General features: G+C 28.0%; 3 protein-coding genes, 1 long non-coding RNA gene, 1 other non-coding gene and 1 pseudogene across 5 annotated transcripts in view; 5 read left to right on the forward strand and 1 right to left on the reverse strand.

The window, feature by feature from the left end:
• Positions 1–252, forward strand: part of LOC110641072 (auxin-responsive protein IAA2) — a 2,738-nt gene extending 2,486 nt beyond the window's left edge. The window contains exon 5 of the mRNA XM_021792668.2: positions 1–252. This exon is cut by the window's left edge and continues 82 nt beyond it. The gene's annotated coding sequence lies outside the window, so the exon portion shown is untranslated.
• A 5,143-nt stretch (positions 253–5,395) lies between these two features.
• Positions 5,396–8,635, forward strand: LOC110641077 (amino acid permease 6-like; annotated as a pseudogene).
• Positions 8,636–18,941: 10,306 nt separating this feature from the next.
• Positions 18,942–19,784, reverse strand: LOC131170211 (uncharacterized). The gene has a single exon (XM_058129282.1). It carries the CDS (start codon positions 19,782–19,784, stop codon positions 18,942–18,944), a length of 843 nt encoding a protein of 280 aa, XP_057985265.1.
• A 657-nt stretch (positions 19,785–20,441) lies between these two features.
• LOC131170738 (small nucleolar RNA R71) lies at positions 20,442–20,548 on the forward strand. Its single transcript, XR_009141506.1, has one exon. It is a non-coding gene; the product is annotated as a small nucleolar RNA R71 (small nucleolar RNA).
• Positions 20,549–25,065: 4,517 nt separating this feature from the next.
• LOC110641073 (amino acid permease 8-like) lies at positions 25,066–29,256 on the forward strand. The gene is made up of 7 exons (XM_058129887.1): positions 25,066–25,343; positions 25,416–25,649; positions 25,729–25,822; positions 25,901–26,118; positions 27,609–27,748; positions 27,829–28,056; positions 28,602–29,256. The coding sequence occupies exons 1-7, from the start codon at positions 25,244–25,246 to the stop codon at positions 29,022–29,024; spliced, it is 1,437 nt and encodes a 478-aa protein (XP_057985870.1). The 5' UTR covers positions 25,066–25,243; the 3' UTR covers positions 29,025–29,256.
• A 22,892-nt stretch (positions 29,257–52,148) lies between these two features.
• LOC131170420 (uncharacterized) lies at positions 52,149–53,501 on the forward strand. The gene is made up of 3 exons (XR_009141171.1): positions 52,149–52,302; positions 52,750–52,808; positions 53,375–53,501. It is a non-coding gene; the product is annotated as an uncharacterized LOC131170420 (long non-coding RNA).
• Positions 53,502–72,089: the final 18,588 nt, after the last annotated feature.

The following is a 72,089-nucleotide window of genomic DNA, read 5'->3' on the forward strand; positions in this document are numbered from 1 at the left end:
AATAAAGTCATTGCATACATCGTTTCCTTGGCCTACCTCAATGTAAAATGTGGCTTTTTTCATTTTCTTGATGCTGAAGAAGAAAATGATAAAAAAAAAAAAAAAAAAGGCTGAACTTGTTTATTATTTTTGTCACTGCTTTTATATAGGGTGGATCCATCTCCTTCAACTCTTTTTCCAAGCTTTAGACGGTCTGTAAAATAAGTTTTGTTGACGTATAAATGCATCTTGAAGTAGCCTATAGTTTGTATATATCTACATGGTCTAGTTTTATATATATATATATATATATATATATAATATATATATAATTTTTTAAAGATAAAGCTCATAATTTCATTAATCAAATAAAATCATCCAACAAAATAAGAATTAAAAAGTATGGAGGAGCCTCCCAAGCTGTAAGACTAGCAAAAGGCAAAGCAACCCTAGTACGAGAATGAACAGCTTTATTAGCTTGTCGAGTAACCCTTCCCTGGTTTAAAGTTGTTGAAGGCATCTGTTGCAGAATAAATGTTTGCTCCAACCTCTTTTCCCCTACCCAACAGGTTCTCTTGTCAATTAAATCCTAGATTGTTGCCAGTAGAGCCATCCCATTCTTCCCTCTTCCTTTGATTTTGGGTTTCAGCTTCTTCTCTTGGGGCTTTTATCTACCGGATTTAGTTTTCTAGAGTTCTTTTGTCCTTTCAATAACAAGACATTCAACTTTAATCGTGTAAATCTACCTTCAAGATTTTTCATTTTTATGCTCAAATTACTAAGATAAAGTTTACATGGTTAAAAACACTTAAATATGATTTAGAAAAATAAAATAAAAAACCAGTCTTGAATGTGAGTATTGCCTCCATATATATGAATAACTTTACTTGTTCTTTTTTATGGCCCGAACCTTTAAACAGCAGTGAAGCTCAATGATGGTGGCAGCAGTGGCAGCGGTTGTTGGGGTTGGTGGCTACTGCATTAATGTTGCCCCATCTCTTTCATGCATTACAAGAATTAAGAGTTAATTAGCGCATGGAACTTTATTCTTATGGTTTTTTTTTTTTTTAAAGGCTTAGACTCTGCATATTTTAATTGTGAGCTTATGCTGTTTGTTATGTGTTTGAAGTTTGAACTTTCTTTGTTCTATTCTTGTGAGTTTCTTGGGATGACAAGCAAATAAATCATTGTGAGCCCTTCATATCCTTGTAATATTTGTTAAAATAGAATCTATAGTATTTGTTCTTATGAGTTTGTTTAGAACTGGGGTGAATATTTTTCTAACATTTGTTAATTATATGTAATTATGACTTAGTTTATTTTAATAATTAAATTAATCAAAGACTTTATTAGTAGGCTGGGTTTGACAATGTCACTGGGCCTCACTTTGAGCCATCCAACAATCAGCACTGGCAACTCAACTTGTGGGTCTAGCCAATAGCCCAAAGCTTTCCTCTACATCATGTTTTCAATTAACAAGCTTTTTTTTTTTTTTTTTATTGCATAGATGAGATAATATCACGAATCAATTTTTATCAGTGATGATATAAATTGAATATGAAATTGGTAGTCAACATATTTTCTCTGAATTTTTTTTAGAATATTTTAATTTTATCATTAATCAAATTAAATCAATTTTTTATTGTAATTTCAATTTTAATTTTAACCTTTAATTTTCAATTTCAATCAATTTAAATTCAATTTTGATTTTAATTTCAAATCCAATTTTAATCTTAATTTAACTTCAATTATAACCTTTTGATTTAATGTCTTTTTTACCTTGAAAGTTTTTAATTTATTATAATTTAATTTACTTTATGTCACAAAAATAAAAAATGATTTTTTTTAAAGGAGACTTTTTAGATGATTTCATCATTACTTTTGATATTTAAAATTTTGTTCCAAGAGTTTTTCAAAGAGTAACAGAAAAAAAAAATGGTATCAATTTAATTTAATCTTGTTCTTTAATTTTATTAAAAATTTTTAAGCTATTAGATTTAAGGATTTTAAGATTAAAAAAATAAAACTATCTCAATTATAAAAATCTTTGATTTAATTTATAAGTTGATCAACTCTACTAATAAATAGAAAATTATAAATAAATTTATAAACTTATAAATTAAAAAAATTACTAAAAATAAGTAAAAAGTCATAAAAAAATTTACCTTATATGTGATTTTTTTACTTATCCAAAAATTACTTTTTGATTAAATAAAATATTATATCATCAAAATATTTTTTAAAGATATTTATACTGTCATCATTTCAACGATCACAACACTGAATTATATGTATTTTTAATTATTTTAATGAATTATAAGTTACTTTTAAATAATATTTAACTAAATACTTAAATTATTAAAAATTATTTTTAAATAATTAATTACTTATTATTAAATTAATTAATAAATTATAATAAAAAAAATAACTTACAAGTGAAATATATATTTTAAGTTAAATATTAAAAGCAAATATTTAAACTAAATACCTTTTTAAATCTTCACTTTTATGACCTAAATTTACACCTTAATTTTAAGGTTTAAAAAAAAAAAAAAAAAAAAAAAAAAACACTATTGCCTTAGAAAAAATTGCATCTGTCTCTCCTAAGCAAACGACGCTGCTTTAATTTCCACACGCCCACTCCCTCCCCTTTTCCTTTGATGCCATCTCTCCAGCATCAAAGACCCACAAAACCCAGCGCTTCATTCCTTTTGGTCTCACTGCAGCCTCCATTGACCCACGCCCCGCACACCCGCATTCTTTCGCCCTTATCTCCATCTCCTCACATCATAATCACCTCTCACAGAGCCAGGCTTCTTGTAGTATGAGAGCCTCACTGCACCTCCATCATCTTTATAATGGTGTGATTCTCCTTGAAATATGGAATACTTGGTCAAATAGGAGTCCACGTGTCACTTATTTAAAAGTTTGATAGTTTTAAATGCATGATATAATTATTAATTAAACTAAAATTTAAAAAAATAAATTACTCTATATTGTATAACGATCGTCTCATCGGAGACCTCCAATTAAGAAAAACAAAATCCTTCACATGGAAATGTAAGTCTACGATAAACAAAGCATTACCTTCGGATAACAGAATAAGGTGCTCTGACCTCCTTTCCTCTATCTTTATTCTTTTTCTAATATTTGTATCCAACATATGCTTTATGAATTAAATTGATCATTATTCATTATAAATTAATAAAGATTATTACATAATTTTATCATAAAAAAGTAATTGCTTATATCCTTTAATTAATTATTATAATCAATATAAAACTTAAAAAACAATATTGATGAATTTTCATATTCACAATAAATATGGATGAACTGTAGCGTTCATAATAACATTACTCTATTTATTCTTTTCTCTTTTTATTCAAAGGCAGATTCATAGGTGAGACTCTAATTGGGCATGAAAGAGGATAAAAAGTGATGTTGAGCAAAAGACTTTGTTCGGAAATAGCTTTAAGATAGCATTTAACTTTTAATCAGAGTCAAAGAGTTACTTATATTATTTATATTGTTTGATGACATAATATTATACTAACTTTTAAAGGTTAAGGAAGTAATTTATGAAAAATTATTTCTCCTAACTTTTAAATATTGAGAGAACATTTTGATTAAGGTGAATAAGATTTTATTACTATTTTTACATTTAACAGATAATCTAATAATTATTTTTATCGAATATTTTTATTTTAACAGCTATATAAACAATTAATTACTAACACTGAATATCTAACAACTAGTAAAATAGCTGACAATTACTAAAAAAGTCGAAAACTACTAAAACAGCTAAAAGCTATTAAAATAATTAATAGTGCAGAGGATGGCCAAATGGATTGAAAATAAAGGAACTATCTTGCAGCGTTTTCTCAGCTAACGAATGAGCTGCCATATTCCTCATCCTATTGACATGAGAAAAAACAAAAAAATCTACTCTAAACACCATGTTTTGAATGTCTTGAATAATTCCAGAGATTGAGAGAGGGGAAGGAGACCAATTTTGAATTGCATTGAACACTTGCGAAGATCGAGTCACTTTCCAACATGAAGCGATTAAATCCTTTGAAAATCCCTAGTTGTATTACTTCCCGATAAACCATATCTTCAACGATGAGAGGGTCTATAATACCAGTGATATGCCAACAACTCCAACCTTGTGGAAATCCATTCGAATCCCTTGTTATGGCTGCTATCGATCCATAAAGCTCCTCCCTGTTTACTGCTGCATCTGTATTGATTTTGATAAGGCTTGGGGCTAGTGGAGGCCATTCTAAGTGATGGTGAGATGCGGCAATTGGAGTTTGTTTCGTAAAAACCTGCAAGGAAGCAAAATCCCTATACATGGCAAGGCTAGCTGATACCGTCTCTCGTGGAGAACTATGATGACGGCTAAAGATGTAGTTGTTGCAACTTTTCCATATGCTTCACAAGATAAAAACTAGCATCTCTATCCAACCTCTTTCCTGGATACACGAGCTCAGAGAGTTCTTGCCAACAATCTAGAATTGTGGTACTCTTTAATATTTCTGACCGAAGCATGAAGAGCGACATTAACCAAACCTGCCTGGCATGATGACACTTGAAGAACAAATGATACAGTGATTCCTGTTCTCCACAGAAGACACATTCTGAACAAAAGTCTAGCCGAATTTTGCATAGATGAACATTAGCTGATAATTTTTCTTGGAGAAGTTTCCAAAGAAAAATGGCAATTTTCGGCGATGACTTGAGCTTCCAGACTTCTCTCCACATCTTTCAAGTTGCATTATCTGAAATGGGTCCAGGACCTGCTTGATTTGATCCCCACTATTCACATTTTGAGCACAAGCCATCCAGTCGCCCGACTTCACACCATATTCACCTGATGACGTGTAATGCCAAACCAGCAAGTCTTCCCTCCTAAACAGATTGATAGGAATAGACAGTATTTTTGGAATTTCCTCTTCTTTAAATACTGCTCTTAACTTCCTCAAGTCCCATGATAATGAAGATGGGTCAAAAAGTTGTGATACCTAATTAATAGAAGGATTAGCATCTTCTTTGACTTGAGGTGGTTGTGGAAAAGAGTTTGGAATCCACATATCTAACTCGAAGAGAATAGAGTTCCCATCATTAAAGTGCCATCTGACTCCTTGTTGGAGTAATTGCCTGCCCCAAAGTATGCTTTGCCAGGGCCCCTTATTCCATTTATATGTGCGTAATCACATCTCAACATCCCTAGCAATTGGCAGCCCCACTTGGCAAACGAAGCCGGCTACGTGCCATGCTTACATTATCCAATCATATTAAGCCACGTATATTCCAAATTAGAGATTTGGACAAACGGAAGGAAATTAATATCTTCCAAGAAAGTAATATATAGAGGACTGTTGGGACTTGGGAGGCCTCAGTCCCAGGCTCACTAGATCATTGGTGTCTGGCAGTGGCCAGACCACTGTCAAATTACCTTTTTTCTGGTTTCTGAAAAGGGATTTGCATGTCGAATATAGAGAAATAGACGCAAAAATCAAGAACAAGAAGATGGCGAGTTTAGTGCATCAAGAATTTCAGCAAGGGTTGGGAGAAGCTAATTTGGCTTCCCTCAAAGTTAGTGAGAGAGCTGGAAGATGATGGCAAACCCAGAAAGAACTGGTAATCTCTCTCTCTCTCTCTCTCTCTCTGTGATAAGGAGTCTTAACGTTTTCATTTTAAAGATCTTGCTTTGCAATTGCCTGGGATTCCAAGCCTGCTTGTAACTGTTTTCTCTCTCAGCATTCACATCACATCAGCACAAGAACAAGTTTTCTTAATTAATTGTTTTCTTTTTACATCAGAAACTTTCAAGGGAAATTTGTCAAGACTTGAATTTCTAAAAATTATTATTCAAAAATAATAAAAAAAATAAATTTAACTATATTAGATGGTCTTATATATCACCCCATAATTTCTTATGAACTATGCAAAAAGGTTTACTGTTAAATTTTAATTTTAAAGACATTTTTTCATAAAATTTATAATCAAAAGCTAGTTTAGTGCTCAAGTATCTTAATCATCCTCTTTAAAAAATTTCTTGATGAGGACCATCCCAGATTAAACAAATGAAATCAAGAATTCTTTGGATAATATGGACATTTTTAAACAAGAATATTAAGAAATTACAGGGCTTATACAGTTTCCTTAATGGTTGTGCTTTGCTTTTACATTTTACTTTAAAAAGATGGTGTAAGGAAAGATCATAACAAGTGAGACGTGTGCTTCCATCCATGACAACGTGGCTTTTTAAGCAGATTTTGGGATGCCACCAAATAATTGAGTTTTAGCCCCTTCTAATTCTAATACATTTTCACCAGATATTTCAATTAATTAATAAGATTTGTTTTAATTTCTGTAAACCGGTGGAATTAGTAAGACTACTTTACAATGATGGATAATTATTTATATATTATATATTGTTCTTGAAAATAGAATTAGATAGAATTTTAAAAATTATATTTGTATATAAATATCACCTTAATAAAAATGTGTCTTATTCATTTAAATATGCAAATGTCATAAAAAATTTTAAAGTCTCTATAAATAAAATAAAAAAAAGTAATTGTATTTCAAGAAATACATTTCATTCTGAGTTGGAGAAAAAAACACCAAAAATGATGGAGTAATCTCTGTTACAAGAGGGAATGCATACAGTTTTTCAATTTTAACTCTATTAGATGCATTACCGAATATGAAAAATATCATATATGGTTGCTTTTGAGAAGCTAGAGGCCTAGAGGCCAAAATTTTTCCATGACAAGATCAAGATATGAATACCCAGAAGAGGCATAAACAAATTGAGCAACATTTTTTGCTTTTTGTTTTTTTTTTTTTTTTTTGGCTGGAGTACACATAAATTGAACTATAGATAAGATTAATTAATTACAATGTCTGTGATATACACATATATATGTATATATATATATAATCAGGGACTGTATGGACTGCAAGTGCACATATAATCACAGCAGTAATTGGTTCTGGAGTTCTCTCACTCGCCTGGGCAATGGCACAGCTGGGATGGATCACTGGCATGGCCACTCTCTGCATTTTTTCATGCATTACCCTTTACGCTTCAGGCTTCTTAACAGATTCCTACCCATCACCCGATCCAGTCACTGGAAACAGAAATCGCACATACATGGAAGCTGTCAAAGCCAACCTTGGTAAAAATTTATTTATTTATTTAGGCAAAATATATGGGGTGATTGATCGATTTTATTTTGTGGTGCGCACATGTAATAACTTTAGAAGCACCAATTTAAGGGCTTGTACAATTTTAATCTGCAACTTACAACATTAATTACTGAAAATCGAGGTGGAAATATGTACAAGGTTTGTGGGTTGATCCAGTATACTTACATGGGTGGTTTGGCAGTGGGCTATACAATCACGGTTTCTATAAGTATGGTGTAAGTAATTAATGATCACACCCTTTCTTTATATCCGAGGGAAAAATGAAAAGAAATTGAAATAGGAGAGATGAAGGGAAAAAAATTTATTGTTTAGATAAATTATTAAAATAGAATTGAAATATAATTTTCACTTTGTAAATAATTTGGAGCAATGCTCAAATCAAATTGCTTCCGCAAGAGAGGTCTTGGAGCTCCATGCAACTATTTGCTTAATCCAGACATGATAGGAATAGGAATTGTAGAGATTTTACTGTCTCAAATCCCAAACCTCCACAAGATGTCATGGCTCTCGTTTATTGCAGCAATCATGTCGTTTGGGTATGCGTCGATTGGATTAGGACTCTCGTTTGCAAAGATCATTTCAGGTAATTTCCAATTCTGGGTAATCATAATTATAATAATAATGCAAAGCTGAAACTACCGATTGTTGAACAGGAAAAGGAGAAAGAACTACATTGACAGGAGTGGAAATTGGGGTGAATTTAAGTGAAGCTGATAAAATCTGGACGATGTTGAGAGCCATTGGTGATGTGGCATTCGCTTGCTCGTATGCTGGAGTCTTGATTGAAATCCAAAGTAAGATACGCCTCTCATGGTTATAATTATGTACACATCTCATCAATTAATCAAAATTTCAATAATAAATATATTCAAACCGTAATTAATCTAATTTTTTGAAATTTTCTTTTTGTGATGGTGATGGGAGCTAATCACTCAACTCTATTTTTCATTCAATAATGGCTGGATTTGAAATTGATCAGGACACATTAAAGTCATCACCACCTGAAAACAAAACGATGAAGAAGGCCAGCATGATAGCCATTTTGATATCAACATCTTTCTACTTGATGTGTGGTTGCCTTGGCTATGCTGCATTGGGGAATCATGCACCTGGGAACTTGCTGACAGACTTTGGCTTTCTTGAACCCTTTTGGTTAATTGACCTAGCTAACATTTTCGTTGTAGTGCATCTAGTGGGAGCATGTCAGGTACAATTCTTAGTTTTATTTTCTCATTAAGTATCTATATCTGGCAAATGTTTTATTCTCTTAATTCACTTCAACAGAGAAATTTTCAAATCTTAATTTGCACAGGTATTGTCTCAACCAGTGTTAAATGCAGTTGAGTCCTTGGCCAGAATGAGGTGGCCTGAATCGAAATTTGTGAACAATGAGTATCCAATAAACATTATCGGGAGGAAAAGAACATTAGTGTAAACCTGTTGAGGTTAACTTGGAGAACAGTATATGTGTGATGCATACTCTGCAAGTATACGAGTCGTTCAAGTAGTAAAGAAAAGATATCATCTAACAGAGATTTATTGTTTGAGTATCAAACTATAAAGTCACAATTATTTTGGCTATCAATAATTTGTGCCAAAAATAGAATAAGAGATGCAGCAAATTAAATTGGGAAAATAAAGAAATTATAATGAATTAAGCAATTAAAATTCTAAGTACTATATTAATTTATTAAAATTTCAGCAAGTAATTAAAGATTTAATTAGTTAATAGTAAAAATTGATTCCAGAGTTGAGATTCATGAAGCAAATTTTATTGGGATTTGGATAGGCAAAACCAAGATTAAGGAAAATGCAAGTTTGAAGGAAGTTGATTCTGATTTCCTTTAATTTCTCTCTCAAGCAAACTAAAGAGTGTTTTAAAGGAAACTAAACCCCATTCTCATACGATATTTAATTACTTAAAACTCTTTAAGCACTTTAATCAACTTGAAATTTCTCTTAACCCCCTAGTTTATTTCTAACACTAGGTGATTAAGTTCATTATCTTGATTATCTATCATAGATTTTCACCTCTCGATCCTTCAATCTAATATTAAGAACAAAACCTAAAGTGTACCAACAATGTGTATGTAAATAAGCACACAAGATAAGAACCAAAACTTATATATACTAAAATCTGGTTAAAACCAGTCCAAATCCACGAATAAAACTTAAATCATTACATCCAACTCTAAAATCCTAAGTATTTACTCACTCATGCTTGTATTTACAAGTAAAAAATATAAAATAGAGCATGAAAATATGAAAATAAGAATAAAAATAAAAGAACCCAGAAGAAGAGAATCTAAATCTCTGAAAATGGAAGCTGGAAACGTCACTCTACAAGTATCCTTCCTCCAGAAAAATGGCGTGATTTCTTCTTTCCTTTCTCTTTTGATTTTTCTCTCTTTCTCTTTATGATGAAAATGAGAATATGATGCTTATATATTCCCTCCAGATTTACCCTGAAAATAGTCTCTAAAGAGATAAAGACAAAAGGTGTAAAATGTATAAAAAGATAAAATTTTTCCATGTCAGCAAATCTGACAGCCCCATTCCACATGCCTCATGTTGATTTAAGTTATTTTCCACATACCTCATGTTGATTCGAATGAGGAGCCTTTAGATTCTGCACGACCAGCTACACGGGGCATGTTGAAGTCCTTGAAACTTTCAGTGTGTTTTGTTCCAAAATCTATGTCTACACGACCCAGTGTTGAATCTACATGCCTCATTTGGATTCCTGCTGGCTGACTCTTTTCTTGACACGACCTTTAACACAGAGCATGTTGAAGCCTTTGAAAATCTCGGTTGGTCTTCTTCCTTAGACAAATTTTCTTCATTTTTCACACTACTTTAAGCTTTCAAATCACTTTGAATTTTTTTTCTATATGCACCTTTTTGCCTTTAAACCTTATTAAAACCTATCAAAAACATTAAAATTCCAAAAATCAAATATAATGAAACTAAAATTAACAAATTAACTAAAATAAGTACTAAAAGCATAAAATTACTAAACTAAAAAGGGCAAAATGAATGCAAAACTACTCTAAAATACCTATATAAAATGGTTTTATCAAATTCTTCTAAACTCAAACATTTGTTTGTCCTCAAGCAAATTAAAAAAAAAAATTATATACAATTGGGGTACCTTTTTCTTAGATTCATGAAAATCACTCATCCAACCTCTCAAACTTATCTCTAGCCACCAACAAACCATATACCCACATTCAATGTATAAGGAATTCAATTCTCACCAAATTTATCACCGTTTAGCCTTGGGTCAATTATTCATTCCATCAAACCCAAACTAATCAATTACATAGAGAAATCATGTTCAAATAGGCTCTAAAACAATTCATAAACTAAAGTGTCTCAAATGATGATGGAAATAGTTAAATGAATGAATAATGTGCCAATCCTATAGGCAAACCAACTAATCCAATCTCCACTAATGTAGCAAAATACAATCAAGAGATCAAAAGAACTTTTAATGGTTGTAATGGGGCTAAGGGGTAATAATGTGACTAATAAAAAAAAGGTAAAAAGTGAAGCAAAATATGAGAATAATTAAATTATTAAAGAGATCAAGATACACTTTTCTTTTATTTTTTATTTTTTATTTTTTTAAGAATCAAATGGGAGGAAGAACTTTACAATAAATCACCAATGCTGGCATATAATTTTTGAACTCTTTTAGGGACTATATAAAGAACATTGAATTTTGCATTGCAATTGTCCCTTTTTAATCCACTCCCAAACTCATTTTTTTATATACTTAGGTGGTAAATATTTTTTTTTTTTTATAACATGATATGATTGTTAACCAATTTTACTTTAGTACTTCTCCCACTTGATTGTTATATACCTTTTTTTTTAATGTATCTATCACTTAATCAAATTTTTCTCATAAAGGGTAGGTAAGTGTTTAGGTTTATGACTAGGTAAATTATGGGTGCCAAGGAAATAAGGAGTATAAATGAAGGCTCAAATTGGTTTCAAAGGAAACTTTAAAGTGATGTTGGTTAAGGCTAAAAATGTGAAATTATAATTCAAAGAATGCCTTGATCATTTCTCTTTCAAGTGAATACTAAGATTTCACCTCGATGTCTAGAAGGCTTGTTCTAGGATTGGTGAGACACAATTAGTTATTTCTTACTCTAGAGTTTTCTTTAAGCACTCAAAACTCAATGTAATTAATTGGATGGCCCTTGGCTAAGAAGATATAAACCTATATAAGAATCTTATAACCTTATACCAATCCAAAACTTTCAATCCATTAAACCCATCTAGAGACAAACTCAATCGCTTTTCAAAATGATTCTCAATCTTCTAAGAATTAGGTAGAAAATTATTTTATTCGATTTCTAAAATAAATGCAAAAATTAAATAAAATAAAATAAAATAAATGAAATAAAAACTATACATAATCTATATGATATCTATAAGCAAGTGTATATATTTACATAGTGTAAGTGTATGGTGTATGTGAACTAAGTAACTAAGTATGAATGAAATGCAAATAAGTGATGCAATTTAAGTAATGTAAATAAAAAGGATTAAAAATTTTGTAAAAATTTTGCCCTCCCCCAAACTCAAATGAGACGATGTCCTCATTGGCTTAATCAAAGTGTAAAAAATGTAAATTAAATCAATAAATGATAGCTTGAGAGATATAAACCAAGAAAGAGTGGAAAAGAGTTATCATGTAGAACATACATGCCTAGTGTTGAATGATCATAATATGTACATGAGGCAGTTTAATTATAAGTATTTGGAGCATGAGACATGTTGAAGTAAAGGTAAATGGACATGCCCTATGTTGAATGCTGAGCAACTGACACTGGGTACCAACATGGGGCATGTCATGCTTCATGAAAATTTCTATGGGTTTCAAAAATTTTGCAAATTTGAAGCAATTCAAATAGCTCACATGATAGCATAACCCTTAGCATAAGGCATGGTAAAGGAAAGCAGTGTCAACTTGTGGCATGTGAATGTCCAGAAGTTACCTTAGATGCTGAATTGTCATAGCTAACAGAAGAGCAGCTGCTAAACTTTCAATAATCCAGTTATATGACTATCAAAAAGCAATATTGATAATGCTATTACAATAGCCAATAGAAACTGAGATTAAAGAAAATGATCAATTCAGTAGAAATCTGGATTACAAAGATAATGCATGCAGCACTGCAAAATAAACCAATGCAGCCAGCAATAATGAACAAGCCAACTTAAGATTCATGAAACAAACAAAAATAAAGAAAAACGGAAATTAAACCATTCACAAATAGATAAAACATGTAGAAGTTCCAATAACCAAGAAATTAATAGTTGAAACATAAAGCAGACTGACCAATTTACACAATTAAAAACTAAAGTTTCATATGGTAACTGAAACTAACAAAAACAAATTTCTAAAACTAGACAGTTGGTTGGTCTTCTTCATTTGTGGATTGTGCTGGCTCATTTGCTGCTGCCGGTGCTTGCTCATTGGATTTCTTATAAGCAGTATCTAGGTTTTCTAACATAGCCTTCATCTCTTTAAAAATGTCTTGGCCCCATTTATACAGCTGGTTAAAAAGGCTGCCAGCTTGTTATAAATGTCAATCATTTCTTTGTCATGAATTTTCTGCTTTTTCCTGAATGAAGAAAACTTCTTTTTAATCTTTTTTCTCAAGCTTAGCTTGCTTCTGTCCAAGTGCATCAACCTTAGTTTCTAAAGCTTTCAGAACAACCACAAGATCAGAACTATCATTAAAAACAGGTTTCCGTGCTTCACTCATCTTGTTAATTTTGGCTTCCAAATTTTTAATAAAAGTAAATAAGTCTGATTGCCCAACAGTAGGTGGGTGAGAGCTAGAAGGACGAGCATCAGATGATTGTCCTATACCCTGTGATTGTTGTTACTCTTCACCATCATGTCCCCCATCTACCAGCACATAAACATCACCTCTTTTCATACAAATTTTCATTTGGGTCATGATAATCCTATCCAGAAAGGACTAGCCAACCACAGACACCATAGCACATTGGTCAGGGTTAAAACCAAATGATTTGGCAATCACAGTCACCATCCCTCCAATAACTATACTGCCAGCTGATTGCTTAGAGACTATATGTTCCATATGAGAGCAAAGAAAATAAGCACCATTTATCTTTTTCTTCTCTTTCATGCACCATAAAAAGAATAAATCATTTTTTACTACAACTCCATTACTGTGCCCCCTGCCGAATATAGTATAAGACATAAACCTTTACAAGTATCTCAGAGTAGGGTCTTGGATAGATGAGGCCTTAGCAGAACTAGAGTTGTAATACTTTCCACATGGTGCAATTGACTTCCAAAATGAAGGGGGGTCATAAATAGTCCTTTGCCACTCAATCACTTTTGCACCATCATTACAAAAACTAAATAAAGCATTTACTTGAGCAGTGTCAAGTTTTCTGTCCTGACCCAAACACCTAAAGGAAATGGTGTCCATATAGTTATTGTTTATGGGCTAGAAATCCAATTTCAGTGAGCTTAAAAATTCAAATGTCAATTCTTTAGAAGCAGGTTCTTAAATTTTAGCAAAATCACTCTAACCTACATTCTCTAAATATTCACTAACAGAGTCTTATAGCCCTATCTCCCTGAGACTGTGTTCATCAATGTACTTGGTAGCTAAAATTTTCTTTTTAGCAAGTGCTTTATAATTTTTCCTTATTTCAAAATCTCTAAAAGTCCATGGGTAAAATGAATTTAACTTCTCACCGAATTGAGGGATAACTAGAGCAGTTTGAGACATTGTTGGGAAATGATGCAGAGGCAATTGAACCCTAGTTGGGGCAGAAGAAACCTGCGGAGAAATAGGAACTTGGGCAGTGGAGCGGGTCCTGTTACTGACTGGTTATGGTGAAATAACCCTAGGTTGTTTCGATGGAGCAGAAGAGCTAGGAACTGATTTCTTTCTTTTTCGCAGCTCATAGACAGTGGAAGGGGCAGATTTTGTGTGTTTTTGCGAGGAAAGTGTGGCATCTTGGGTTGCATTGTCGGAATTAAGGGTAGAATGAGAGGATTGGTTAGGTGGGAAATTAGGGTTTGTATTGAGAATTTGGGGATTTGGGGCCGAAATGGAAACTTCTAGTATAGCATTGGGTCATGTAGGATTTGGTGTTGGGGTTGAAGAATCACTATTATTAGCCATTTTTATGGCTTGTAGCTTGGGTATGTGGGTGGAAGGTTGTTTGGTGTGCATTATGGAAGGAACAGTGAAGGTTTTGGATCGTGCAGCCGATGAGATGAAATAGAATGAGATGACTAGGGTAAAGGTTTAAGTGGTGATATACCTAGGGTCTAACATGAGGCATGTTGAGAATAGTTGTGGGGTGACATGCCTCATGTGATTTGGGAAAAGATGAATGACATGAGGCATGTTGGAATAAAAGAGAAAAGTAACATGCCTCGTGTGGTTATACATGAGGTGCTATATGAGGCATGTGAGACCCCATGAAACTCTCAGCAGGTTTTACATTTTTAGCAATTTAAAGTGCTAAGAACAGGTTTTGATGGTGACACTACCCCCAGTATACATCATGTTGAACCTAGTGCTAAATGACCTGATATACAACCCAAAAATGTGATCCTAAACATGCTGAAATCAAACCCAAAACACAATTTGCACAAAAATTTCACTCAAAATCCAATTGAAATCCAATTAATCACTAAGAACAATTAAAATCCATCAATCCACCAAACACAAACTAAAACATTACTCAACTAATATTCACATTAACAGTTACACCACAAGGAATAACACCCAAATTCAACCCCAAACTCAACATTAAAAATTCATGAACAAGGGACAAAATTCTGCTGCAGACACTGTTCACATGACCAAATTTCTGCAGAATTGTACTATGAAATTTCATAAAATATCCAATGGCAAATATGTCAATCTCAGTGCAATACATCAAAATAAATTACCCAAAAAGCAAAATCAAAAGCATGTTGCTATTGATTACCATGAAAGTTCTTATATTTCTCAACAATTTCCTCAAAATTTTGGAACAAAAATGGCCTTCCACTCCACCATGTTGCTGTAATCAAACATAAAGCTCAAATTAGTTTAGATTTAACTTTGTTAAGAATAACTTGCACCATAGAAAACAAATATAAGGTTCAGCAACTTCCCAAACGCTTATTCCTTTAATTCAGCATACACATTTACTTAAAAATCACCATTAACCTGCAGAAAGAAATTTTAATGTCAAATTTGAGTTCAATGGGGTATAAAATGAAACAAAGTAAAAGAAAAATTAATTATAAGAAAAAATTTTGGGGTGCCTCCCAAAGAGCTCTAATTTTAGGTCATTAGCTTAACCATCCTTAATTTAGTAAATTGGTGGATCATCAAGGAAATAACTTATTCCTTTCTCAATTGGCTAGCCTGTGATATAAATCTTGAGCCTTTGACCATTAACTTTAAAAATTCTAGAATTTTCACTCCAAATATCTACAGCTCCATGTGGATAAACTTTGACAACCTTGAAAGGACCAGACCATCTTGATTTCAACTTCCCAGGAAAGAGTCTAAGTCTAGAATTATACAATAAAACCAGGTCATCCTCTTTAAACTCCTTTCTTTTAATATACTTATCATGCCAAAATATAGTTCTTTCCTTAAAAATCCTAGCATTCTCATAGGCATCCAACCTTATCTCTTCAAGTTCATTTAATTGAAGCAACATTTTTTCTCCAACACTTTTTAAGTCAAAATTCAAAGTTCAGATTGCCCAATATGCTTTGTGTTCCAACTCAACTGGTAAATGACATGATTTCCCATAGACTAGCTTAAAAGGTGTAGTTCCAATGGGTGTCTTGTAAGCTGTCCTATACGCCCATAATGCATCATCTAGCCTTAATGACCGATCCTTCCTTGAATGATTAATAATTTTTTCCAAAATTCTCTTCAATTCCCTATTAGATACTTCAACTTGCCCATTGATCTGAGGATGGTAAGGTGTAGCTACCTTATGAGTAACCCCATTTTTCTTTAAAAGATTTTCAAACTATTTATTATAGAAATGAGATCCACCATCACTGATTATAGCTCTTGGAGATCCAAATCTAGTGAAAATAAATTTCTTCAAAAATTTCACTACTACCCTTGCATCATTTGTAGGGGAAGCAATGGCCTCAACCCATTTTGACACATAATCCACACCTACCAAAATATATTTATTCCCAAAAGATGATGGGAATGGTCCCATGAAATCTATGCCCCAAACATCAAATAACTCAATCTCTAAAATTCCTTGTTATGGCATTTCATTTTTCTTGAAATATTCCCCACTCTTTGACATTTATCACATCTCAAAATAAATTCTCTCACAATTTTGAACATGTGTGGCCAATAAAATTCAGCTTGAAGTACTTTAGCCACTGTTTTATCCACATTGAAACGACCTCCATAGTCAGAAGAATGACAATGCTCTAAAATGTTTCCTATTTCCTCTTTAGGCACGCACCTTCTAACTAGGCCATCATTACATCTCTTAAATAATAATAGATCCTCCCATGTATAAAATTTCACATCATGCAAAAATTTCTTCCTCTGTTGATAGCTCAAATCTAGTGAAAAAACTCCACATGACAGGTAATTGACAAAATCTGCAAACCATGGCAATGTAGCAACAACAACTAGCAATTGCTCATTTGAGAAGAACTCGTCAATTGGCAATTCCTCCTCATTTCCTTCTTTATTCTCATACTTAATCCTTGATAGATGATCCGCTATAACATTTTCAGCTCCCTTTTTATCTTTAATTTGTAAATCAAACTCCTGTAGCAATAGAACCCATCTTATCAGTCTTGGCTTTGCTTCTTTTTTATTCATCAAATATCTTATGGCAGCATGGTCTGTATAGACAATCACTTTTGATCCAACCAGATATGACCTAAACTTTTTCACAGCAAATACCACAGGTAAAAATTTCTTCTCAGTGGTGGCATAATTTACTTGAGCATCATCTAAAGTTTTGCTGGCATTCTTTTCTTTTTTTTTTTCTGACCAAGTACAGCTTTCATAGCAAAGTCACTAGCATCATACATAACCTCAAATGGCAATGACCAATCTGGAGGTTGCATAATAGAGGCTATTGTTAGAGCTTCCTTCAACCTGTTAAAAGCATCAAAACAAGCTTGGTCAAAATTAAAAGAAATATCATTATTTAACAAATTTGTAAGAGGTTTAGCAATTTTTGAAAAATCCTTTATAAATCACCTGTAGAAACCAGCATGCCCAAGAAAACTTCTAATTCCCTTCACTGAAGTTAGTGGAGGCATATTCTCAATCACTTTTACTTTGACCTTGTCCACTTTAATTCCTCTATGTGACACCAAATGTCTAAGAACAATGCCTTCTTGCACCATAAAATGACATTTCTCCCAATTTAGAACCAAATCTGTTTCTTCACATCTTTTAAGCACTTTAAAGAGGTTAGATAGACAATTATCAAAAGAAAAACCATATACAGAAAAATCATCCATGAAAACTTCCATAATTTCCTCAATAAAATCATAGAAGACGGCCATCATGCATTGCTGAAAAGTAGCTGGTGCATTACATAAGCCAAAAGGCATTCTTCTATATGCAAACGTATCATATGGACTTGTGAATGTAATTTTCTCTTGATCACTAGGATGTATTGGGATTTGGAAAAAAAACCAGAAAACCCATCTAAATAACAAAAATATGAATGTTTTGCTAACCTCTCTAACATTTTATCAATAAAAGGCAAGAGAAAATGGTCTTTCCTAGTGGTACTATTAAGCTTCCTGTAATCTATGCACATCCTCCATCCTGTGACAATTCTAGTAGGTATCAACTCATTATTTTCATTTTTCACAACAGTTACACCTCCTTTCTTAGGAACTACATGAACTGGGCTAATCTAACTACTATCAGAAATAGGATAAATGATCCCAGCTTCAAGCAATTTCATGACTTCTTTCTTCACCACCTCTTTCATATTAAGATTCAACCTTCTTTGATGTTCTATGGTGGCTTTAAAATTATCCTCTAAAAGAATCCTATGCATGCACAAGGTAGGGCTTCTACCCTTGATATCATCAATGGTGTAACCAATGACTTTCCTATGCACTCTTAACCCTCTCAACAACTTTTCAACTTTCTCAACAACTTTTCAACTTGTACATCATTCAGACTTGCACTAATAATGACAGGATAAGTTGAATTAGGTCCAAGAAAAGCATACCTTAATGTAGATGGAAGTGGTTTGAGGTCTACCTGTAGTGCTTCCTTCTCATCTAGTAAAGGTGACTCTGCAACTTCATGTTTCAACTCTTCAACTTGCAAAACTTGATCTCCTATAACTTTTTGAGTAGCCTCCAAAATTTAAGCAAAAGCTGCAACTTCAGGATTTTCATCCTTTGTTATTCTACTATGTACCAAATAATTCTCCAAAGGGTCCTCAGGATATCTTTTCCTAAATTCTTCTTCCACAATCTCATCAATAACATCTACCCTTTAACAAGGATCAACTCCATGATGTTTCTTCAAAGCTTGATTCAAATAAAATTCCACCTCCTTTTCTCCAACTTTTAATGTCAATCTACCATTCTTCACATCAATTATAGCCCCTGCTGTGGCTAAAAATGGCCTTCCTAAAATGATAGGTATGTGAATATCCTCTTCCATTTCAAGAACCACAAAATCCATAGGAATGAAAAATTTTCAAACTTTTAAGGGTACATTCTCCAAAATTCCTACTGGATATTTGATAGATCTATCAGCTAGTTGCAAAGAAATGGTTGTTAGCTTCAATTCTCTAACCTTCAACTTTTCACAAATAGAGAGTGGCATCAAACTTACACTAGCTCCAAGATCACATAATGCTTTGTCAATGCTAGTGTCCCCAATGTGACAAGGAATAGAGAAACTTCCTGGATCCTTCAACTTCGGTGGGAGCTTATTCTGCAAGAGAGCACTACACTCCTCTGTTAATGTCACAGTTTCATAATTTTCTAATCTCCTCTTATTTGATAAAATTTCTTTCAGGAACTTAGCATATGAGGGCATTTGAGAAATTGCATCTGTAAATGGAATGTTGATGTATAATTTCTTCAAAACTTCAAAAAATTTCCTAAACTGTTTATCTAGCTTTACTTTCTGAAACCTCTGAGGATATGGCAATGGTGGCTTGTATGGTGGTGGAGGCACATACTTTTCCTCTTCTTCTTTTTCAATTCCCTTCTTTTTGTTTGCTTCCTTATTAACTTCATTATGATTTGAAGTATATTCATTCTTGTCTTCATCTTCTTTCTTCTTTTCCTCTTCTACCTCATCTTTCTTTTCATCTCCCAAAATTTTCCCACTCCTTAGGATCACTGTCTTGCAATGTTCTCTAGGATTCTCTAGTTGACTTGGAAGTTTTCCTTGTGCTTTGCTAGAAGAACTTGCATGTTGAGCTATTTGGTTTTCCACCATCCTGTTATGAGTGGCAAGCTGATATATCCTTGAAGTTAATTGCTGAATTATTTCTCCTTGTTCTTGTTGAGCAGTTAAGAAATTCTCCATCATAGAATTCAAAATTAAATCTTGGTCTGAAGACTGAACTGGTGGTTGTGGAACAATGCATTTTGATTCCTTTGTGGTGGAAATCTAGGTGGTACTCTGTTTAGCTAAAAATTCTACTGTTGTTGCTAGAAATTAAGAGGTTGTTGATAATTATGTTACTGCTGTCCTTGTCGACCTCCTCAAGAAAAGTTAGGGTGATTCCTCCATGCTGGATTATATGTAGCCGAAAAAGAATTACCAACTGGTTTCTGATTATAATTTCCAACAAAATCAACTTGTTCATTTCCAAACTCTTGCCCATAAGAAGGAAAATCATTGATACAATGCATATTTCCTACACCAACATCTTCTGCATGACTAGATCCTCCAATTGAAGCATCAACCTTCATGCTTAACTTATCCATTTTTCTCGTCAAAGCATCAAATTTGGCATTGAACATACTCATGGCATCTAACTCATATACACTAGCTGATGGCTTCTTCATTTCATTTCTTTCACAGCTCCATTGATAATTGTTGTAAGCAATTTTATCCAATGCTGAATAAGCTTCATCTTCTGACTTCTCCATAAGATCACCTCCTGAAGATGCATCAATTATACTTCTAATTGCTGGAGAAACACCATTGTAGAAATGTTAAACTAGCATCCATTTAGGGATTCCATGATGTGGACATCTCCTTTGAAGATCCTTATATCTATCCCATGCTTCATAGAGACTCTCATCAACCCTTGGTTTGAAAGAAGTTAATTCATTTCTCAATTTTGCAGTCTTGCTAGGAGGAAAGTATTGAGCTAAGAAAGCTTGCGACAACTCATTCCAAGTAGTTATTGAACCCGAAGGTAATGAATGCAACCACTCCCTAGCACGATCCTTCAAAGAAAAAGGAAATAATCTCAGCCATATAGCATCATCTGATACTCTAATTATCTTCAGCATGTCACTAATCTCAAGAAAATGTGCAAGGTGCACATGTGGACTCTTAGTAGGACCTCCCCCAAACTATGATTGTTAAACCATTTGACAAAGTGAGGGCTTTAACTCAAAATTATTCGCTTCCACTCTAGGCCTTGTAATACTTGGTCTAAAATCTTCAAAACTAGGAAAAGCATGATCCTTAATTGATCTGTTGTTGTTGTTTGCTATAGCTTTTATCACTTGTTGCTCTTGATGTTGCTCTTGCTGTCTTTGAATTCTGAGTTCAGCTTTTCTTCTTTTAGACTCTGCTCTCAAAGCTTTAACTGTCTTTTCAATCTCAAGATCAAAAATTAAATCAATTTCTGCACTTTTTGTTTTTCTCATATAAAAGATATGTACCTGAAAAACCAAAATAAGAAAATCTCAAAGTAAAATAAAAAAGAAAAGAAATTAAAATAAAAAGTAAAATGCCCAAATTAACCAAACAATCAATCGTCTAATATCAAAAAAAAACAAATCCCCAGCAACGGCGCCAAAAACTTGATGCGTACTTCACAAATATACAGGTCGTTCAAGTAGTAAAGAAAAAATATCATCCCATAGAGATTTGTTGTGTCAGTACCAAACTATCAATAATTTGTGCCAAAAATAGAGTAAGAGATACAGCAAATTAAATTAAGAAAATAAGAAAATTATAATGAATTAAGCAATTAAAATTCTAAGCACTATACTAATTTACTAAAATTTCAGCAAGTAATTAAAGATTTAATTAATTAATAGTAAAAATTGATTCCATAGTTGAGGTTCATGAAGTAAATTTCATTGAGATTTGGATAGGCAAAACCAAGATTAAGGAAAATATAAGTTTAAAGGAAATTGATTCTGATTTCCTTTAATTTCTCTTTCAGGCAAATTAAAGAGTATTGTAAAGGAAACTAAACCCCATTCTCATGCGATATTTAATTACCCAAAACCCTTTAGGCACTTTAATCAATTTGAAATTCCTTTTAACCCACTAATTTATTTCAAACACTAGATGATTAAATTCATTATCTTGATTACTATCATAGATTTTCACCTCTCGGTCCTTCAATCTAAGATAAAGAACAAAACGCAAAGGATACCAATAATGGGTATATAAATAAGCACACAAGATAACAATCAAAACTTATATATACTAAAATCCAGTTAAAACCAGTCCAAATCCACAAATAAAACTTAAATCATTACACCCAACTATGAAATCCTAAGTATCTACTCACTCATGCTTGTATTTACAAGAAGAAAATATAAAATTGAGCAAGAAAACATGAAAATAAGACTAAAAATAAAAGAATCCAAAAGAAAAGAATCTAAATCTCTGAAAATAGAAGCTGTAAACGTCACTCTGCAGGTGTCCTTCCTCCAGAAAAATGGCGTGATTCCTTCTTTCCTTCCTCTTTTGATTTTTCTCTCTTTCTCCTTATAGTAAAAATGAGAATATGATGCTTATATATCCTCTCCAGGTTTGCCTTAAAAATAGTCTCTAAAAGGATAAAGACAAAAGGTGTAAAAGGTATGAAAAGAGAAAATTTTTCCATGTCAGCAAATCTGCCAGTGACATCTCACATGCCTCATGTTGATTTAAGTTATTTTCCACATGCTTCATGTTGATTCAGATGAGGAGCCTTTAGATTCTGCACGACCAGCTACACAGGGGATGTTGAAGTCCCTGAAACTTTCGGCGTGTTTTGTTTCAAAATCTCTGTCTACACAATCCAGTGTTGAATCTACATGCCTCATGTGGATTCCTGCTGACTGACTCTTTTCTTCACACGACCTTCAACACGGGGCATATTGAAACCTTTGAAAATCTTGGCTGGTCTTCTTCCTTAGATAAATTTTCTTCATTTTTCACACTACTTTAACCTTCCAAATCACTTTGAATTTCTTCTATATGCACCTTTTTGCCTTTAAACCTTATTAAAACCTATCAAAAACATTTAAATTCCAAAAATTAAATATAATGAAATTAAAATTAATAAATTAACTAAAATAAGCACTAAAAGCATAAAATTACTAAATTAAAAAAGGCAAAATAGATACAAAAACTACCCTAAAATACCTATATAAAATGGGTTTATGACAGTAACTTTAGTTGCCATGGGATTTCCATTCTTCAACGACGTACTTGCCCTGCTTGGAGCCATCGGTTATTGGCCTATGTCAGTATATTTCCCCGTGGAGATGCACATTGCTCGGAAGAAGATACAATGGCAAACAATGAGGTGGTTCGCTCTCCAGCTTTTGAACTTTGTTTGCTTAGTTGTTGCTATAGCCGCAGTTTGCGGTGCTATTCAGGGACTTGATCATTCTCTTCAAACCTACAAGCCCTTCGAGTTTTAAGGGCAAACCAAATCCAAGATCTATATATATATATATATATATATACACACACACTATGATCAATAAGCTAGTCAGGTTACCATGCAAAATCTAAGTGAGCTTCTTACTGCAATATCTAAGCAAGCAAGTGTACACATAAAGTTCTGAAGCTTTTAGAGGAGAAGATTAGCTAGCTAATTTGGCGTTTTCTTATCTAAATCTCCTTCACAGATAATTCAAATTCTTCTCCGTAATATTAGTGAATTTTCTTTTTTTCTTAATTTGGGAATTGTTTTTTAGTTAAAAAAAGGTTTTTGAACTTAAAAAAAAAAAAAATGATCATCTTCTTTATCATGAGTGCTAGTTTGAATTATGCCATTATTTAATATTGGAAGGACACGAAAAATAATTAAATTATATATAGGTGTGTGAATGAATGGTTGGAATTGAAAATTTAACAAGTGCTTCATTTTATTATATAGTTTTTTTAATGAAAACATTAAAGTAGATAATTTTTTTTAATTAGTTCTAATTTAATTTAAATTTGAGACTTCAGACAAAAAATTATTTCATATCATCTTTATAAATATAATAAATATATTTTAACTATTTATTATAATAAATGATGACGGTGTAATATCAGCATATCACATATGGATGACATGCACGTGAAGTCGTATTTAGAGATATAGGGTAAAGAGTACAAATACAGTTGAATATATGAGTGGTTCAGTGTCTATCTAACCGATAATAAGAGTGAATCAGAAGGCCAAAGGAGATGTATTTCCCCGTTAGCACTCCAATGATTAAGTTAGTGATAGCTGAGATAGAAAATCGACAACAATGGTGAAAATTTGAGAGTTGAAATGTTTTGCCTTATCGAAACGAGACTGAAGTTTGGTCACTAGGGAGTGCCAGATGTCCTGAAGACGTTGGCTCGTGGTATTTTATTTGGTTTTAAATGGGGGACTTGTTCCCTTGGTAGCCTAACGGGTACTCTTTCATATTCAACAATGACAATTATTTGTGTCATTGAATCGATTAGCCTCCCACGCTTATTGTACATGAACATTAGGTTCTTAATGCGTTTGTCCAATGTCAATAAATGACTCTCTACATATTAATGGAAAACGGTTGAGCGGGAGATTCATTTAACCAGGACAATAAGAAGAGGAAGAAGAATATATCTGAAGAAAAGGGGTAGATTCTGATATACATATACATGGTCAACTTATTATTTAATTTATTGGAATTGAGATTTATAATGATTAATGTAGAATCTATATCTTCCATTCAATAGCTTTCTATGCAAACACAGAAGCTTGTAGCTTTTTTCGACTTTTGTAAGTGGCAACTAATTATATGCCCTCGCTTTTCTGCGGGAGGAACCTCTACCTTTGATTGTGTCAAAAACGAATTTTGCCCTTTCATGGCTGTCGAAGGGTAGGGATCCAGCAATACAAATTTAAAAAATTGAATTATTGCTGATTAAAATATACAAAAATTGAATAGGAAACTTAATTAGATTATTAATAATCCAATTGAATTATATAAAAAAAATTATTAGATGTATAAATGCTTGATAAATATGTATTTTATAATTTTTTTAACTTTAATATAATATTTCATAAATTTACATTTTAAATTTCAATATGTTATATAGTTAATTTTTTAAAAATTAAAATGTGATGAGAATAAAAATAAATATATATTTGTTTCATAAAAATAAAACTGAACATATATATATTGCTGCATTATAATTATTAGATATTTTTTGCTAAGAATAATTATTCAAATCTTAATCAAAGATATGGAAAATTAAGGCCAAAATGAGCTAACCCTGGTCAAGAAAATTCTTCTTCTTTGTCTCGGCACTTACAAGTGTCGATGACAATAAATCCTCCAGCGAAACAACCTAGCTATCTCACATGTACAGAAATTATAAATAAATAATGCAACAACAACCCAATATGGCAATACAAACAAAAATAAAATGCAAAATACTAATCTCAGCATCAGCAGGACCACAAAATAACCTAGAGATTACACGCATTGCCCTATTTATTAATGAAGCTGCTTCTACCATCATTTCATGTTCTTGTGCTTTTTCACTTCGAGAACTCTCGACATTCCTTTCAGAACTCAAGCAGAGAAAAAAGAGAAATTGTACTGTGATCGATGGATCAAGAATTCAAACAAGAAATATTGGAATCTGGTTTGGTTGCTTGTAACAGTGCAAATGGAGAGCTAGACGACGATGGCAAACCCAGAAGAACTGGTATATATCTCTTTCTTTCTATACCCAAAACTTGGGTCAGAATAACTGATACATATTATCGTTTAAATGCAGGAAGCATGTGGACCGCAAGTGCACATATAATAACAGCAATAATAGGGTCTGGAGTGCTCTCACTTGCTTGGGGTATGGCACAGCTTGGATGGATAGTTGGCGTAGGAGCCCTCTTGTCATTCTCATGCATTACGTACTATACATCTGGTCTCCTGGCTGATTGTTACAGATACCCAAATCCTGTAACTGGGAAGAGAAATTACACCTACAGGGAAACTGTTCATTCCTATTTAGGTAACTCTCTGGACCATTCATACACCAGTTTGGAGAACCCAAAATTTTTTATGGTTATAATTTTTGAATAATTAATCAGGTGAAAAAATGCGCAAGGCTTGTGGGTTTGTTCAATTCATATTCCTTAGTGGGTCGGCAGTTGGCTACATAATTACAGCATCTATAAGCATGATGTAAGTTAATTTGGGATTAATTATTTGCCTTTATTAATTTTAGTTTTGAGTAGTTAATTAGGATATGATTATGATTAGGGCCATAAGAGAATCGAATTGTTACCACAAGGAAGGGCATGGAGCATCTTGCAAGTTTTCCAGCAACTGGTACATACTTGGGTTGGGGATTACTGAAATATTCGTGTCTCAAATCCCAAATTTCCACAAGCTCTCATGGCTCTCTATTATAGCTGCTACCATGTCTTTTGCTTATGCATCAATTGGGCTTGGACTCGCATTCGCCCAGGTCATTTCAGGTAATTTATTTTAGGGGCAACCATTCATAAGTTATAATTAAAAAAAAATAATCATTATAATTTAATTTTCGATTTATTTTTTATTTAAATAATTAAGTTTATTCATTATTAATTATTTAATTCTATTTAATTATTAAAATTTAAAAAATTAAAATAATTTTAAATAATTTTTTTAATTAATTTTAAAATTCAAATCCGAAACTCCACAACTTCTTAAATAATTTTTAATTCTCAATGTTTATCTCGCAGTCTCCTTCATCCTTCAATTCCTCTCTTGTTTCCTTCCTGTTTTGACTTGCTCCATCACGACGTCACCTTTCTTTCTCTAATTTTCCCTCTCGCCTCGCAATCATAGGGCCTCTCAATCCACTCTCATTCTTCACTCGTGGTGCTGGGGGGCCAACAGGTCAGGATGGTGCAATAGCCACCGTCTCCCTTCTCGCCTCATGCTTCTCGCGATCTCCCTTTCCTAATAATTTCAATTTGATTATTGATTATATTGGGTTTCCTAGCTTATTCTGACTTGACTCAGTGGTTAAAAAGTATATTATCAAATACTAAATTTGATTTCCCATTAGTTCAATTTAAAAAAAAAAAAAAAATTTGAGTTAGGCCGTTGGATGCAACTTTATACCCATTTTAGCCTAGTTTAATCCTGGCCCAACTATTTTGGTACTTTCAACAGATAGGATAGAATCTTCTTGGGCCAGAAACCCTAACCTTACTAAGAACACATGAGAGCAGGACAGGGAACCAATATGCCTGCAGCTAAATGAATGAGAGAAAATCAATCATGTGTGGCAGGGGCATAAATGAGTTCACCTATTGGCGAGTTACTGATATTTGGTTCGACTAATTAACGTATTGAGCAAACTAAAATAAAATTTGAGACAGAGTTTGAACTTAGCAGTATAATAACTTAATTCGACTCATGTTATATTTGTGAGTATCTTAAGAAGATAATGTAAACCTAAGTTATCTCCAAAAATTAACTTAAAGGAAAAAAGTATTCAAAACTATATAAGAGGCATACTACCCTTATCTCAATGTAGGATATTAACACACCAGCTCACGCACACCCAAAGTCAAACAATGGAGTAAGAAATACTTATGGGAGATCCAACATTAATTGAAAAGACTCTAATACCATTTTAAAAAAATGAGTTAGGTCTAACCCACTCTCAAAAGTTAGTTAAATAGGTAAAGAGTACTTAAGGCTATATAAGGACACATTACTCCTATCCTAAACTAATATGAGATATTAACAGAGTGTAATTAAGTCGTGTTTCCCATGAAATATACAAATTCCACTACAATAATATTTAATTTAATTTAATTGAGCTAAAGCTTGAACTTGAATAACTTTAACTAATTGGAACTTGAGTAACTTATGGACAAAATAACATGATATGGTATCATTGGCTTCAGAAGTGTGAAAAACGTTGTGGGTATAAAAATTGGTAATTTTCACTTTTTCTCATATAAAACAGGGGAAGGAGGAAGAACAACTTTGACTGGAGTAGAAGTTGGGATGGATCTAACAACGGAAGATAAAATTTGGAGGATGTTTAGAGCTGTTGGTGATATGGCATTTGCCTGTGCATATTCTCCAATTTTAATTGAAATCCAAGTAAGAAAAAGAAATCCATATATCATCTCAAGTTTCAATTCTATCTGAAAATGCTTATTCAATTTCTCATAAATTATCAGGACACTCTGAGGTCGTCACCACCAGAAAACAAAGTGATGAAGAAAGCTAATGCGATAGCTGTGTTAACATCAACAACATTCTACATGATGTGCGGTTGCTTAGGCTACGCTGCATTTGGGAACAATGCACCAGGCAACATGCTAACTGGCTTTGGATTTTACGAGCCCTTCTGGTTGATTGACCTGGCCAATCTCTGCATTGTGGTGCACCTATTGGGAGCGTATCAGGTTCCTTCCTATTTCCATAACTGGACTAGAAAATAATTTTGGATAAATTACATAAACGATACCTCAATTAAATAATATGTAATAATAAAAAATTTCAATTTCAATTTCAATTAGAAACAGAAAGCCTCTAATTTTTAATTTAAGTAATAAAAAATCTCATTTGACATAACGTTCAGCAGTTAATTTTTAAAATATTACTGCTGATGAGACACTTGTCCTTATTAATTTAACATTTTAAAAAAAAAATTAATTATATTTTTTATATACTCACAATTACGATAATTAAAATTAAATTCACAAAAATTCATTTATTTAAAACTATTAATATATAAAAATATAATTTTTTAATTTAATAAATATTATGACGATATAAATAACTTAAAAATTAATTACTAAAATTTAAGTTTTATATTATTTAAATTTAAAATTAATAATTTTATTAATAAATTAAAATTTAAGTACTTTATTATTTTATTATTCTAAATTATCCAATAATTCCAGCTTTTAGCAGAATAATGGGTAAAATTCCTATTCCTTTCTGACAGGTTCTGTCGCAGCCGGTGTTCAATACAGTAGAATCATGGGCTAGCAACAGGTGGCCCAAGTCTAAATTTGTGTCCAGCGAATACCCACTAAACATTGGCAAGAAAAAGTTGAATTTCAGCGCCAACTTGTTAAGGCTGACTTGGAGAACAATGTTTGTGGTGGTGACAGCTCTGCTTGCCATGGCGCTTCCTTTCTTCAATGACATACTTGCACTCCTTGGAGCTCTTGCCTATTGGCCCATGACAGTCTACTTCCCTGTGGAGATGTACATTGCTCAAAACAAGATTAAACGGCGCAGCTTAAGGTGGTTAGGGCTGGAGCTTTTGAACTTGGCTTGCTTCCTTATTACTATGGTTGTGGCATGTAGTGCTATTCAAGGCTTCAATCAGGGCCTCCAAACTTACAAGCCCTTCAAGTTTTAAAAATAATCCACAACCCATCAGTTTCTATGCTTGTGACTAGTTTCATTTAACAAACTTGTAATACTTCTTGTAGCATTTTAATTGGTCAAGGCTTTCTCTAGTAATTTCAATTTTAAAATAGAAAAAATTAATTAAATTATTTTTAATTTACTAAATTATTAAAATTAAATGTGTATTTATTCAAGAAAAAATTATAAAAAAGTATTTTATGATTTTACTTATTTTTACTTCAGATCTGTAGTTTACTTTATGATAAAGTAGTATTTTGAGATTTTGTACCATCACCAAATGATGATTTTTCGACTTTCTTCATCAAAGCTATTAATGTAAAAGAGAAAATTGTTGATGTGGAAGAGAAAATTTATTGATCGTGGAATAAAAAAAGAGGGAGGAGATATCAAAAAATACTATGCGGTTTCTCTACTTATCACTTCATGATCTGTGCTTTGTTTTATGATAAAATGATACCTTAAGGTTTTTTTACAGTTAACAAATCATGACTTTCTGCTCTCTGGCATCCAAAGCTGCTGATGTGGATTAAAAAGAAATTTTCAAAATATAAAAATTATGTTCTAATAATATAATGAAAGTAAAAAAAAAAAAATCATTAACACACTTCTACCGCAGTTATTCATCATAAGTTAAACCATTATCCACTTAAGTAGTTTGAATGATCTCTTAAATTTATAGAATACCTTCACTTTCAGAATAACTATAAATCCTACTTATGTCAAAAGATGTAGTTTCTTCTAATATTTTTATGCATAAGCATCTAATATTAACTTGAGTTGGGTTGATTTATAATGAACAATGTGTGCAGTGTAATAGTGACCATATTTATTCAAATGCATATATCTATATTTTGTATGGTGAATGAATGATATAAACTATTTTTAGCAGATGGTAATGTGAAAAAGATGATTGAAGATGTAATACCATACTCTATTTTTTCACGAAAAAATTGAAGTACAACAGAATATTTAAAGATTGATTTAGAGAATATATGCCAATAGCATTCTTCAAATTATGTAATCCACATGAAGGACATCCCAAGTGGATGCTTGATTAGGAATTGATAGAGCACCATAAAGATGTAGTAGAATCTTCAGTGCTAGGCGTGTAGAATACTTCAATGCTAGCGAACGATTGATCAAGGATTGATGGCGATCATGATAGTGTGAATTTTTTTGTTATTATTAAAAGTAATTAAAAATATTATTTTAATATCATATTTACAAAAATTGATAACATCAAACAAAATATTATGATTTACTAACGAAACATTATTACAAAATATTAATTTATCACAAAATAAATCTCCAATATTAAAATAAAAATTAAATAAAACTACATAATTTTTTTTTATATAATTTTCTTATTATTTTATATTACACGATTAACAACTTTCCCTTTCATAAATGAAATATTACCATTTGCTAACGACCCAAAATCTTCGAGAATCAGTTTTGATGTAAAAAATATGAAATTATATTAAATCTTTTTTATAATTTGTCCTTTATTCAACAATATTTACGTAAACGGCGTGCGTATAGTCAACTTCACCAAATAAATGTGAGCACCTTTTATTGTCATAAAGTTGGTCTCTTTTTTTCTAGAGCATTCATTGGATTTAGTACTGATTTTTGTAGAAGGACCATACTTTATTGACTCTGCGTTCCAAACTGAGGAATTTTACAAAATATGGTATATTTTCTTTCTTTCACACGTGCAGTCGCCAGTAACCACTTTCAAAATTATATGCAATTTGATTTGGAGTAAAAGGTCTGCTATCCTTTATTTGTATGTTAATTGTGAGAGGGAAATGAAAGAGAAATTGAACAGGGAATTATTATACATTTTTTATATTGAAAAGTATTGAAGTAATTTTAATATAAAATTTTTTATTTTTATATATTTATTTTATTTTACTTTAATTTACAGAGAAATATTTTGAATTAATTAAAGAAAGTTAAGAAATGATTTTTTTTTATTTTCTATATTTTCTTTAATTCAAACAAAGGGTTAAAAGATGGTGGTGATTAGTTCACCTACCATTTACTAGCTAGTTTACTTGTCCACTTCATAATTAACCCCTATATGTTTAGTTTGCTCTACGTTAGTCCAACATCCATTATCCAAATTCACCCTTATACTAACAGAAAATTATTATTTAATTTTTATATTTTTAACAAAATCAATTATTTAATATTTATATTTCAAAAAATTAATATATTATTTAATCCCTTGTTTTAATTATTAAATTATTTAGATTTTTTTTAATTTTACTGTTAGTCAATGAGCATTAGTGCTAGTAGTTAAATTACTATTTTTTTTATTTTAGTAAAATTGATTAATTAACTCATATATTTTAAAAAATATTAATTAGCTCTTATAATTTTATTTTATTAGCTCTTTAATCTCTATAATTATTTTTTTATTCCTAAATTATTCTGACCCTCTCTCCCTTATTTTTCTATTACCCTTCCTTATTTCTCTTTTCCTGTGTTTCTTTCTTTTTGCAATCATACTCTTCTCAACCTCATCCTCTCTCTATTTTTCTTTTAATTTTTTGATAGAAAATAATATAAGTTATTAGCACAAAAATATTAATCAGTTTCTCTAAATTTTCAAGTAATCAAGATGATGATGATAATCTAAAATATTATTTCTCATCAAAAAAATACAAAAAAAATGTCAAAAAAATTGAATAAAAATTGTTTAAACAATTTTTAAAATTACAAATTCAAATTTAATAATTCAAATTTAATCTACACACAACAAAATTTTTATTTTTATATAGGATTAGGATTATATTTTTTAAAATATAAGAATCAATTAATTAATTTTACTAAAATAAAAAAAAAAAACTAAATAATGATATTTTTTAAAAAATATAAAAATTAATTAATTAATTTTATTAAAATATAAATATTAAATAATAAATTAATTAACATTAAAATTTATTAACATGTACAAAATTTAATAAAAATTTTAAAAAATTAACTAAATAAAATATAAAAATTAAATAATAATTTTTCCTTTATTATCTGTAAAATATTATGGGCAGCCTTTGCTTGGGAGTAGCAATCAGCCTTGTATATATTTGGTCACAAATATGCTCATATAAATAATCGAAAGTGGATTTGACAAAAAAAAATAATTAATTGAAAGTGGCGTTTTATCCGTTAGGGTGAATGTGATAGATACAGATCAACGGTTTGTACCCTTCCTGAGCGCAAACGCCATCTAATCTAAGAGCCAGATGGCAATGGCTGTTAGCTTTGCATTGCCATTTGGCACCCTCCACTCTTAGACAGTGACCATTATTTAATTTACACGTTGACTGACAATAATTTTTCTCCTAGGTGTTGTTTAATTATTTTATTTAAAATAAATTCGATTTTATATAAAAATAAATTTAATAATTATTAAATTAAATATTTATATTAAAATTAATTAAAAAATATATAATAAATATATAAATTAAATATAAATATTTAATCTAATAATTATTAAATTCATTTTTATATAAATCCAAACTTTTCATAATTATACTCATTAAATTAATTAAAAATTATTTATATAGAGAGGCTCAATTAGTTAATTTATTAAATAAATAACATATTAATAATATTTTATAATGCTTATCTTACAAGAAGTGAATAATATTATAAAAAAAAGAGATATTTTTAATGAAATAATTTAATATAAAAAGGAAATTAACAAGATACCAATTGACATGTAAAAAATTCATAATTTAAATATTTGAAAATGATTATTTTTTAAAAACATTTATCATTATGTGGATATTATTAATTCTTATTTTTGACATTAAATTTTAAGTCATTATAGTATAAAAGAACTTTCAACATTGAACAATTAATAAAAAATAATCCCACTTATTCTCTTTCTTTTTGGTATAAATTGAGGATGGTCTCTGCGTGCTAAACCCACAGTATAATAAAAACATGGGATATAAAGTCGCTTAATAATCCTAACTTTCTATTAGGTGAAGAATATGCGTGCCATTACAAAGACTTCACCAGTTGACTGTCTCATCCAATCCCTTTCAGTGCTGAACATCTAATTATTGCCAATCTCAGCGTTACTTTCCCCCACTTATAATTAATTATAAAAAAAAAAATTAATTTTTAATCCTCCTATTCTAATAAAATTAAATATTTAATTCATCAACCCACTTTGAATTTTATTCTATTAATCAACGTATTTAAAAGAGAAATAAATTATTCTTAAGAGAGTTAAATAGTTTAAAATTTAAAAAATAAAAAGACTATATAATTATTTTTTTAATTATAAAAATTAAATAAAATTTAAAAATAACACTTAAAATAATTATAGAGATTAAAAAATAAAAATATATTAATTAATTAATATATTTTTTAAAATAAAAAAAAATTAAATAATTAATTAGACTGCATAATAATTTCCCTTAATTATAATCTCATCTGCTCGCCAAATTTGAAAGGAAGCTGTTAGCTTTCTCTTTCTTATTCCCGGCGAAACTAACGCAACCAAGCAAGCAACTCATTCCAAATGCCTATTTCTCAATTACATATTATAAAATATTTTTTAATTATATAATTTTTAATTATAAAATATATAAATAATTAAAAATTAAACATATTATAAATATAATAGTAAACTTATAATTAAAAATTATAAGACAATTTTAATATACATGTATTTTAATTACATAAAAATATATAACAACTATATTAAAAATATATAATATATAAAATATAGTAAAAAATATATTTATTAATTTTTTTTGTTTCGATATAATTTTGTTTATTTTTAATTAAAAATTAAAATAATAAAATAAATTTTATTTAATATGATTCTAATTAATTCAAAATAATATTTCAATTTAATTTGAGATCTTTAAGAATCATGCACATACATGCTTGTAATTACTATCATCATTAAACTTGGAATAGTAGGTATAGGATGTTAATTAATCAAGATTTTCTCTAGTAATTTAAATCTAAAAATGAAAAATTAATTAAATTATTTGAAATTTTCTAATTTATTAAAATTAAAAGCATATTTATTCAACAATATTTATTTCTTCTATGTGCGTAAACACGTGCGGAGTCAACTTCACCAAGTAAACGCGAGCATGTTCATTTTCACAAACTTGGTCTCTTTTTTCTAAGCATTCATTGGATTAAGTAGTGTTTTTTGTAGAAGGACTCTTCTTTATTGACTCTGCATTGATCAATTTTGTACTCATATTCATATTTTTCCACGTAACTACCAAAGCACCAGGCCAACTGTGTTTTGGCTTTTAGTTTGTGATAATTCAGTCCCTATTGTTCTATTCTTCATAGGATTGATTAGATTTACGAATGTACCTAATAGCCTTTATATAAATTTTAATGTAGATTTTTATTAGAATTAAAAATCTATAATTAAATGATACTAAGAGTTTACCTTATTAAAAAGCTTTATTGGGATTTATACTTTTTTAAAGCGATTCAAGCATTGAAGAATATATTTAAATGAGTGATTTTTAATCGAATGTGAAAATAAATATTCGAATTACCTATAGTAACTCGAACTCAGGTCGAACATCATTGCTTATTACTCAGTTATTTGTTTCCCACTTCAGATATTGTTTTCAATATATAGGTTGTAGTATCAAAATCACTTGTTGGAGTGCTTGAAATATGTTATGTGTTGAGATTAATTAAGAACATATTTTCTCCAAAATTTGATTGGATTGTGGCTAATGCTTTCATACCCTCTACTCTCTTTCACATATAGTTTTTAGCAAATATTATAGATATTTTTCGGTATTTTTAATTTATAATAATTTAATTTTAATTATATTATTTCATTCAAATTGAATAAAAATATGGTTGGTGAAAAATAAAATATAAAAAATTAACTCTAATTAATTAAATTATTATTTAGTTTCTAAAGTTTGATAAAATTAATATAAATCAATTTTTACATTTTAAAAATAAATTAATTGAGTTATAATATTGAAAATTTTATTAATACATTGGTCATTCTATTAGGTACATTTCTATTAGCAAGCCGTCCAAAAGCATTTGTTCAAATTGGAACCAGTTTACCGACCAATTACAAGCTAGTTTTACTAGTCCACTTGAAAAACCTTAATAATTAACCACCTAGCTCTAGATTACTCCATCATCCACTATCCAAATTCAAACTTTTTATTCCTTCCAACAACTATATATATATATATATATATATATATATATATATATATATATATATAATTGCTACCTAGAATAGCAATGACATTTTTAAATTCATTGTTGATTAAAAATAAATCAATAATTTTTTTATTGCTAATAGCAACAGAATTTCGTCAATTACTAAATTAGTAACGATTTACGTTCTGTCACTATTTTTAAAAAATAAATTAAAAAAAATTTAAATAAAACAATAAATTACTATTCAAAACTATAAAAATATTATGTAAAAAACAAATTACTAATAGAAAAATTTTCATAAATTAATTGTAATAAAAATGACTAAAATAATAAATTATTGTTGAAAAATATTATAAAAACAAATTACTTATAAAAATTAATAACCAAAACAATACCATAGATATATTATAATAAAAATTACTGATAAAATTTTACTATAGAAATATTTTAAAAACCAAATTACTCAAAACAATTGCCATAAATATTTTATAATTAAAAATTACTAAAAAATTAATTACTAACAAAAGTGCATTAAAAGTTTTTTTATGACTAATAAAAACCACTATAAATATATTATTAGTAAAATAAATTATTATTTTAATAATAAATTGTAAAATAAAAAAAAATTGATGAAAAGAAGATGATAAGGGGAAAATAGATGAGAAAATATGAAAAATAAAATGAAAAAAAATAGAGAAAAGTGAATATATATATATATAAATATAAAAAAGGAATGAGAGAAAAAGAAAATGGATGAGAGGTGAGAAAATGAGTACTAGTTTTTTTTTTTTTGTCCATAAATTTGCGACAGATTCCAAAATTTCATTTCTAAATTATTAATTGATTGCAAGATCCTTTGCTCATCTAAAAAAATATATGGGCTTTTGAAAAATTGATGGACAATTTCCCTCAATAATTTAGGAACAGATTTAAAATTCAATGCTAAATGTATTGCCAATAAAAAATACTTTAGAATTTGGCAACAGGATGAAAATCCGATGCTAAATTTAGCAATGAATGGTGATATATAGTTTTTTTATAGGGTAAGTTTTATTAATTCATGTAAATATTTAGTATCTTAATGGTTTTTTTATTTATATTTTATAGTTAATTAAGTTGCAATTGAGTTTATTTTATCTAATTGAAGTTTATCTATTTTATGTAAGAATTTGTGAAAATTAGAGAGAAGTTTAATTTGGACAGAAGAACTCACCCCCCAACCATTAGATTCTTCTGATTGTTGGTGAGATTAGAGAAACAAACATGACTACTTGTAGGATGGAAGAAGGTTGCATGGCCAGCCATAATATTACTTCCTACGCGCATGGCTGGCCATGACATGGTCTTTTGAGAGTATTTTTCACCAAATAGAATTGTGACATCTCACCAAATAAAAAGTAAGAGTCAAAATTAGAGTTAATTGGAGATTTTCTTAAGGGGAAGGGAGGGGCCGTTTTTAGACTCTCCCAAACACTAAAAAACTTATAATTTGTGCTGGAGCAAGGATCTTGAAAATGGGAAATTTGGAAGCTTGAAGGAGGAAGACATCAATCTCCATCCTAGAAAGTTTTTATTTTCTTCCCATTTAATTTCTTTTTTTTTTTTTTAGAGAAATACATTTTTTGTTGAATAATGTTGAGTTTTATGGTTTTTGGCATTATTAGTGGCTAATTTCTTAAGTTAGGGTTTTAATGTAGCTTGACTTGATTTAATCTCTAGATTTTAATCTAGTTTTCGCTACTTTGCTAATAGTTGTTATTTTTGAATTTAATACTTCTGAGTATCTTAGCCAAACAATTGAATAATTTTAGATTTATAATCCATAGTTGGAAAACATGATTATGAATTTGATTTGATAACAACTATCATATATTTCAATTAAAAATGGAAACTAAGGTTGGGTCTATGGGGTTTTGTGGAAATAATATTTATCTTAATGCTCTAATTAATTGAGTAATCCTCTATTGGGAAATATTGATTAATTCATTAATTAGAATATTTGATAATGCCTGGAATGGATTATTAAATGCTTTTGATTATTAACTCTCGGAAGAGTAGTTAAAATTAATTATTAGATAAAATTAATTGAGATTAATTATTGAATCAAGTAAAATCAATATCCCTAGTCATTTTTATTTGAATTTAAACCCAAAGCTTTTATTGCTTTTATTAGTTAATTTCAATATTATCTAATTTTATCTTTAATTTAATTTTAATTTTTTAAATTTAATCTAATTCGATTGTCTATTTATTAGTAAAATTAATATAAATTTTAGTAATTAAAGACAATTTTCGTAAAAATGATATCTTACTTACTCTTTATTACTTGCATAATTTTGTGTACTTGTAGACACATAGCATATTATTATTCTATTATTAAATTATAAACCTTTAAGAAAAAAAAAACTGTATAATTTAGCAATATATTAAAAATCCATTGCAAAATTTAGCAACGGAGCAACAAATGGAATAATTCATTGCCGAATTGTGCATCAAATTTCTGGCACTAAAATTAGCAACGGACTTGAAATACATTGGTAAATTTCATTGCTATTTCGTAATTTTTCTATTGCTAATTATGCGCAGCTTTTTTGGCACTAAAATTTGCAACGAAAATTTTTCCATAGCTAATTGTCATTACTAATATATTTTCATTACTAATCTATTGTAAATTCATTGTTAATTAGCAATAGAATAAATATATTATTAATTTCCATTGTTAATCCGAATATTTTTTATAGTGAAATATATTACTTTCAATAGTTAATTAAATTTAGTAATTTATTGCCATAATATTAATCCAGATATTTCTTTAGCAATAAATTCAATTGAAAACAATTGAACTTATCAATTGAGAAAATTAATTTAAATATTTTCAATCACTATTAATTTTATCTAATCCTTTTTACTTTATTATTTTAATCAATAATTTTAATGTTTTCATTAATCTTAACAAATTATATATAAATTTTTCTCCTAAAAAATTTTCACCTAATTTTTTATTTTTTATTTTTATATTTGTAATAGATTAAAAATAATAACCAATTTTGTAACCGATTTTTTCTTACAAAAATCTCACTTAATTTTTTTTTCTTTTTTTATTTACAACTAATTTGTGAATGAATCGTTAACGGTAACTGATTTTTGTAATCATTTTTCCCTCCAAAAATTATCATCCATTTTTTTTTTAATTTGTAACTGATTTGTGAATCGATTGCTAATAACAATCAATTTTTGTAGCTGATTGAAATCAGTTGTTATTAATAATCGATTTTACAATCGATTGCCAATCGATTGCAAATTTTTTTTTTTTAATTTGTAACTGATTTGTGAATCGATTGCTAATAGCAATCAATTTTTGTAGCTGATTGAAATCAGTTGTTATTAATAATCGATTTTGCACTCGATTGCCAATCGATTGCAAATTTTTTTTTCTCAAAAATTTATGTCTAATTTTTAAAATAAATTAGTAATCAATAATCGATTGTTAATTCATTTGTATAAACCATTACTCATTTTCTTTCCCCACTATTCATTTTCTTTTTTTACTATTTTTCTCTCTCTCTTTTTTCTCTTTTCTCTCATTTTTTTATTACCTTTTTCATTCTCATCTATTTTATTTATCATCTTTTTCTTTATAACATATTTTCTTCATCATCATTTTCTTTCTGATACATTTTTTTTCTTCGTAATCTTCTCCTTTCTCTTTTATTTTCTTGTAAATTATATTTTTTCTTCTCATCTATTTTTTTTTATCATTTTTTTCTTTCTTTTCTATTTTCTTTATCATCTTTTTCTTTCTTATCTTTTTTCTTTAATTTATTTTTCTTTATCATAAAATAAAATTTTTGGTACAAATATATTTTTTTATAATAAATTATTTATAGTATTAATTTTTAGTAATTATTTTGTTATAATATATATGGTAATTTTTTTAAGTAATTTAACTTATAAATATTTTTTTATACTTAATTTTTTTAATATTTTTTGTAATAGTTATTATTAGTAACTTTTTTATAATATTTTTATATCAATTTTTCAATACTAAAATAATTTATTATTTTAGTAATTTTTTGAAAATTTTTTTATTTGAATTTTTTTATTTTTATTTGAAAATTTAATTTTTTTATAATTTTATTAAATTAGTAACTGACTTTTCGATTGATAAGTTAGTTGTAAATAATAACTGATTCGTAAAATGGTTGTAAAATTACAAAATTAAAAACATCAAATTTTTTGCAACTGATTATGTTTCAGTTGCTATTAGTAACCGAAAAAACTCACAATTTGTGCGGGAGAAGAATCTTGAAAAGGGGAAAATTGAAAGCTTGAAGGAGGAAGACATCAATCTCCATCCTAGAGAGTTTTTATTTTCTTCCTTTTTAATTTCTTTTTTGTTTGGGAGAAATACATTTTTTGTTGAATGATGTTGAGTTTTATGTTTTTGGCATTATGAGTGGCTAATTTCTTAAGTTAGTGTTTTAATGTAGCTTGACTTGATTTAATCTCTAAATTTTAATATAGTTTTCGCTACTTTGCTAATAGTTGTTATTTTTGAATTTAATATTTCTGAGTATCTTAGCCAAACAATTGAATAATTTTAGATTTATAATTCATGGTTGGAAAACATGATTATGAATTTGATTTGATAACAACTATCATATATTTCAATTAAAAATAGAAATTAAGGTTGGGTCTATGGGTTTTTATTGAAATAATATTTCTCTTAATGCTCTAATTAATTGAGTAATCCTCTATTGGGAAATATGGATAATTCATTAATTAGAATGTTTGAAAATGCCTGGAATGGATTATTAAATGCTTTTGATTATTAACTCTCGCAATAGTAGTTAAAATTAATTATTAGACAAAATTGATTGAGATTAATTATTGGATCAAGTGAATCAATATCCCTAGCCATTTTTATTTGAATTTAAACCCAAAGCTTTTATTGTTTTTATTAGTTAATTTTCAATATTACTTAATTTTATCTTTAATTCAATTTTAATTTTTTAAATTTTAATCCAATTCGATTGTCTATTTATTAGTAAAATTAACATAAATTTTAGTAATTAAAAATTTTTTTCATGAAAACGATATTTTACTCGCTCTTTATTACTTGTATGATTTTGTGTACTTGCGAATGCGCATCAGATTATTATTCTATTATTAAATTGTAAACCCTGGAAAAAAAAGTTCTATATTAGCAATATATTAAAAATCCATTGCCAAATTTAGCACTAAAATTAGCAATGGTATAATTCATTGCCGAATTGTGCATCAATTTTTTGGCACTAAAATTAGCAACGGACTTGAAATACATTGGTAAATTTCATTGCTATTTCGTAATTTTTCTATTGCTAATTATGCACAGCTTTTTTGACACTAAAATTTTGCAACGAAAATTTTTCCATAGCTAATTGTCATTGCTAATATATTTTCATTACTAATCTATTGTAAAATTCATTGTCAATTAGCAACAGAATAAATCTATTATTAATTTCCATTGTTAATGCGGATATTTTTTATAGTGAAATATATTTCTTTCAATAGTTAATTAAATTTAGTAATTTATTGTCATAATATTAATCCATATATTTATTTAGCAATAAATTCAATTGAAAACAATTGTTGAGAAAAATAATTTAAATATTTTCAATCACTATTAATTTTATCTAATCCTTTTTACTTTATTAAAATTGTTTTCATTAATCTTAACAAATTATATATATATGAACAATATATTTAATGTGGTTATCTTAATTTTTAATTTATCTCTCACTCCTTATACGTTTAATTCACTGTTTTTTTTATTATTTTACCTTTAATTTAAGGCTTAAAAAATAAAAAAAATAAATATTTAAACATAAAATATATATAAATAATATAATCAAAAGAAAATTTAAAAATTATTGCTAAAATTGATAAAAAAAATAAAAAAATTAACTAATATTAATAATGTAGATAAATATATAAATTATGTTTAATTAATTAACTAATTCATTTAAGTTCATTGTTAAATTAAAATTAATGTGAAAATTTATAATCAAATTAATAAAATTAAAAATTTATAAAAAAATATTGGTAAATTTTTTAATCATTTAGCATATATATATATATAAAGAAGTAGAGGTTGAGTGAGTTGATTTTGAAAATCATCCATCCGCATTATGAGCAGCAAAGCAAGCTCTTTCCTTGTACCCTTACATAGATTTTATTATATTATAAATAAGAATATTTTTTAAATAATAAAATTACAATTTCATCTCTAAATATTAAAAAAGAAGTTAAAAGTATAGAGATATTTTTGTAATATTAAATAATTTCCTCTCAATTTTCCTTAATTTAAAGAGAAAATAAAAATGAAATTCGACATTTATTTTTCCTTCAATATTTTTCCCTTTCCTATTCTCTTCTTAACTAAATATATATTAAATAAAAAATAAAATTATTTCCTCTTATATAGCTTTAAGTAACATTAGTACAAGACAACTATGACCCGACAACTTACATTCCCATTGAGGTAAAGGTTGATGGGTAATTGATGAGTTTTTTTACTTTTGACGTAAGTGGTGAAATATAAATATTTTATAATGGAAATTGTGTCAATTTACTTAATATTGCACTTTACTTAATATTGTAAATCTTCTAATTTTTGATAAATTACATATTGTAATTATTATTATTATTATCTAAAAATATTTAAAAAATAATATTTATAAACTTTTTATAATATCTATTTAAAATTCTTAATTTATTAAATGTATAAGTATATTTAATTAGACCTAAAAAATGTTAGGTTTTTTATTAGATGAATTAATTTATTTATTTTTAATCAATATTGTTATTATTATTATTATTATTATTATCTTTATTTATAACTTAGACTATATAATTAAATATTTTTTATTAAATATATTACAATAATTAACTAATAAATATTATAATATTAATATTAATTAATCTTAAATTAAACTATATACATATAACTAATATAAAATGTAACTAAATTAATATAAATCAATTTTTATATTTTAAAATTAAATTAATTGACTTATAATATTAAAAATTTTATTAATACATTGGTTATTCTATCACTACAAAAAAAAATCATTTTTACAATTGATTTTTGCAATAAACTAAAATCGATTGCTATTACAACCAATTTTATAATTAAATTTTTCTTAATAAAATAGTTAATTTTTAAAAATTTAGAAATCGATTTAAGAATCGATTGTAATTAGCAACCGATTTATAATTAGTTGCTAATGAATATTAAAAAAAAACCATAAATATACGATTAGTAACTGATTAAGAAATCGATTGATAAAATTGTTGCTAATAGTAGCTGATTTAAAAATCAATTGTTGTTGGTTGTTAAATTAAAAAATTATTTTAATTTGTTTTAAAGTTAGCAACCGATTTATAGTCGATTGCAAAAATGAATTGTTAATAACAATTAATTTGCAATCTATTGCTAAAATTGATTGTTATTTGCAATCGATTTCTTGTCCATTGCTAATAACAATCGATTCTTACAATCAATTGTAAATCAATTGCTAGATTTTTTTCCTAAAAAATTTTCACCTAATTTTTTATTTTTTATTTTTATATTTGTAATAGATTAAAAATAGCAACGGATTTTTTCTTAAAAAAATTTCACTTAATTTTTTATTTTCCTTTTTTACTTACAACTGATTTGTGAATCAATTGTTAACAGTAACTGATTTTTGTAATCATTTTTCCCTCCAAAAATTATCATCCTTTTTTTTTATTTGTAACTGATTTGTAAATCGATTGCTAATAACAATCAATTTTTGTAACTGATTGAAATCAGTTGTTATTAATAATCAATTGATTGCAGTTGTTATTAATAATCGATTGATTGCCAATTGGTTGCAATTTTTTTTTCCTCCAAAATTTATGTCTAATTTTTAAAATAAATTAGTAATCAATAATCGGTTGTTAATTTGTTTGTATAAAACATTACTCATTTTCTTTCCCCACTACTAATTTTCTTTTTTTATTATTTTTCTCTCTCTCTTTTTTATTACATTTTTCATTCTCATCTATTTCATTTATCATCTTTTTCTTTATAACATATTTTCTTCATCATCCTTTTCTTTCTCATACATTTTTTTTCTTCATAATCTTCTCCTTTCTCTTTTATTTTCTTGTAAATTATATTTTTTCTCCTCATCTATTTTTTTTATCAATTTTTTCTTTCTTTTCTATTTTCTTTATCATCTTTTTCTTTCTTATCTTTTTTCTTTAATTTATTTTTCTTTATCATAAAATAAAATTTTTGGTACAAATATATTTTTTTATAGTAAATTATTTATAGTATTAATTTTTAGTAATTATTTTGTTATAATATATATGGTAATTTTTTTAAGTAATTTAACTTATAAATATCTTTTTATACTTAATTTTTTAAATATTTTTTGTAATAATTATTATTAGTAATTTTTTTATAATATTTTTATATCAATTTTTCAATACTAAAATAATTTATTATTTTAGTAATTTTTTGAAAATTTTTTTATTTGAATTTTTTATTTTTATTTGAAAATTTAATTTTTTTATAATTTTATTAAATTAGCAACCGACTTTTCGATTGATAAGTTAGTTGTAAATAATAACTGATTCGTAAAATGATTGTAAAATTACAAAATTAAAAATATCAAATTTTTTGCAACTGATTATGTTTCAGTTGCTATTAGTAACCGATTACGGTTGTTGTCTGTTTCTATTAGCAACCGATAATTTTTTATCAAAAATTTTATTTTTTTGAAATTTAATTAATTTAGTAACTGATTTAATTGACGATTGCTATTTACAACTATTCTCATTGCAATCAACTAAATCAATTGTTAAATTGGTTGCTAAATCGATTGCTAAATTAGTTGCTAAATCGATTAGCAATCGGTTTTAATAGATCATCAACTATTCGATAGATTGCTAATTCAATTTGTTTTTTTTTTTTTTATGATATTCGGTATATTTCTATTAGTTAAAAAAAGTTCAAGACGTCCAAATGCATTTGTTCAAAATTATACAAATGCAATTTGATTTGGAGTTAGCTTACCTACCATTTACAAGGTAGTTTTACTAGTCCACTTGAAAAACCTTAATAATTAACCACCTAGCTCTAGATTGCTCCATCATCCACTATTCAAATACACCTAAATTAGTGCATCATCCATTATCTAAATTCAACTTTTTATTAATCTTTCCAACAACCATATACTTATCATTGCTAACCTAAATAGTAACGAAATTTTAAATTCATTACTAATTAAAAATAATTTACTAATAAAAATTTTCGTTGTCAAATAGTAACAGAATTTTGTGTATTTTTAAGTTAGTAACGATTTACATTCTGCAACGGAATATCAATTTGTTGCTAATTTAGTAATTGAATTTTAATTTATTGCTAATCCTTTATAATTTTAAAAAAATAAATTAAAATTTTTTAATAAAATAATAAATTATTATAAAAAAAGACTATAAAATATTATTTAAAAACAAATTACTAATAGAAAATTCTGCATAAATAAATTGTAATAAAACTTGCTAAAATAACAAATTATTAATAAAAAATTAAAACTAAAAAAATTAATCAAAAAATGTTATCAAAAACAAAATACTAATAAAAATTAATAACCTAAACAATGCCAGTAAAAATTACTAAAATAATAAATTATTATTAAAAAAATTGAGCAATAAAGAATTAATATAAAAATATTATAAAAAAAAATTACTAATCAAAATTAACAACCAAAACAATGCCATAGATATATTTAATAAAAATTACTAATAAAATACTATTAAAATTTTATTATAAAAATATTTTTAAAAACCAAATTACTAAAAAAAATTGCCATAAATATATTACAATAAAATAAATTACTAAAAAATTAATTACTACCAAAAATTACTACTAAAAATAAATTACTAACAAAACAAACGCATTTCTAAAAAAGTTTTTATTTTATGACTAACAAAAAACCACTATAAATATATTATTAGTTAAATAAATTATTATTTAATTAATAAATAGTAAAATAAAAGAAAATAAAAGAGAAAAAAATAAAGAAGAAAATGAAGAATATATATATATATATATATATATATATATATATCTTAATTTTTAATTTCTCCTTCCTTAGTCGTTTAATTTACTCATTTTTTATCATTTTACCTTGAATTTAAAGTCTAAAAAATAAAAAAACCAAATATTTAAACATAAAATATATATAAATAATATAATAAAAAGAAATATAATTACAATATTTTTATTAATTTAAGAATTATTACTAAAATCAATAAAAAAAATTAAAATTGACTAATATTGATAATGTATATAAATATTTAAATTATTTTTATTAATTGAATAATCTATTTAAATTAATTGCAAAATTAAAATTAATGTGAACATTTGGTAATTAAATTAATAAAATAAAAAATTTGTAAGAAAATTTAATTTTTTTTAATCATTTAGCATATATGAAAACAAAAAAAAAAGAGTAGCGGGTGAGTGAGGTGATATTGAAAATCATCCATCCGCATTATGAGCTGCAAAGCAAACTCTTTCCTTTGCTTGCAAGTAGCAATCGTGACCCTTTGTAGATTTTCTGCCTTAAAAAAATAATAATAATAATTATCCTTGTATAATATTTGGTCATATATATATATATAAATAATAATTAAAAGTAGCGTTTTATACGTCATCTTGTGATGGATTCTGATCGTGGCTTCTTACCCTTCTTTGGGGCAGAGGCCGTCTGATAATTATTAGGCACATGGTTGATGGCCCACTTATTCTAGTATTAAGTCATTATAGTGTAAAGAACTTTCAACATTGAACAATTAATAAAAAATAATCCCACTTATTCTCTTTCTTTTTGGTATAAATTGAGGATGGTCTCTGCGGGCTAAATAATCCTAACTTTCTATTAGGTGTAGAATGTGCGTGCCATCACAAAGACTTCACCAGTTGACTGACTCATCCAATCACTTTCAGGGCTGAACATCTAATTATTGCCAATCTCAGCGTTAAAATTAATTATAAAAAAAATTAATTTTTAACCCCTTATTTTAATAAAATTAATTATTTAATTAATCAACTCAATTTAAATTTTATTCTATTAATTAACGTATTTAAAAAAGAAATAAATTATTATTACGAGAGTTAATTAGTTTAAAATTTAAAAAATAAAAAAAATTATATAATTACTTTTTTTTAATTATAAAAATTAAATGAAATTTAAAATAACACTTCAAATAATTATAGAGATTAAAAAATAAAAAAAATAAAAATATATTAATTAATTAATTAATATATATTTTAAAATAAAAGAATTAAATAATTAATTAAACTGCATAATAATTTCCCTTAATTATAACCTCATCTGCTCGCCAAATTTGAAAGGAAGCTGTTAGCTTTCTCTTTCTTATTCCCGGCGAAACTAACGCAACCAAGCAAGCAACTCATTCCAAATGCCTATTTCTCAATTACATATTATAAAATATTTTTTAATTATATAATTTTTAATTATAAAGTACATAAATAATTAAAAATTAAACATATTATAAATATAATAGTAAACTTATAATTAAAAATTATAAGACAATTTTAATATACATGTATTTTAATTACATAAAAATATATAACAACTATATTAAAAAAATATAATATATAAAATATAGTAAAAAATATATTTATTATTAGTTTTTTGTTTCAATATAATTTTATTTATTTTTAATTAAAAACTAAAATAGTAAAATAAATTTTATTTAGTATGATTCTAATAAATTCAAAACAATATTTCAATTTAATTTGAGATCTTTGAGAATCATGCACATCCATGCTTCTAATTACTATCATCATTAAACTTGGAATAGTAGGTATAGGATGTTAATTAATCAAGATTTTCTCTAGTAATTTAAATCTAAAAATGAAAAATTAATTAAATTATTTGAAATTTATTAAATTATTAAAATTAAAAGCATATTTATTCAACAATATTTATTTCTTCTATGTTCGTAAACACGTGCGGAGTCAACTTCACCAAGTAAACGTGAGCATGTTCATTTTCATAAAATTGGTCTCTTTTTTCTAAGCATTCATTGGATTAAGTAGTGATTTTTGTGGAAGGACTCTTCTTTATTGACTCTGCATTCATCAATTTTGTACCCATATTCATATTTTTCCACGTAACAGGCCAACTGTGTTTTGGCTTTTAGTTTGTGATAATTCAGTCCCTATTGTTCTATTCTTAATAGGATTGATTAGATTTACGAATGTACTTAATAGCCTTTATATAAATTTTAATGTAGATTTTTATTAGAATTAGAAGTTTATAATTAAATGATACTAAGAGTTTACCTTATTAAGAAGTCTTATTGGGATTTATATTTTTTTTAAAGTGATTCAAGCATCAGAGAATATATCTAGATGAGTGATTTTTAATCGAATATGAAAGTGAATATTCGAATTACTTATAGTAACTCGAACTCAGGTTGAACATCATTGCTTAATACTCGGTTATTTGTTTCCCACTTCAGATATTGTTTTTAATAGGTTGTAGTATCACAATCACTTGTTGGTAGGACTGAGCAGAATTCAGTTTAAATCAAAAAATCGAATCGAACCAAGTTAATTCGGTTCAATCGGTTCAGTTTTAAAATTCAATCGGTTTGGTTTTAATTTATAAAAATTTCTGTTATTTCGGTTCGGTTCGATTCGATTTTGAAGAGAAAAAAGAAGATGATAAGAGGAAAATAGATGAGAAAAAGATGAAAAAGAAAATAGAGAAAAGTGAATATATATATATATATATATATATATATATATATATATATATATATATATAAACATAAAAAAGGAATGAGAGAAAAAGAAAATGGATGAGAGGTGAGAAAATGAGTACTAGTTTTTTTTTTTTCCATAAATTTGCGACAGATTCCAAAATTTCATTTCTAAATTATTAATTGATTGCAAGATCCTTTGCTCATTTAAAAAAAATATGGGCTTTTGAAAAATTGATGGACAATTTCCCTCAATAATTTAGGAACAGATTTAAAATTCATTGCTTAATGTATTGCCAATAAAAAATACTTTAGAATTTGGCAACAGGATGAAAATCCGATGCTAAATTTAGCAATGAATTATGATATATAGTATTTTTATAGAGTAATTTTTATTAATTCATGTAAATATTTAGTATTTTAATGATTTTTTTATTTATATTTTATAGTTAATTAAGTTGCAAGTGAATTTATTGTATCTAATCGAAATTTACCTATTTTATACAAGAATTGATAAAAATCAGAGAGAAATTTAATTTGGACAGAAGATCTCACCCTCCAACCATGAGATTCTCCTGGTTGTCGGTGAGATTAGAGAAATAAGCATGACTACTTGTAGGATGGAAGAAGGTCGCATGGCCGGCCATGATATTGCTTCCTACACGCATGGCTGGCCATGACATGGTCTTTTGAGGGTATTTTTCATCAAATAAAATTGTGACACCTCACCAAATGAAGAGTAAGGGTCAAAATTAGAGTTAATTGGAGATTTTCTAAAGGGGAAGGGAGGGGCCATTTTTAGACTCTCCCAAACACAGAAAAACTCACAATTTGTGCTGGAGTAAGGATCTTGAAAAGGGGAAATTTGAAAGCTTGAAGGAGGAAGACATCAATCTCCATCCTAGAGAGTTTTTATTTTCTTCCTTTTTAATTTCTTTTTTTTTTGGGATAAATAAATTTTTTGTTTAAGTTAGGGTTTTAATGTACCTTGACTTAATTTAATCTCTAGATTTTAATCTAGTTTTCGCTATTTTGCTAATAGTTATTATTTTTGAATTTAATACTTCTGAGTATCTTAGCCAAACAATTGAATAATTTTAGATTTATAATCCATAGTTGGAAAACATGATTATGAATTTGATTTGATAACAACTATCATATATTTCAATTAAAAATGGAAACTAAGGTTGGGTCTATGGGGTTTTGTTGAAATAATATTTCTCTTAATGCTCTAATTAATTGAGTAATCCTCTATTGGGAAATATGGATTAATTCATTAATTAGAATATTTGATAATGCCTGGAATGGATTATTAAATGCTTTTGATTATTAACTCTCGCAAGAGTAGTTAAAATTAATTATTAGACAAAATTAATTGAGATTAATTATTGAATCAAGTGAAATCAATATCCCTAGCAATTTTTATTTGAATTTAAACCCAAAGTTTTTATTGCTTTTATTAGTTAATTTTCAATATTAGCTAATCTTATCTTTAATTCAATTTTAATTTTTTAAATTTAATCCAATTTGATTGTCTATTTATTAGTAAAATTAACATAAATTTTAGTAATTAAAGACAATTTTCATGAAAATAATATCTTACTCACTATTTATTATTTGTACGATTTTGTGTACTTGCAAATACATATCATATTATTATTCTATTATTAAATTGTAAATCCTGAAAAAAAAAAGCTCTATAATTTAGCAATATATTAAAAATCCATTGCCAAATTTAGCAACGGAGCAACAAATGGAATAATTCATTGCCGAATTGTGCATCAATTTTTTGGCACTAAAATTAGCAACAGACTTGAAATAAATTGGTAAATTTCATTGCTATTTCGTAATTTTTCTATTGCTAATTATGCACAGCTTTTTTGGCACTAAAATTTGCAACGAAAATTTTTCCATAGCTAATTGTCATTACTAATATATTTTCATTACTAATCTACTGTAAATTAATTGTTAATTAGCAACAGAATAAATATATTATTAATTTCCATTGTTAATCTGGATATTTCTTATAGTAAAATATATTAATTTCAATAGTTAATTAAATTTAGTAATTTATTGTCATAATATTAATCCAGATATTTCTTTAGCAATAAATTCAATCGAAAACAATTGAACTTATCAATTGAGAAAAATAATTTAAATATTTTCAATCACTATTAATTTTATCTAATCTTTTTTACTTTATTATTTTATTCAATAATTTTAATGTTTTCATTAATCTTAACAAATTATATATATGAACAATATATTTAATATTGTTATCTTAATTTTTAATTTATCTCTCACTCCTTATACGTTTAATTCACTGTTTTTTTTATTATTTTATCTTTAATTTAAGGCTTAAAAAATAAAAAAACAAATATTTAAACATAATATATATATATATATATATATATATATATATATATATATATATATATATATATATATAATCAAAAGAAAATTTAAAAATTATTGCTAAAATTGATAAAAAAAAATTAAAACAATTAACTAATATTAATAATGTAGATAAATATATAAATTATTTTTATTAATTAACTAATTCATTTAAGTTAATTGTTAAATTAAAATTAATGTAAAAATTTATAATCAAATTAATAAAATTAAAAATTTATAAAAAATAATTATAAATTTTTTAATCCTTTAGCATATATATATATATATATATATATATATATATATATATATATTTAAAGAAGCAGAGGTTGAGTGAGTTGATTTTGAAAATCATCCATCCGCATTATGAGCAGCAAAGCAAGCTCTTTCCTTGAACCCTTACATATATTATATTATATTATATTATATTATATTATAAATTCCGTGTAACAAGATTTTTTATGTATTTTTTTTAATTGGATTTTTGTGACTCACAATATATTGATGAGAGAAAAAAAAATTACAGTGATTAGGAAGAAGAATAAGAATATTTTTTAAATAATAAAATTACAATTTCATCTCTAAATATTATAAAAGAAGTTAAAACTATATAAATATTTTTGTAATATTAAATAATTTCCTCTCAATTTTCCTTAATTTAAAGAGAAAATAAAAATGAAATTCGACATTTATTTTTCCTTCAATATTTTTCCCTTTCCTATTCTCTTCTTAACTAAATATATATTAAATAAAAAACAAAATTATTTCCTCTTATATAGCTTTAAGTAACATTAGTACAAGACAACTATGACCCGATAACTTACATTCCCATTGAGGTATATGTTGATGGGTAATTGATGAGTTTTTTGACTTTTGACGTAAGTGGTGAAATATAAATATTTTAAATGGAAATTGGGTCAATTTACTTAATATTGTTTTAATATTGCACTTTACTTAATATTGTAAATGTTGTAATTTTTTATAAATGAAATATTGTAATTATTATTATTATTATCTAAAAATATTTAAAAATTAATATTTATAAACTTTTTATAATATCTATTTAAAATTCTTAATTTATTAAATGTATAAGTATATTTAATTAGACCTAAAAAATGTTAGGTTTTTTATTAGATGAATTAATTAATTTATTTTTAATCAATATTGTTATTATTATTATTATCTTTATTTATAACTTAGCCTATATAATTAAATATTTTTTATTATTAAATTATATTTTTATTAAATATATTATAATAATTAACTAATAAATATTATAATATTAATATTAATTAATCTTAAATTAAACTATATACATGTAACTAATATACAATGTAACTAAATTAATATAAATCAATTTTTATATTTTAAAATTAAATTAATTGACTTATAATATTGAAAATTTTATTAATACATTGGTTATTCTCACTACAAAAAAAATCAGTTTTACAATCGATTTTTGTAACAAACTGAAATCGATTGCTATTGGCAACTAATTTTATAACTAAATTTTTCTTAATAAAATAATTAATTTTTAAAAATTTAGAAACGATTTAAGAATCAATTGTAATTAGCGATTGATTTATAATTAGTTGCTAATGAATATTAAAAAAAATCATAAATATACGATTAGTAACCGATTAAGAAATTAATTGATAAATTGTAACACCCCTGATTTTTTATATATTATTATGGGGCTTCGTGTAGGTATCCTCAATTCGCGAAAATTTGACAGTTGTCCGGATCTGTGAATTTCCGGCCAGACAGACTAGCTACCGGAAAAGTCTCCGAATTGGATCGAGGTTTTGGCTACCCCACGATTGTCAGGCATCCCGAGCGCGTTCCCGAAGTCGGAATCGGCAAAGGTAAACCCGAACCTTGTTTTTTCGTAATTTTCTAGTGCTTAAATAGGATTAAAAATCCATAAAATATTCGTGGTAGCTTAGAAAATTACGATTCTTTTTGCAATAGCTTAGTAATATTGCTAAGGACCGCGGGGCAAAGTTTTATAATTTTTAGAGCTTGTTTGGGCAGTTTTTGCAAAAATGATCAATAATAAGGACTAAATTGAAATTTTGCGTGTTGTGATGGATGATTGATTTGATGGGCCCAGGAGGGGCTGAGTGATATGATTGAACTGTTGATATATGGATTGTGAATATAGAAGTGCGTTTTTAGCCCTTTTGCAGGTTGGGTAGGTCCTAGGTATAGGGGAGACTCTGCCGGATTTTCGGCACGACTTAGGACGTACTTGATCTTTTTCTTTGTTGTATTGAGTCAAATTTATTAAATATATGTAATGTAATTGTCAGGTGAGCCGGGACAGCCTTCTTCCTCCGCCCAGCCGCCACAGTAATTTGTCGTCAAGTTTGTGAGTAAAATATTAATTTTAATTGTAATTTCGATATTATTATATGTTCAGCATGCCCATGCATCACTTATATGCATATATTTATGTAGTTAAACTCTAGGCACGATTTATGATGCATTGATAAATGTTAAAGTGCCATGAGTGTTGTTGTGGTAATTTGGAGCAGTGTGCGTGCGTTGGCGTGCGTGTGATGTGGTGTGGACTATGGATAGGACGGGTAGACACGGCTTGAGTTCTTCGCTGGGACCCGGTCCTTCGGGGTAGACACGGCTTGAGTTCTTCGCTGGGACCCCGATTTGGTATTAAGCGAAAGTCCGGCTTGAGTTCTTCGCACCAGGTTGGATTTAAGAGAGTCAGATAGGGATCACCCCAATATATTATGATTGATGCTACAGGTGCGTGAGTGCTCCAAATTACCTTTTTGATGCTATGATGTGAATATGATGTAAATGTTGCATTTCACTCTACAGGATTGCATTAGTTTCAGATAGTTATAGAGATTATAGTTAAGATTGATATTTTACTCTCTGAGTCGAACGCTCACTCCTGTTCAAAAATTTTTACAGGCCACAGGAGGATATTTTGTTCTGGGTTAACCTGCTTTTCTACCTCGCAGGTTGTTTATCAATATTTGTGTAATTTTAATTACTCCTAGAATTTCCGCATGTGTTAGCAGAAATTATTTGATTATGGTCTGTAATATTGTTATCAGGTTGGACTCAGAACTAAATATGCTATGCATGTTTGATGGATTGGATGAGGGAGCTGAGCTCCCATTTATTTTATGTTAATGAGTATGTGGAGGGTGAGCTGAGCTCCCCAAATGACTATATATTGTGTTTACAGGTCGGGTGAGTCAAAAACTCCCCGTTGGAAAGTCCATTTTATGGCCGGACTCTGTCCGTTTGTTTTCTTGATATTGGGCCCAAATGGGCCTTAGAGTTGGGTTAATGAACAGTTAGGCTTACTACGGGCCTCGTGGGCTTTAAGTCGCCTGTGTCCTAGTGCTGGTCCGCCCATAGGTTGGGTCGTGACAAATGTGGTATCGAGCTTAGGCTCGATTCATAGGGAAAAATTATCTAAGTATTGGGAAGAGTCTACTAGGAGTCACATGCGGAGTATAGGATTCTGTTTCGTCTTTTCCTGTAATTCTTTGTTTCTAGATTCTACGTTATACCTCGGGAAATATAAGATTACCTCAGTTAGTGTCTTGATTTTCGTGGAGTACACAGAAATGTGAAATAGAGTTAGTAGACATGTGAGGTCCATCATGAGGATACGTACTCCAAGAAATGCTATGTTTCTGTCTGTATGGGTTTAAATGGTGTGCCCATTTCGTGCAAGGCACGAGTACATAAACGTGAGTCTTGAAAGTACAGATTGCCTAGATAAGGATGAGGATACCATCGCAGTCATCAGTGGATGACCCCGTCAGAATAAGTTTATGATAATAGAAGATTCAAGAGAGATAAGAGATTAAGAGACCTAGTCTTCCAGGACGTATCGTAGTAACTATACAATGTTCTCGATGTCTGCTCTGTAAGCTGCAGATTACAGTACCGACATGAGATTATTGTGTAGAGCTGCGTACTTCCCTGTAGTGCTTATGATGAGGATTTTGCAGCGGTCTGCTTTTGGTACAAGAATACTGCAACAGAGTTTTATATCTGCAGAGGAGTTGTGAACTCCTGGTTAAGAGCCTAGAGCTAGAATATCGAAAGGTCACAGTTGGGTGGTAACTAGAGTCAGTGACTCAGTTACCCTAGCATGAGCTAGAGTTACAGTAAGAGTTGCCATCAGACCAGAGGTTTCGGACTAGTTGCAAAGTAAAGGTGACACCTATAGAGTGAGACCATCTAGTCTTTGGTATGGAATTTTGGATGATTTTTGTAGTATGACAAACATTTTGCTTAGAGCTTAGTGAGAATAGTATATCTTGTGTGTATTAGTATGGAATAAAGTACAACCCTACTACCTAGGGAAGGTCGAAACTATGAATTGATGATTTACGGAGCTATGATATAATAAATGAGACATTAATTTGACATGGTTTTGGGCAAGGTGGTAAATGTAGTACCTTTGTTGCAGCAAGTTATGGTATAGTCCTATCTTTCGTAAGGATCGAAAGTTATTACTAATAATGGTGACCAATAAAATAGTGCCCAGATAGGACTGTAGAGTGTGGTAGAGAGTAGTTGGCTCTGTATCTTGCAAAGGATACAAGTTTCATTATAGGAATCATATATAATCGATCACGATGGATGTAAATCCTTTAAATTGGATGACGGGTTTGGGTGCCTTAATCTTAAGTTTTGGCTAATTGAGTAAACATGGAAAATAATAATAATAACAAATAAATAAAATTACTGCAGAATCAGTTCTCGAGGTAGTAAAGGTATTATGTAAGCTAAAGGATAAGAATAGAAATCATACGATAAAAGTATGACTGTAACTTCCTGAGTTCCTTTTTGAATTCATATTATTCAAAACAATAGTATAATCTAATTATAATAGTGTTAAGAGTAATAAATTAGCAAAGATAAATTATAGAAGGCCAATGGATAGAGAAAGTACAGAATGAAAGTTTGGACAAGTGATTGCAGATACAATATAATCTAAATGCTAGTGGAAGTACTAGCTAGAGTGGTCAAAGGACCAAATCTGAGTAGCACAGATATGTGAAAACGCGGTAGAGACTCGGAAAGATATAGTTAGGTGCAATTTGTCATGTTAGGAAGAAGAATGGAACCAGGAATAGAATAGTTAAGTTCTATTTTGGGTAAGACAAAAGAAATAAATGAAAGGACAATCTGAATGGCGCATAATAGAAGGAACAAAGTTAAGATATAGGGTAGGCTAAGTGTTATTCTTGGCAAGGTGAATGACAAGGATGGAGAACCCAAAATGGGACCATATTAGCAAGAATAGTGATGGAGGTATGGAATACAATAATAATGAGTAAATGCTAGAAGGTATGCGATGGTATTGTGGACTACCTAATTAGGTAGAGAAAACGAAGTTAGTAAGTAGTAAGTTGATTAAAGGTCAATCTAAGGGATCAAATAGGTATGATGATAGGAAAAGAATGATAGATAATGATACATATGCTTAGTTTAGACTTTTGAGATAGTGATAAGGTAGTTAGAGGTTCGTTATGAATCTCAGGCAAACATTGTTAGTGTGATCAACAGAATCACTTTGTAGTGAAGCAATAACGACAGGATAATAATAGGGGTAGAACGAAAAGTGACAAGCCTGGGTGGTTATAAATCACTAGAAAGTTTAAGGATCAAATTAATGACCATAGATAAGGGTGGAATTAGTGTTGAAAGAATCTATTAGCGAGAGAAATCTTTCAGGATTCAACAAGGGTTAAGGGCACAATATAAACGATGATGGATATGAATCATAGGTCGAGTATAAGTAAAGTTAATAAATTATAAAATATTATGTCAGGAAGGACGATGGTACAGTAAAGGGTTCATGCAGATGATACCTTATAGGTAGAGCACAATTGTGCTAGGAGATGATGAAATTTGAAGAGAAAGACTAAGAAACATAGGTTAAACGTTATTATATGGACAATCGGGCGTAGTTGAATATAGAGGATATTTTCCTTTCTTTTCAAGTTTAGCTCGTGTTTTTGATTCCAGAGCGTTATATAAGGAGCAGAGACTGAGGCAAGGAGACCTAGTTATTTGAGATTTTGATAGGCACCAATTCATATACAATTTCCTGATATGAGAATGACAGTAAGTGCATACCTAGTGTTAAGTATGAAAGGACGATGAGTAATGACAGGAGTTAAATTGAGTTAGCTACTAAGGCTTCATGATTGTTTAAAACTATGAGCTAGATGAAGTACTATTTATGGATGAGTTTCAATAGATGAAATTGTTCTTTGATGGGTAATTTGAGGTTGAAGTTTAGAAAGCTATGGGCGGTATATATGATTATATTAAGGAGAATGAACACGTGAAGTATCTTATTTGGAATTAAGGCATGACACATATTTCCTACAGTAGTGTTAGTTCAGATGGAACTTATAGTTTTGGGGCTCATATTCATCCAGATAAGCAATTTCCTACTAAGGTGGTAGGGAATGATAATGTTCGATAGTTAAGTTGGAAAAAAGGTGATACAAGAAAAATTTTCTATGGGTAATTATAAGTGTTACATAAGGTGAAGAATGTGCTGGTAGGAGTAAATCATAGGGTTAGAATTCTTGAAGTAATGAAACTAGTAATCAAGATAAGACTAAGAAATAAAAAGAAAGTTAAAGTTGATGATGGGATAGACATCTTTGAAGGAAAAGGTGTAAGGATGAGATAGGACTAAAATTAAGGAATAAGTACAGCAGGTTGAAAAGATACCAACAATACCAAAAATAGGAAAAGGGAAGTGGATAAGATGCAAAGGACAGGAAGAGAGCTCGATAGAGTCAGTTATAATGATGAGGATAAGGAGTGTCTAACCACTGCCCCTGTGTTGGCACTACCTGTGAGTGGTGAAGGATACACTGTATTGTGACGCCCAGAGTTGGCCTTGGGTGTGTTTTGATGCGAATGGAAAGGTAGTGGCTTATGCTTCAAGGCAGCTGAAGAGGCATGAGCAGAACTACCCCACCCATGATTTGGAAATGGCGGCTGTAGTCTTTGCACTGAAAATCTGGAGACACTATCTGTATGGTGAAGTGTGCGAGATATACACCGACCATAAGAGTTTAAAGTACATCTTCCAACAGAGGAATTTAAACTTGAGACAGAGGAGATGGATGGAGCTTCTGAAAGACTATGATTGCACCATCCTGTACCACCCTGGGAAGGCCAATGTTGTGGCTGAAGCTTTGATCTGGAAATCTTCTTGGAGTTTGGCGCACATTCAAGGTGAGAAGAGACCGTTGCTTCAGGAAGTTCGTTTGTTGTTGGATCATGGTTTAATCCGAGATATTTCAGATTATGGGGTATTGTTGGCTCACTTTTCGGTGAGGCGGACTTGAGGGACAGAGTTAGAGTTTCCCTGCACAGAGACCAACAATTGATGAAGATCATAGAAAGAGTACAGCAAGGTGAAGGTGGTGAGTTTGGATTTGCCAATGATGGCGCCCTAGTGCATGGTTCTAGGATATGTGTGCCCGATGTGGACAACCTCAGGAATGAAATCATGCGAGAGGCACACTACACACTTTACAGTGTCCACCCAGGTTCCACCAAAATGTATCATGATGTGAAAGATAGCTCTTTGGTGGAATGGCATGAAGAGAGACATAGCGGACTTTGTGTCCAAGTGCTTGACTTGTCGAAGGTGAAGTTTGAACACCAGAGACCGTCGGTGAAGCCGCAAGAGCTCCCTATCCCGAATGGAAGTGGGAAATGATCACTATGGATTTTGTGGATCAAGGTTGCCTCGTACCACGCGAGGATATGACTCGATATGGGTAATTGTAGACCGTCGACCAAATCAGCTCACTTTTTGCTGTAAAGACTACCTACTCAGGGCACAAGATGCCCGGCTCTACATTCGAGAAATAGTCGATTGCATGGAGTTCCGCCCATAATATCCGACAGAGGGCCCCGATTCACTTCTCGGTTTTGGAGAAAGTTGCAGGAGGCACTTGGCACACAATTGAACTTCAAGACGGCTTTCCACCCTCGCATGCACGGACAGTCTGAAGGACAATCCAAACATCGAAGACATGCTTCGCATGAGTGTTTTGGATTTTGGAGGTCAATGGGATGAGCAGCTAGCTTTGGTGGAGTTTGCCTACAACAACAGTTATCACTCCAGCATAGGGATGCCACCCTATGAGGCACTATATGGAAGAAAGTGTAGGTCTCCTCTGTGTTGGACGGAAATGGGGGAAGCGAAGGTGCATGATGTAGATCTAGTGCAGAACACTTAAGAGATTCTTCCTTTAATCAGTGGAACGATCAAAACACTTTTCAAGAGGCGTAAGAGTTATGCACCCTGCATGCAGAGGGATGTGGAGTTTGCAGTGGGCGACTATGTATTCCTGAAGGTTTCTCCAATGAAGGGAGTCGTGAGATTTGGAAAGAAGGGCAAGTTGGCAGCTCGGTATATTGGACCTTTTGAGGTTACTGATAGAGTTGGAGCAGTTGCCTACCGGTTGGAGCTACCACCCAACCTTTCTCACGTTCATCCCATGTTTCACATCTCCATGCTCAGGAAATACATTCCCGATCCTTCTCATGTACTACAGTCGGATGTAATAGAACTAAAGGAGAACTTGACATTTGAGGAGCAACCTGTAGCCATAGTGGACTACCAAGTGAGACAGCTAAAATCAAAACAGATCCCTATGGTTAAGGTTTTGTGGAGGAGCCAGTCAGTGAAAGAGTGCACCTGGGAGTCAGAACGGGACATGCGTAGCAAGTACCCTTATCTGTTCAATGTGTAATCATGTACTTTATTCTGCCTTGTGTAAAATTCGAGGACGAATTTTCTGTAAGGGGGGAAGAATGTAACACCCCTGATTTTTTATATATTATTATGGGGCTTCGTGTAGGTATCCTCAATTCGCGAAAATTTGACAGTTGTCCGGATCTGTGAATTTCCGGCCAGACAGACTAGCTACCGGAAAAGTCTCAGAATTGGATCGAGGTTTTGGCTACCCCACGATTGTCAGGCATCCCGAGCGCGTTCCCGAAGTCGGAATCGGCAAAGGTAAACCCGAACCTTGTTTTTTCGTAATTTTCTAGTGCTTAAATAGGATTAAAAATCCATAAAATATTCGTGGTAGCTTAGAAAATTACGATTCTTTTTGCAATAGCTTAGTAATATTGCTAAGGACCGTGGGGCAAAGTTTTATAATTTTTAGAGCTTGTTTGGGCAGTTTTTGCAAAAATGATCAATAATAAGGACTAAATTGAAATTTTGCGTGTTGTGATGGATGATTGATTTGATGGGCCCAGGAGGGGCTGAGTGATATGATTGAACTGTTGATATATGGATTGTGAATATAGAAGTGCGTTTTTAGCCCTTTTGCAGGTTGGGTAGGTCCTAGGTATAGGGGAGACTCTGCCGGATTTTCGGCACGACTTAGGACGTACTTGATCTTTTTCTTTGTTGTATTGAGTCAAATTTATTAAATATATGTAATGTAATTGTCAGGTGAGCCGGGACAGCCTTCTTCCTCCGCCCAGCCGCCACAGTAATTTGTCGTCAAGTTTGTGAGTAAAATATTAATTTTAATTGTAATTTCGATATTATTATATGTTCAGCATGCCCATGCATCACTTATATGCATATATTTATGTAGTTAAACTCTAGGCACGATTTATGATGCATTGATAAATGTTAAAGTGCCATGAGTGTTGTTGTGGTAATTTGGAGCAGTGTGCGTGCGTTGGCGTGCGTGTGATGTGGTGTGGACTATGGATATGAAGGTAGACACGCTTGAGTTCTTCGCTGGGACCCGGTCCTTCGGGGTAGACACGGCTTGAGTTCTTCGCTGGGACCCCGATTTGGTATTAAGCGAAAGTCCGGCTTGAGTTCTTCGCTGGCACCAGGTTGGATTTAAGAGAGCTGTATAGGGGATCAGCTCCCAATATATTATGATTGATGCTACAGGGTGCGTGAGTGCTCCAAATTACCTTTTTGATGCTATGATGTGAATATGATGTAAATGTTGCATTTCACTCTACAGGATTGCATTAGTTTCAGATAGTTATAGAGATTATAGTTAAGATTGATATTTTACTCTCTGAGTCGAACGCTCACTCCTGTTCAAAAATTTTACAGAGCCAGGAGGATATTTTGTTCTGGGTTAACCTGCTTTTCTACCTCGCAGGTTGTTTATCAATATTTGTGTAATTTTAATTACTCCTAGAATTTCCGCATGTGTTAGCAGAAATTATTTGATTATGGTCTGTAATATTGTTATCATGTTGGACCTGTAAACTAAATATGCTATGCATGTTTGATGGATTGGATGAGGGAGCTGAGCTCCCATTTATTTTATGTTAATGAGTATGTGGAGGGTGAGCTGAGCTCCCCAAATGACTATATATTGTGTTTACAGGTCGGGTGAGTCAAAAACTCCCCGTTGGAAAGTCCATTTTATGGCCGGACTCTGTCCGTTTGTTTTCTTGATATTGGGCCCAAATGGGCCTTAGAGTTGGGTTAATAAACAGTTAGGCTTACTACGGGCCTCGGGGGCTTTAAGCTGGCCCAGGTCCTAGTGCCGGTCCGGCCCATAGGTTGGGTCGTGACATAAATTCTACTGCTAATAATAGCTAATTTAAAAATCGATTATTGTTGGTTGTTAAATTAAAAAAATATTTTAATTTATTTTAAAGTTAGCAACCAATTTATAGGCGGTTGCAAAAATGGATTGTTAATAACAATCAATTTTCAATCTATTGTTAAAATTAGTTGTTATTTGCAACTGATTTCTTGTCCGTTGCTAATAGTAATCGATTTTTGTAACCAAATATAAATCGATTGCTAGATTTTTCTCCTCAAAAATTTTCACATAATTTTTTATTTTTTATTTTTTTATATTTGTAATAGATTAAAAATAGTAACCGATTTTGTAAACGATTTGTTCTTCAAACAAATTTCACTTAATTTTTTGTTTTCTTTTTTATTTACAATTGATTTGTGAATAAGTTGTTGACAGTAACTGATTTTTGTAATCATTTTTCCCCAATTTTTTTATTTGTAATTGATTTGTGAATCGATTGCTAATAGCAATCAATTTTTATAACTGATTGAAATCGATCATTATTAATAGTTGATTTTACAACCGATTGCGAATCTGTTGCAAATTTTTTTTCTTAAAAATTTATGTCTAATTTTTAAAATAAATTAGTAATCAATAATCAATTGGTAATTCACTTGTATAAACCATTACTTGTTTTCTTTTCTCACTACTCATTTTCTTCTTTTACTATTTTTTCTCTTTCTTTTTCTTATCTTTTCTCTAATTTTTTTATTACCTTTTTCATTATCATCTATTTTATTTATCGTCTCTTTCTTTATAACATATTTTATTCATCATATTTTTCTCTCTCGTACAATTTTTTTTTTCTTCGTAATCTTCTCCTTTCTCTTTTATTTTCTTGTAAATTATATTTTCTCTTTCTCATCTATTTTTTTAATCATATTTTTCTTTCTTTTCTATTTTCTTTATCATCTTTTTTTCTTATCTTTTTTCTTTAATTTATTTTTCTTTGTCATAAAATAAAATTTTTGGTACAAATATATTTTTTAATAGTAAATTATTTATAGTATTAATTTTTTGTAATTGTTTTGTTATAATATATATGGTAATTTTTTTAAGTAATTTAACTTATAAATATCTTTTTATATTTAATTTTTTTAATATTTTTTGTTATAATTATTATTAGTAATTTTTTATAATATTTTTATATCAAATTTTCAGTACTAAAATAGTTTATTATTTTAGTAATTTTTGAAAATTTTTTATTTAAATTTGAAAATTTAATTTTTTTATAATTTTTTTAAATTAGAAACCGACTTTTCGATTGATAAGTTAGTTGTAAATAATAACTTATTTGTAAAATGGTTGTAAAATTAAAAAATTAAAAGCATCAAATTTTTTACAACTGATTATGTTTCAGTTGCTATTAGTAACCGATTGCGGTTGCTGTCTGTTTCTATTCGCAACCAATAATTTTTTATCAAAAATTTTATTTTTTTAAAATTTAATTAATTTAGTAACTGATTTAGTTGTCGATTACTATTTGTAACAATTCTCATTGTAATCAACTAAATCGATTGCTAAATTGATTGCTAAATCGATTAGCAATTGATTTTAATAGATTGCTAATTCAATTTATTTATTTTTTTTATGATATTCGGTATATTTCTATTAGTTAAAAAAAGTTCAAGACGTCCAAATGTATTTGTTCAAAATTATACATTTGAAAATGATTATTTTTTAAAAACATTTATAAGTATGTGGATATTATTAATTCTTATTTTTGACATTAAATTTTAAGTCATTATAGTATAAAAGAACTTTCAACATTGAACAATTAATAAAAAAGTGACCGAGTAGAAAATTTAGAGCACGAAGAGTCCTTCCAAAGTTGACCATTAGTGTCTCCATTATCTTTCTGTCATAACAACGACTCTGACCAAAAGCAATGTGAAATTGATCATCATCTTCAAAATTGCACAATTACCCTTTTAAGTTCTGACGATATAGTATTAGTTTAATAATATTAGTTATTTTAATAATTATTAATTATTTATATAATAAATTTAAAGTAAAAATATATAGTAAAAATAATATTTAAATTAATCTTAAATATAAAAATAATAATATTATTTTTTTATTTTAATTATAATACTAAATATTATCTTAAAAATTATAAGTAGTAATATTTTATGATTTGTTCTTTTAATTTCTAAACATTAATATAAATTTTATACTATTAAATAACATATATAAAAAAAGATAATAATTTAATTTAATTAAAATATTAAATATTATATTAAAAATAATTACCGAACAAAGCTATATAAATACCATCAGCATGATGGTAAATTTGTTAATATATGAATTTTAGTAGAAAAAAATAATCCCACTTATTCTCTTTCTTTTGGTATAAATTGAGGATGGTCTCTGCGTGCTAAACCCACAGCATAATAAAAACATGGGATATAAAGTCGCTTAATAATCCTAACTTTCTATTAGGTGAAGAATGTGCGTGCCATCACAAAGACTTCACCAGTTGACTGACTCATCCAATCACGTTCAGTGCTGAACATCTAATTATTGCCAATCTCAGCGTTACTTTCCCCACTTAAAATTAATTATAAAAAAAATTAATTTTTAATCATCCTATTTTAATAAAATTAATTATTTAATTCATCAACTAAATTTAAATTTTATTCTATTAATCAACATATTTAAAAGAGAAATAAATTATTCTTATGAGAATTAAATATTTTAAAATTTAAAAAATAAAAATTATATAATTATTTCTTTTTAAATTATAAAAATTAAATGAAAATTAAAATAACACTTAAAATAACTATAGAGATTAAAAAATAAATAAAATAAAAATATATTAATTAACTAATATATTTTTAAAATAAAAAAATTAAATAATTAATTAGACTGCATAATAACATCCCTTAATTGTAACCTCATCTGCTCGCCAAATTTGAAAGGAAGCTGTTAGCTTTCTCTTTCTTATTCCCGGCGAAACTAACGCAACCAAGCAAGCAACTCATTCCAAATGCCTATTTCTCAATTACATATTATAAAATATTTTTTAATTATATAATTTTTAATTATAAAATACATAAATAATTAAAAATTAAACATATTATAAATATAATAGTAAACTTATAATTAAAAATTATAAGACAATTTTAATATTCATGTATTTTAATTACATAAAAATATATAACAACTATATTAAAAATATATAATATATAAAATATAGTAAAAAATATATTTATTAATTTTTTTGTTTCGATATAATTTTGTTTATTTTTAATTAAAAACTAAAATAGTAAAATAAATTTTATTTAGTATGATTCTAATTAATTCAAAACAATATTTCAATTTAATTTGATATCTTTAAGAGTCATGCACATCCATGCTTGTAATTACTATCATCATTAAACTTGGAATAGTAGGTACAGGATGTTAATTAATCAAGATTTTCTCTAGTAATTTAAATCTAAAAATTAAAAATTAATTAAATTATTTGAAATTTTCTAAATTATTAAAATTAAAAACATATTTATTCAACAATATTTATTTCTTCTATGTGCGTAAACACGTGCGGAGTCAACTTCACCAAGTAAACGTGAGCATGTTCATTTTCATAAAATTGGTCTCTTTTTTCTAAGCATTCATTGGATTAAGTAGTGATTTTTGTAGAAGGACTCTTCTTTATTGACTCTGCATTCATCAATTTTGTACCCATATTCATATTTTTCCACGTAACAGGCCAACTGTGTTTTGGCTTTTAGTTTGTGATAATTCATTCCCCTATTGTTCTATTCTTAATAGGATTGATTAGATTTACGATTGTACCTAATAGCCTTTATATAAATTTTAATGTAGATTTTTATTAGAATTAGAAGTTTATAATTAAATGATACTAAGAGTTTACCTTATTAAAAAGTTTTATTGGAATTTATATTTTGTTTTAAAGTGATTCAAGTACTGGATGATATATCTAGATAAGTGATTTTTAATCGAATATGAAAGTGAATATTCAAATTATTTATAGTAACTCGAACTCAGGTAGGACATCATTGCTAATTACTTTTGATTATTAAATACTTTTGATTATTAACTCTCGCAAGAGTAGTTAAAATTAATTATTAGATAAAATTGATTGAAATTAATTATCAGGGGTCAAGTGAAATCTATATCCATAGCCATTTTTATTTGAGTTTAAACCCAAAGCTTTTATTGATTTTATTTGTTAATTTTCAATATTAGCCAGTTTCATATTTAATTCAATTTTAATTTTTTAAATTTAATCCAATTCGATTGTCTATTTATTAGTAAAATTAACATAAATTTTAATAATTAAAGAAAATTTTCACAAAAACGATATCTTACTCACTCTTTATTACTTATATGATTTTATGTACTTACGAATGCGTATCAGATTATTATTTTATTATTAAATTGTAAAAATCTCTATAATTTAGCAATATATTAAAAATCCATTGCCAAATTTAGCAACGGAGCAACAAATGGTATAATTCATTGCCGAATTGTGCATCAATTTTTTGGCACTAAAATTAGCAACGGGCTTGAAATACATTGGTAAATTTCATTGCTATTTCGTAGTTTTTTTATTGCTAATTATGCACAGCTTTTTTGGCACTAATATTTGCAACGATAATTTTTCCATTAGCTAATTGTCATTACTAATATATTTTCATTACTAATCTATTGTAAAATTCATTGTTAATTAGCAACAAAATAAATCTATTATTAATTTCCATTGTTAATCCGGATATTTTTTATAGTGAAATATATTACTTTCAATAGTTAATTAAATTTAGTAATTTATTGTCATAATATTAATCCAGATATTTCTTTGGCAATAAATTCAATTGAAAACAATTGAACTTATCAATTGAGAAAAATAATTTAAATATTTTTAATCACTATTAATTTTACTTTATTATTTTATTCAATAATTTTAATGTTTTCATTAATCTTAACAAATTATATATATATATATATATATGAACAATACATTTAATGTGGTTATCTTAATTTTTAATTTATCTCTCACTCCTTATACGTTTAATTCACTGTTTTTTTATTATTTTATATTTAATTTAAGGCTTAAAAAATAAAAAAAAATATTTAAACATAAAATATATATAAATAATATAATCAAAAGAAAATTTAAAAATTATTGCTAAAATTGATAAAAAAATAAAAAATTAACTAATATTAATAATGTAGATAAATATATAAATTATTTTTATTAATTAACTAATTCATTTAAGTTAATTGTTAAATTAAAATTAATGTGAAAATTTATAATCAAATTAATAAAAATAAAATTTTATAAAAAAATATTTATAAATTTTTTAATCATTTAGCATATATATATATATATATAAAGAAGTAGAGGTTGAGTGAGTTGATTTTGAAAATCATCCATCCGCATTATGAGCGGCAAAGCAAGCTCTTTCCTTGTACCCTTACATAGATTTTATTATATTATAAATAAGAATATTTTTTAAATAATAAAATTACAATTTCATCTCTAAATATTAAAAAAGAAGTTAAAAGTATATAGATATTTTTGTAATATTAAATAATTTCCTCTCAATTTTCCTTAATTTAAAGAGAAAATAAAAATGAAATTCGACATTTATTTTTCCTTCAATATTTTTCCCTTTCCTATTCTCTTCTTAACTAAATATATATTAAATAAAAAATAAAATTATTTCCTCTTATATATTTGTTTTTCTCCCTACTTTCCTTTCATCCAAATGCAGTGTTAGCTTTAAGTAACAAAGTATAAGACAACTATGACCCGACAACTTACATTCCCATTGAGGTATACGTTGGTGGGTAATTGATGAGTTTTTTGACTTTTGACGTAAGTGGTGAAATATAAATATTTTAAATGGAAATTGGGTCAATTTACTTAATATTGTTTTAATATTGCACTTTACTTAATATTGTAAATGTTGTAATTTTTTTATAAATGAAATATTGTAATTATTATTATTATTATTATTATTATCTAAAAATATTTCAAAAATAATATTTGTAAACTTTTTATAATATCTATTTAAAATTCTTAATTTATTAAATGTATAAGTATATTTAATTAGACCTAAAAAATGTTAGGTTTTTTATTAGATGAATTAATTTATTTATTTTTAATCAATATTGTTATTATTATTATTATCTTTATTTATAACTTAGACTATATAATTAAATATTTTTTATTATTAAATTATATTTTTATCAAATATATTACAACAATTAAATAATAAATATTATACTATTAATATTAATTAATCTTAAATTAAACTATATACATATAACTAATATACAATGTAACTAAATTAATATAAATCAATTTTTATATTTTAAAATTAAATTAATTGACTTATAATATTGAAAATTTTATTAATACATTGGTTATTCTATCACTATAAAAAAAATTAGTTTTACAATCGATTTTTGCAACAAACTGAAATTGATTGCTATTAGCAATCAATTTTATAACTAAATTTTTCTTAATAAAATAGTTAATTTTTAAAAATTTAGAAATCGATTTAAAAATCGGTTATAATTAGCAACCGATTTATAATTAGTTGCTAATAAATATTACAAAAAACTATAAATATATGATTAGTAACCGATTAAGAAATCGATTGATAAAATCTGCTGCTAATAGTAGCTGATTTAAAAATCGGTTGTTGTTGGTTGTTAAATTAAAAAATTAATTTAATTTGTTATAAAGTTAGCAACCGATTTATAGTCGGTTGCAAAAATGGATTGTTAATAATAATCAATTTGCAATCTATTACTAAAAATTATTGTTATTTGCAACCGATTTTTTATCCATTGCTAATAGCAACAGATTCTTACAATCAATTTATAAATCGATTGCTAGATTTTTCTCCTAAAAAATTTTTACCTAATTTTTTATTTTTTATTTTTATATTTGTAATAGATTAAAAATAGTAACTGATTTTGTAATTGATTTTTTTAAAAAAAATTCACTTAATTTTTTGTTTTCTTTTTTTATTTACAACTGATTTGTGAATAAATTGTTAACAGTAACTGATTTTTGTAATCATTTTTTCCTCCAAAAATTATCATCCATTTTTTTTTTATTTGTAACTGATTTGTGAATCGGTTGCTAATAACAATCAATTTTTATAACTGATTGAAATTGATTGTTATTAATAATCGATTTTGCAATAGATTGCGAATCGGTTGCATTTTTTTTTTCAAAAATTTCTGTATAATTTTTAAAATAAATTAGTAATCAATATTCGGTTGTTAATTCGTTTGTATAAACCATTACTCATTTTCTTTCCCCACTAATCATTTTCTTTTCCTACTACACATTTTCTTTTTTTACTATTTTTCTCTCCCTCTTTTTTCTCTTTTCTCTCATTTTTTTATTACATTTTTTATCCTCATCTATTTTATTTATCATCTTTTTCTTTATAACATATTTTCTTCATCGTCCTTTTCTTTCTCATACATTTTTTTTTCTCCATAATCTTCTCCTTTCTCTTTTATTTTCTTGTACATTATATTTTTTCTTCTCATCTATTTTTTTTATTATTTTTTTCTTTATTTTCTATTTTCTTTATCATCTTTTTCTTTTTTATCTTTTTTCTTTAATTTATTTTTCTTTATCATAAAATAAAATTTTTGGTACAAATATATTTTTTGATAGTAAATTATTTATAGTATTAATTTTTAGTAATTGTTTTGTTATAATATATATGGTAATTTTTTAAGTAATTTAACTTATAAATATCTTTTTATATTTAATTTTTTTAATATTTTTTGTAATAGTTATTATTAGTAATTTTTTTATAATATTTTTATATCAAATTTTCAGTACTAAAATAATTTATTATTTTAGTAATTTTTTGAATTTTTTTTTATTTAAATTTTTTTATTTTTATTCAAAAATTTATTTTTTTTTATAATTTTTTTAAATTAGCAACTGACTTTTCGATTGATAAATTAGTTATAAATAATAACTGATTCGTAAAATGATTGTAAAATTACAAAATTAAAAACATCAAATTTTTTACAATTGATTATGTTTCAATTACTATTAGTAACTGATTACGGTTGCTGTCGATTTCTATTAGCAACTAATAATTTTTTATCAAAAATTTTACTTTTTTGAAATTTAATTAATTTAGTAACTGATTTAGTTGACGATTGCTATTTACAATTATTCTCATTGCAATCAATTAAATCGATTGCTAAATTGGTTGCTAAACCGATTGCTAAATTAGTTGCTAAATCGATTAGCAATTGATTTTAATAGATTATCAACTATTCGATAGATTGCTAATTCAATTTGTTTTTTTTTTTTTTATGATATTCGGTATATTTCTATTAGTTAAAAAAAGTTCAAGACGTCCAAATGCATTTGTTCAAAATTATACATATGCAATTTGATTTGGAGTTAGCTTACCTACCATTTACAAGGTAGTTTTACTAGTCCACTTGAAAAACCTTAATAATTAACCCCCTAGATTTAGATTACTCCATCATCCATTATCCAAATTCACCTTTTTTATTAATCTTTCCAACAACTCTAGATTAGTGCATCATCCATTATCTAAATTCAACTTTTTATTAATCTTTCCAACAACCATATACTTATTATTGCTAACCAAAATAGTAAAGAAATTTTAAATTCATTACTAATTAAAAATAAATTAGTAATAAAAATTTTCGTTGTCAAATAGTAACAGAATTTTGTCTATTTTTAAATTAGTAACGATTTACATTCTGCAACGGAATATCAATTTGTTGCTAATTTAGTAATTGAATTTTAATTTATTGCTAATCCGTTATAATTTTAAAAAATAAATTAAAATTTTTTAATAAAATAATAAATTATTATAAAAAATACTATAAAATATTATTTAAAAACAAATTACTAATAGAAAATTCTGCATAAATAAATTGTAATAAAACTTGCTAAAATAACAAATTATTAATAAAAAATTAAAACTAAAAAAATTAATCAAAAAATGTTATCAAAAACAAAATACTAATAAAAATTAATAACCTAAACAATGCCAGTAAAAATTACTAAAATAATAAATTATTATTAAAAAAATTTAGCAATAAAAAATTAATATAAAAATATTATAAAAAAAATTACTAATCAAAATTAACAACCAAAACAATGCCATAGATATATTTAATAAAAATTACTAATAAAATACTATTAAAATTTTATTATAAAAATATTTTTAAAAACCAAATTACTAAAAAAAATTGCCATAAATTTATTACAATAAAATAAATTACTAAAAAATTAATTACTACCAAAAATTACTACTAAAAATAAATTACTAACAAAACAAACACATTTCTACAAAAGTTTTTATTTTATGACTAACAAAAAACCACTATAAATATATTATTAGTTAAATAAATTATTATTTTATTAATAAATAGTAAAATAAAAGAAAATAAATGAGAAAAAATAAAGAAGAAAATGAAGAATATATATATATATATATATATATATATATATATATATATATATATATATATATATATATCTTAATTTTTAATTTCTCCTTCCTTAGTCTTTTAATTTACTCATTTTTTATCATTTTACCTTGAATTTAAAGTCTAAAAAATAAAAAAACCAAATATTTAAACATAAAATATATATAAATAATATAATAAAAAGAAATCTAATTACAATATTTTTATTAATTTAAGAATTATTACTAAAATCAATAAAAAAAAAAATTAACAATTGATTCCCAGATGGAGACAGGAGGGATTTTCTCACCTCCACTTTGGAGCCGTTATACTTATCCTCGGTCTACATGGAAGACGTGGGCTTCTAGCATGTCTGCAGATATGCTTTTCTCCCTGTATCTCTTCGATGAGGACCGCACCCCAGTGGGTGTCGCTAGCATCAGTCTGAAGGATCCAATGTCCAATGCTAGGCCAAGAACACAATGAGCTCCTCTTAAGATCATGTGTTGATTCTCATGCATACTTTCACCATCACCACCTCCTGTGGAAAAATTCAGACTTATTTGTCAATCTTCCATTCAAACTCAATGAGGATATCAACCCGACAAAGGCATCACACCCGGGGATGAATCCTACAGACTTGGCTCTAGCCTAAAAAGAATGTAAATAACTTTTTCAACAAGGTCTCATAAAACTCACTTCCTCTCAGTGGGCATGCCATGAATAATCTATTTAAATTAATTGTAAAATTAAAATTAATGTGAACATTTGGTAATTAAATTAATAAAATAAAAAATTTGTAAAAAAATTTAATTTTTTTTAATCATTTAACATATATGAAAAAAAAAAAAAAAAAAAGTAGCGGTTGAGTGAGGTGATATTGAAAATCATCCATCCGCATTATGAGCTGCAAAGCAAACTCTTTCCTTTGCTTGCAAGTAGCAATCGTGACCTTTTGTAGATTTTCTGCCTTAAAAAAAAAAAAAAAAATTATCCTTGTATAATATTTGGTCATATATATATAAATAATAATTAAAAGTAGCGTTTTATACGTCATCTTGTGATGGATACTGATCATGGCTTCTTACCCTTCTTTGGGGCAGAGGCCGTCTGATCATTATCAGCTTTCATTGCCATTTGGCACCTTCTCTACTCGCAGACTTTAGACAGTGACAATTATATGTGTTTTCATCCCCAATAATATAAATCTAATTAAAATACAAAAATTAATTAAAATACATAAAATAAATATAAATATTTAATTCTATAATCATTAAACTTACCTTCATATAATTTTGAGCTTCCTATAAAAACTCACCAATCAAATCATCATTCTTTCATAAATGTTTCATTTTTTTTCCCTAGTTGTCCCTTTTAAAATTAATTTATGTATTAAGAATTATTTTATGAATATTGACCTTATATATATATATATAACACATTATTAGGCACATGGTTGATGGCCCTGGGAATATATACATATTGTCATTTTTCTTCTAGATAAAGCATTACATAATCTGCAATTTTTTTTTGTTTAAACAACTCCAGCGTTCATATTTGAAAATACTATC

This window comes from Hevea brasiliensis, chromosome 11, assembly GCF_030052815.1.
Source record: "Hevea brasiliensis isolate MT/VB/25A 57/8 chromosome 11, ASM3005281v1, whole genome shotgun sequence".
Lineage (NCBI taxonomy): Eukaryota > Viridiplantae > Streptophyta > Magnoliopsida > Malpighiales > Euphorbiaceae > Hevea > Hevea brasiliensis.

What these genes read in the sequence shown, in the direction of transcription:
- LOC131170211 (XM_058129282.1), bottom strand. Translation starts at nt 19,784, where the DNA reads ATGGAGAATTTCTTAACTGCTCAACAAGAACAAGGAGAAATAATTCAG.
- LOC110641073 (XM_058129887.1), top strand. Translation starts at nt 25,244, where the DNA reads ATGGATCAAGAATTCAAACAAGAAATATTGGAATCTGGTTTGGTTGCT. An exon ending in TGGCAAACCCAGAAGAACTG is followed by an intron (nt 25,344 to 25,415) that starts GTATATATCTCT and finishes GTTTAAATGCAG; the next exon opens with GAAGCATGTGGACCGCAAGT. An exon ending in ACCTATTGGGAGCGTATCAG is followed by an intron (nt 28,057 to 28,601) that starts GTTCCTTCCTAT and finishes CCTTTCTGACAG; the next exon opens with GTTCTGTCGCAGCCGGTGTT.